Genomic DNA, 54,919 nt, shown 5'->3' with positions numbered 1-54,919 from the left:
TTGATTATATATTGTTAAATAATTTGTTCAAAATTTTTGTTTGTATTTATACTTTAATTATACTATAAGTGTAGAATCAATATGAAAACTCCCAAAACTGAACGTAAACTACATATAATGTAAGATTTAGCATTATTATTATAACATAATCCTCCTTCCTTTTAGTATTACAAAATAATATGATTGGTTTCATAACTTATATTTTAATATTACCAAATGAGAATGACAAAATTCTTTTGGGCTTTTTATCCCCCGAAATCATTTCCAATTTGTCTTGTGTCACGTGTTCTACTTTCATGGGACAATAAAAATTACAAATGTGACTAAAATAGAAATTGAACCCGAAACTTAAGGATAAAAATATTTATATTTAACCATCTAACTAAAATAATGATTTGTAAAAAAGTTAGAAGGTGGCTGAAAGCACGCCTTGCTAGGCACGTTTTCGTCTTCCCTACCAAAATCGACCTATTCTAATAAATATCACAAAAACTATCCTAAACAATTAAATATAAAAAAAAACGACCTTTTTACAAAATTTAGCCAACATATAGAGCCCAAAAATGTTGAATAAATATACTTGAATATTTATTTAGTTTACAACTAAAGAAATGTGAATGCTGTATTTGTTATATTAATTTATTTTTAAAATTAAAATATTTTGATGATTGAAATTTGAATGTGAGAAATAAACAAAATGGATATCCGTATCGTATTCCATTATTAATATGTATTTAAAATTTATATGATTAGACATATTGACTGAAGTAAATTTATTCATACTTTATCAAAATTGGATCTGTAAGTTCAACAATAGGATTTAACAACCAAATTAATTTTCAAATTATACCGCCTATTTCACTTTAGGTATGTAACACTAATATCTAAACCCTAAACCCTAAGCCCTATCAGTTTATCTCAATTTAAAAAATACATGATGTTGAATAGCACATTCTTATATGTTAATATTATGTTTTGAGGTAAAATGAGACGAAATTGATAATTTAGTTTAAAAAATCCTTTGATAACCGATATGATTCAATGCAAATTTTACTGTTAAGGATAATAAGAGTATTGGAAACTGATTAATAAAATATATTAATCACTGTTTTATAATTGGACTAAATTGGCTAGATTGAGAACTAGTCGGGATATTGATTTAGAAAGAGGAGTTGAACTAATTAACCCGTAATTATATATTTTTATAAAATTTTTAATAATTTATTTAATTAAACCAAACAAACTGAAAAAAAAAATCGATGACCTATTCAAATATTAATCAAAATTTGAAAACCTTGAAATTAATTTACGGGTGTAGAAATTGGGAAGTAAAAAGCATGTGAAAGCAGTAGTTGGATAAAGCAGAGGCCGACCTACTCTACAAATGTGGTGTGGGAGAGAATTAGAGGAAAGGGAATGCGTCACAATTTGGATTGAGGCTCACATGCTGTGGGATGCTAATGGTGGCATTTGGTGTGCTTCCTAAAGCAAACTAATGAGATAAGAAGGGGACCATCACTATGCTGATCTCACTTTCTTTAATTTCAAGTCATTTCACTTTCATTCACATCAGTTCAACTTTACATCAAATAACCAAAACCATTATAACTTATAAATAATTCTGGAATACTATTCATGTAAAACTCAATATGAATATAACTTATAAACAACTTTGGAAATAAGTAATGTCGAAACCCCTCATTACCTGAAAAAGTAAGTCTAAACCCCAAAACTACATATAATCTACGATTTAGCATCTTTCCTTTTAGTCTTAGAAACTAATATGATTGGTTTCATAACTTAATATAAAGTTAATTATTTAATATTACCAAATGAGAATGGCAAATTTCTTTCGGCCTTTTTATCCCCCACAAGGCCCAAACAATACCATTTTAACCTTTGTTATATTAGGTGAAATTCTTTTATTAGTTGTGGATTTAGATTTTGTACTCTAATTAGGTCAAGGTCAAATTTTACTATTAGTCTCGTACTATGCATAAGTTGTAGACTTAGTTCTTTTTATTCAATTTGATCATTTTAACACTTATACTTTTCAAATTTTGAAATTTTAATCTTAACTAAAAATAAAGACATGAAATCCATTAATTATAATGGTATGGTTTTATGTGAGTATTATATGAAAACCAAAAGTTGACATATTTATTTAAAGAAAATTATAATTATAATTCCAACAAAATATGAAATAATTCTTGAAAAATAAAAATTTAAAATATTATAAAAGGGGAATGGATGCCTTATCTTTGCCTGCCTGTTATCTTATCCTGGAGGTTGGGAAAGAACGGTTTGAATGTAAAAAAGAAAAAAGAAAAAAAGAAATTGCATTCCTTGTTTTTTAGGTTTTTTGTATTCTTCTTTGGATACCCTTTTTCCACAAAAAGAAATGGGCTTTTTATTCAAATAATATAAAATAATTAAATAAATATTAAAATGAGATAAAGACAGTAATATTTATGAATCTAGGCAGAAGCTATAGTAGAAAATTGGTGTCACCTGACCAATCGACAACACCCCTCCCTAGTCACCGGTCACATCAAACTTTTTTTAAACAATTTTTTATGGGTGCCGCTTGGTCAATCTGCAGCATCGGATTGAAATGCGATGACCAAAAATATTTAGGGACTTAATATGTAAATTTTTCATTTTGATTTAAAAGCTTTAAGGGTGCCGCCTGACAGCTTGGCGACACCAAACTTCAAATAGGATAAATTGCTTCATAAACCCTTCTTGTTTATTATTTCTTTTTATTTCCCTTCAACACAAGAAATAGAGAGGTCATTTACCAATTAGTCCAAAATGTTTTTTTTTACTGAAAAGTATTTTTGTAAGACAGCTGATTCCAACTAGAAATAAATTTTATTTATTTTTCAAAAAATAATTTTTTTTGTAAAATTATTTTTGAAAAAAATATTCGAACTGGAATAAAATAATTTGAAAAAAAATATTTTTTGAAAAATAAATGAAATTTATTTCCAGTTGAAATAGACTTTTTTACAAAAATACTTTTTAGTAGAAAAACTTTTTGGACTAATTGGTAATAGGCCTCTCTATTTTTGTCAAAATCGCAACAAAGGTACATCATGAAGATACTTGAGCGATTTGAGATGCAATATTCAAAACTGATAAGTACTTCTTTAGCTGCACACTTTAAACTCTCAATTTTAGATTCTCCACGTTATGAAGAAGATGAAAGGTGCATGTCAGAAGTACCTTACTCAAGCACAGTCGGAAGTTTGATTTATGCAATGGTATGCACTTGTCTTGATATTTCACATGTTGTTAGTGTTGTTAATCGATACTGTAACAACCCGTTTTTAGTGAAATCGAAACAATGATTTCGGAATCACAAATATGACGAGTAAATTTTATTTTATTATTATTTTAATATCTATGGGATGTTAGTAAGGTTGTATTAAAATTTTGTTAAGAAATTTTGATGTTTGCATGATTAATTAAGTGAAAGGACTAAATCGTAAAAAGTATAAAAGTATAGTTCCATTAATTAAAAGGGCTAAATGACTATGTAAGTGGAAGTAAATGGACTTAAATGGTAATTATACCATTCATAATGTTAGTGGACAAAGATGGGCATGAATTTGGTATTTTATTTAGTTAATTAGCAAGGTTATTAAGGTAATTTAATAATTAAGTTAAAGTAAAATAAGGTAAAACAATTGTATCATCTTCTTTTGTTTAATTATCTGTCGAAAATAGGGTTAGAAAACTCCATTGTTGAGGTTTGAAGGTTCGGTCAAGCTACCTTGCTTGCATGGTATGATTTTTAAGCCCATTTTTAATGATTTTTATGTTTTTAATGTTGTTTTAGCTTAATCTAGCTAGCCCGAGGATCAATTTGCAAAATTGTTAAATATTTAGGGTTATGCCATGAATTCTGTTGTGTTATTATTCGTGTTTAATGATAGATTATGAGTCCTTGTTGATAAATAAACAAGTTTTGTAAAGTGATTTTTGATGAAATGAGCATTTAGGGATTTATTTGTAAAAATTGTAAAAGTTCATGGAAAAATTATGAAATTCTGGTTTTTATGGGTTTTTATAAGTCCCTAATAATTTTAGTTAGCTTGAATAGGGAATTAAAATGCTTAGATTTCAATTTATGAGCTTAGGGACTAAATTGTGAAAAGTTAAAATATTAGAGGTACAATAGTAAATTTTGCATAATTATGAAATGCGGACTAAATTGAATGCTTAAAGTATTAAATGGATTAAATTTGTTTATTTAGATATAGATAGACCACGTAAGGACCTAGATCGAGGCAAAGTAAAAGCTTCAGAATAACTCGTTTAATTCTACGCCCTAGTCGTCGAGGTAAGTTCGTAGTATTTCAATATGTAAACAAATTTATTTTTGTGTATTTATATTACGATGCTTTTATTATTATGTTTTTCGAAGATTACTGAATTGTACATACGTGCCCATGTTTGTACTTCGGTACCCTTGAATTGCACATACGTGCCCATGTTTGTACTTTGATACCCCTGAATTGCACATACGTGCCCCTGTTTGTACTTCAGTACCCCTGACTGCACTTTAGTGCTCCATTTTACGCTCTGGTATCTTTGAATCAAATAGTATATGAGTTGCATTTAATTAATTTAGATTAAATGATATACTATATTCTTACTAAGCTCTATAAGCTTATCTGTTCATGTGGATTGTTTTGTAGATCATCGTTGCTGACATTTTGGGACGGATCAAACTATCTATTGGAGTTGGTATTTTTTTTTATATCTCATAGGGTAGTGACATGTATAAACTTAGGTAGTTGGAAATTGTGGTTGGAATGTGTTGGATGTTGTAGAATGATATTTTGATGAATATGTAACTAATAGTTAAATGTGTTTGTGTTTTGGTGTCATGTATGCATAATAGGTTATAATGTTTGCTTTAAGATATATTTTTGGTCACTTTTATAATGGGAGTGAATGACTTAATGGTATGTTTTGAATTGGTATGTTCATGGCCAAGATATGGCATGTTTTTGAAAACTATTGAATTAGATCTTTATGTTTGAAATTAGGTAAATTTGACATGATTAAGTAAGTTTTAATGATTGTTTTTGAGGTGCCTTTGATTGGCATATTGGTTAGTTAAAATATCACTTTTGGAATGGCTTATATATGCATATTTTAGGTATGTTTTGATGCTTTGCAAGTGTGCACCAATTGTTCAAATGATTATGCATGTTATGGTGTTTAGAATGGCTTGTTTTTGGTGCATTTTAGGTTCACACGGCCAGAGAAACGGTTGTGTGACTCAACCGTGTCGCCAGGCCGTGTGTCTCCTAAAGGTTCCTTTGTATGCAATTAGTGAGTTACACGGCATAGCATATGGGCATGTAGGGCAATTTCGAGAGTTACACGGCCTGACACATGGATGTGTGACACGACCGTGTGACACTACTCAATGAGTTACATGGGTGAGGACATAGGTTGGGACACGGTCGTGTGTCCCTAGTTCGAAGGTTACATGGCTTGAGGCATGGGCGTGTGACTCAGCCGTGTGAGGCACACGGCCGTGTGACCCCTATATTCAAATTTTTGTATATTTTTCTTAGACTTTCCAAATGATTTCAGTTTTGTTCCAATTTGTTTCTAAGGTATATTTGAGGCCTTGAGGGCTCGATTTGGGGACAATATGTATGTAAATAAATGTTTATTATTATGTTTATGATAATGTATGAAATATGTGTTTAAATGTTATGTTTGTATGGTAATGCTTTGTAATCCTATTCTGGCGATGGATACGGGTTAGGGGTGTTACAAATACATGGTCAATCTTGGTAAGTTACATTGGCATGCAGCTAAGTGAATTTTCAAATATTTGAGGGGTATTTCTAACATTTTCTTAGAGTTTGAAAGAAATCAAAAGGTTTTAGTCGGATATGTTGGTTCTGATTATGCGGGAGACTTAGATCGAAGAAGGTCTCTCACAAGTTACCTATTTGCTTTTGGAATTGTGCAATTAGTTAGAAAGAGACACTTAAAGCTACAGTAGCTTTGTTGAATACTAAAGCGGAATATATGGAGATTACTGAAGTAGTAAAAGAAGCAATTTGGTTAAGGGGTCTGTTTAGTGAACTGGTAAGTGAAAAAGGGTCCATTGTCGTATATTGTGATAGTCAAAGTGTCATACATCTCACCAAAGATCAAATACATTACGGAAGGACGGAGTACATAGACATTTGTTATCACTTTGTTCGAGAGATGATCATTTAAGGAGATGTTCAGATTCTTAAAATTGGCATATAACACAATCCAACAGACATGTTGACAAAGAACCTTTCAGTTTCAAAGTTCGAGCATTGCTTGGACTTGGTGAGTAACCAATGAAGATCAAATTAGACCCATAATAGGGCTTGGCAATGGAGTTAGTCCAAATACGAGTCAATGTGGATATTTGCGGGAGAATGCCTCTTATTTTGACCAAACAGTACGCGACGTCCCGACGAATAACACTCTTTCATCTCTACAACATGATGGTCATCTTATCCCAACGAGCAACAAAACTTTGTCCCGACAATGCGATGATCCTTTAAGTCCCAATGACACATCAAGCCACGTCACGACGTGGCGACGTGCAGTCCAAGTTTTCTTGGCTTTCTTCTCCCAATCAAATTCCGTTTTTTAGTTTCCCACTTAAACTTTGATTAACCTAGGGTTGTTGTAGTCATATATGCTATGAATTTCAACCTATAAATAGGCCTTAGTTTCGGGTTTTCCTTTAATTTTCTCCATCTTTTGTACTCTCATTTATTATAGTGAAATCTCCTTTTTCCCGTGATTTTTCATCCTCTCTTGAGGAAATTTTCCATGTAAAGTTTGTGTGTTTAATTTTCTTGATTTTATTTGTTCCTTGCATACACAGATTAATTCTCTATAATGTTACCTTTTTTTTTCAAATAAATGTTGCATTTAACAATAAAACGTCATTACCTAAAATTTCCATGGAAACTTTAAAATAAATCATTATTTGAAATGAAATAAACGTTGCTTTTAAGTTTAGGCAACGACCACACACACAGCGGTCACAAAATTATTTCATAAACTCTCATGCAATGAAATTTGTTGTTTAAGCAACAATTTAGGGTGTTGCTTAAAGTATTTTTGTTGTAGTGACAATTTGAGAATTAACCCATTACCAAGCGAACAACCCTAAGAGACACTCTTAAGATTTAATTCACCAATAACCTTATGAATTAAAAAGACCCGACTCTAATTAATAAACTCAACGCGTGATTGTTTTAAATTAGATCACTCATTCTAATAATATAACCCAATTTTTTTCTATATCAGACTATGCTAACTTGCTGTAATTATTAGAATAAAGAGACAATTACATATCTAATTACTCTAATTATTTATTTATTTTCTAAATACCAAACAAGGGATTACTCGGAACAATAATAAATGTCAATTTTACCATTCTCATACAAGAAGCAAATAAGAATAAATAAGAAAAGAATGAAAACTCTTTTAAATCTCACAATTATAATAAAATTCAGCTTTTATTTACCATTGGCCAGAAAAAATAAACTACTCATAGTTAAGAGAAAGTCAAAATTGTATTAAACAAATGAAGAATTCATGTGTAAGAGACGATACAAAATATAATAATTAAAATGATAAAAATCCTAAAATAAAATAAAACAAAAGATAATAATAACCTAAATTAATAATAAAATAAAAAATCCCAATACAAAATAACTACTAATCAAGTGCGCCAACCAACTTGTGCTCCATACCAATTGCACAAAATTGGGTTTAAGTTCTAACATCTTCGTGACATAAATTAAACCTAAAATAAAATTTACTAAAATTAGTAGCCTATCATATCAACACTACACCAAAACAGGCTTTTAGCGGCATTTTTAGTGGCGTTTGGACAAAAAACGCCGCTAAAAATCGAGCATTAGCGGCGCTTTAGACAAAACGCCGCTAAAGATCGAGCATTAGCGGCGCTTTCAGGAAAGCGCCGCTAAAAATGAGCATTAGCGGCGTTTTTACAAAAAACGCCGCAAAAAACCTAAGCCCAACGACATCATTTTCGGACCTTTCGGGGCTTTAGTGGCATTTTTAAAAAAGCGCCGCTAATGCTCAGGGCTTTAGCGGCGTTTTTGGGGAAGCGCCGCTAATGCTCAGGGCTTTAGCGGCGTTTTTGGTAAAGCGCCGCTAATGCTCAGGGCTTTAGCGGCGTTTTTAAAAAAGCGCCGCTAAAGCATTTTATCTGTCTATTTACTATTTAATATGTTTATTTATATTAATTAAAATTCAATTTATTTTTAATTGAATATTTGTTAAAATGGATAAATTTGAAATAATGACACGTAAAAATAATTTGAAATAAAAAATAGAAAATATTTGTTAAAATGGAAAATTTAAAATACTATTATTTAAAATAATTTTAAAAGTTTTTGGGTACATGACTGATTGATTTTTAATTTATATATTAAATAATTTCATATATAATTGTAAAAGATACGATCGTATTAATTTTAAAATATTTAATTAATTATTATTATAGTTTAGGGTTTAATTTATATGGTTTAGGGTATATGGTTTGGGGTATATGATTAATTTAGGATTTAAGGTCGGTTTAGGAGTTACAATTTTAAGGTTTATAGATTATGAAATTAGGGATTAGGGATTAGGGATTTTGGTTTAAGGGTTGTGATTTAGGGGTTAGGGGTTAGAGATTAAGAGTTAGGGATTTGAGGTTTATGGATTCGGTGTTAGGTTAAGGTTTATGGTTTAGATTAATTAGTGTATTTTAATTTATATTAAATAAGGTTTATGGGTTAGGGTTTAGGGTTTAGATTAATTAGTGTTTTTTAATTTATATATTAAATAAGGTTTAGGGGTTAGTAGTTAGGGGTTAGGGGTTAAGAGTTACTAATTTAGGGTTTAGAGATTCAGGGTCGAGTTAGGGTTTAATGTTTAGATTAACTAGTATTTTTTAATTTATATATTAATTAAGTTATTATATAATTGTAAAAGAGGGGTTAGGGGTTAGCAGTTAGGGGTTAGGGGTTAAAGGTTAGAGGTTTAAGGTTTAGATTAATTGGTGTTTTTTAATTTATATATTAAATAATTTATTGTATAATTGTAAAAGAGATAATATTGATTTTAATATATTAAAATTATGATTATAGTTTAAATTGTTTAAGAGATAATAAATCAATTTTATATATATTAAATGATTTAGGATTTAAGGTTTATTTTAGATTTGTTAAATGATGAAAATTTATACAATTAATTAATGTTTTTATATTTTGGATAGGACCAAATTATAACAAATAAAAATGAAATACAAAAACTAAAATCATTTCACATCGAACATCTAGCAAAATAGTTATATTTTAGCTAGGAAGAAATATCTCTAATAAAATGGAGATTAGATCGAAAATGAATAATATAAAATCATGATTAACGTCTCAATTTTTAATAGAAATTTGATATGTGAGAGATTAATTGCTTACATTAGATAATTTTGATTTAATAATTAATTACTGACCATTTAATATTTTTTATTATTAAAATATATGATATTTATTTTGAGAGTAAAATTTAATTTATAAAAAAATAAATATTTTATCAAATTAGTTGACTAAAAAATTTTTAACAGACAAAATAAAAAATTTTTAACTGACAAAATAAAAAATTTTTAGTAGAGCAAAATAACGTCGTTTTGTTTAAAATAAAATAATTTTTTGCGCCGTTTTTAGAAAAAATACCACAAAAAAGCAATAGCGGCGTTTTTTTTCTAAAACGCCGCAAAAATCATTTTACTTTAATAAATGGCGCCATTTTACACTAAATTTTCCCCGGTGAAATCCCTAATCTTACTATCCCTATTGTCCTTTCCCCTATCCCTTTCTCTCTTTCATCTTCACCTGACCCTATTAAAGGAACCCAGCTTTCCATCTCGCTACTAGACGATGATGTTTTGAACTCCTTCTTCATCGTTTTCTCTACTTCCCCTTCTTCTTCTGCTCTCCAATGGCTATCACCGCCGCAAACGTTTAACAAAAAAAAAAAAACAGCCTTTTATTCATACCCAATGCCAGTGTATCCACGCGCATTCCATTTTCCCATGTCAAGACACTCCAGCGGTGCTCAATGTCCCTCGGAATGCTTTCCTTTTTCTTCAGGTTTCATAGCTACCTGCAATGCTTTCCATTTTCTTCTTCCTAATCTCGATATATACTATTTATAAGAAAATCTATTTTTATACGCTCCATGTTCTGCAAAACCTTCACTAGTATTTTGAAACAGTTGAATGAATGAAAGAAATGACGCATATAAAGGGAAAAAGCTCTCGCCTGCTGTTTGTAGAGATAAGCACACTTGCAGACATTTATGCACATATATATTCACGTGTTTGTATTTTTCTGCTTTCTTAAAATATGTCTTGGTCTACAGGAGAAAAGGGCATTGGTCCTAAAACTGGAAAGCCATTGCACTACAAGGGTTCCTTTTTCCATCGAGTCATGAAAGGTTCCCTGGCCCAGGTTTGTTGTTTTATCTTACTTCTAATCGGGATTTTCCACTAGCTGTTTCTTGTAGAACATGGCTTAGAAGTGGAATGTCGTTTAGTCAATTACTATTGTTTATGCTATAGGAAACAGGGCTGATGGTCACGACTGCTTTTCTTGTGATATAGTTTTTAAGGTTGTATTTACCATGTTGTGAATCCTCAAAATTTTACTGAACTTCGCTGTGTCCAACCCAGTTTTTTTGCACATAAATGTCATTTTTCTTGTGGACTAACATCTTATGTTTGTTGTGTAGGGTGGTGATTTTGGAAGAAGAGATGGTACGCATTCTTTGCAAAGAGGACTTTTATTTTAATTTTTTGTAGCTGTTAATTGATTTTACTTTAGATAATATCTCTTTAAGGGTTGCCATCTATGTGACTGCTGGTTGAAGTGTTATTTCTACCTGCTTATTTTGAAATGTTATATTATATATGTTAGCTTTTGTAGGTGTCTGTGTGTGTATGGTCTTAATGTTTTTCCCCCCACAATGTTTCAATTTGAGTTTAGAGGAGCAATAATGCTTTGGTATGAAGAATATCGATATACTGTCTATTTGTTTGACAGGGTGGCCTGCCAATGTATGTCGCAACACGGGGTTTATATGGCTTTAATAAGTAGGTTCTCTATCTATTTGTTTGTTTATTATCTATTTGGCTTTAATAAGTAGGTTAATGTGTCTGTCTATTTGTTTACAGCTTAATCTATTTGTTTGTTTGTTTATTGTCTATTTGTCTTTAATAAGTAGGTTCTCTGTCTTTGTTGGAAACATATGATATATATGCTAAATATATATATATATATATATGGATGCCGGACACAGGTACTTCAGAAAATGAAGAGTTGGAGTAACATGGGTATTTGTATCCGAATGTCAATATATATGCTAAATATCATTGAATGAAACAAAGTAGAAAATGGTATTTTCTTGCAAATAACCTGGTTTAAGTTGTTTTATGCACATGTGCTATGTACATGTGCCTTATACACAGTATTTTCTATTTTCTATTTTTCTTCATCTTGAGTTGATGTGTACATGATTTATTGAAAAAAAAGCTTTATAAATGTTTATGTCATGTTTTATATGTACATAGATATTTTCTTTCATCTTTTGAAATTCATTGTGGAAATGCTTAATGATACTGTTTATGTCAAGTTCTGAGGGGAAGACTGATGTTATGAAAAAGATTAAGTTTCCACAGATGAAGTAGAAATCTGCTAGTAAAACTGTTCAACGACAAGCAAAGAGGCAGCACTACCTTGTCCCATAAAAGAAATTTTGGAAAAGGAAAAGAAGGTCAGTCTCTAATATTTTAGCTTTATAGGTTTTATTATATGTTTTCGGCTATGAGCATATTGTTGAAAGCTGGACTGCAAAGCAACATGTGGCCAGCAGCATGGTTGGCTGTCGAGCTTGGTGATATTGCTTGGTGTGCAAGACTGAAGCTGAACCAGATGAAGCAATCAACTTTGGATGTTTTGTTCTTTTGTAATTTAGTTTAGTTCAACTTTAACTAGTTTCCAAAGTTAGTTGGATTAAGTTTGTGATTGGATTGATGATGTAAAAGGCGATATGTCACTTATTTTGTATTTGACTTAAGCTTGTATTAGTTTAGTTTAAGTGGGAGCAGTTATGTCATTAGGTAATCTGTCAAATGAATCAAATTTGTAACTCTTTTATATATTCAAATTTTGAATGAAAATAAAAAATGTTCGATTACAATTTCTTGAGTATTCAATTTTGTTCACTTTTTTTGCTTTGCTTTGTTTTCTTTTGCTTCGATACTTCTTGCTTCAGTTTTGTAAATTACATTTTGCAACTTTGTTTTCTTTTTTTTCTGCCATTGTTCCAACAAATGGTATCATGAGCCCGAGTCTTTGAGGGCCTTTGTATGCAATCTGTTGTGTTCAAATCAAAACCAACAACAAGTTCAAAATTTGGTAAGATCAAGCATCTGGATTCGATCTAGCAGATGAGTTTCACTCCACCACCTCCATCTGTGTTCCTTTGGAGAAAACTATCACATTTGGATAGTTAAAATGAAGACTTACCTCCGGGCACATGATCTCAGGTGTGATCGAGAATGATCTTGAACCACCTCCATTGAGAGCCAATCCCACTATTGCACAGATGAGGCAACATGCTGAGGAACGAGCTAAGAAGCACAAGGCTATGGCCTGTCTGCAGAGTGGAGTGTCTAATGTGATATTCACACGCATCATGGCATGTGACACACCTAAGCAGGCTTGGGACAAGCTGAAGGAGGAGTTCATGGGGACTGACAAGACAAGGCAACAGCAGGTGATCAACCTCAGGAGAGACTTTGAAAATTTGAAGATGAGGGAGTCTGAGACCATCAAGCAGTACTCAGACAGGATAATGGCCATTGTCAACAGCATTAGGCTCCTGGGAGTGGACTTCACAGAGAGCAGAGTTGTTGAAAAAGTCATTACAACTCTCCCTGAGAAATTTGAGTCAAAAATCTCTTCACTTGAGGACTCGAGGGATTTATCAGCCATTTCATTGTCTGAGCTGATAAACTCCCTGTATGCACTTGAACAAAGGAGGGCAAATAGGCAGGAGGAGAATCCTGAAGCTGCCTTCCAGGCTAAAGCCAGTGAAGGCTCGAGTGTGAGTGCAAAAGGCAAGAAGCCTTGGCACAACAAAAGGGTCAAGTCAGGAAGAGATGAAGCAAAAAGGGTGTTCCCACCATGTGTTCATTGCAAGAAGACAACACATTCAGAAAAGTATTGCTGGTTCAGGCCAGATATTCAGTGTAGAAAGTGTAAGCAGTTTGGCCATGTGGAGAAGGTGTGCAAGGGCAAACCAAGGAGGCTGCTCTGCAACAAGCTAGACTCGCTGAGGACATTCAAGCTCGGGAGGAGCATGTGTTCACAACAACTTGTTTTGTTGGCACAACCAAGGCCAGAATGATTGGCTACTAGGCGATGGTTGCTCACACCATATGGTCTGCAGATGAGAAGTCGTTCAAGGGCCTAGATGAAGCTTCCACTCGAGGATTAGAATTGGAGATGGCGGTGATTGAGGCTAAAGGCAAGGGCAATGTGTTGATTAGCACTTGGTTCGGTAATAAGTGATCTCGGATGTGTTTTTGTACCGACTTAGACCGAATCTGCTTAGTGTTGGCCAATTAGTTGAAAAGGGCTATACATTGGTTTTAAGGATGGTTCTTTGTATTGTTCAAGACATGAATGGTCCGGAGATAGTCACCGTCTCTATGGTGATAGGTGCTTCATCTTGGATGTTAGCCAAATAGAAAGAAAGGCATACACCAGCCTTGTTGAAAGAACTGACTTGTGGCATAGGAGACTAGGCCATGCAAATTTCAGATCCATCGATCTATTACATAGGCTGAATTTGGTTGATGACATTTCAAAAATTGAAGTTAGTGGGAATGTTTGTGAAGTTTGTCAGCTTGGTAAGCAGGCTAGACTGCCTTTTCTGGCAGACAAGCTTGGAGAGCTCAGAACAAGCTCGAATTGGTGCACTCTGATGTTTGTGGCGCTATGAGAACACCTTCAATCAGTGAGAACAGGTACTTTGCCCTGTTTATAGATGATTTAACAAGGTTGTGCTGGGTCTACTTCTTGAAGCAAAAGTCAGAAGTGTTTGAGGCCTTCTGCAAATTGAAGGCATATGCTGAAAATCAGTCAGGCTGCAAAATTAGAGCCTTAAGGACTGATAATGGCTCTGAATATGTGTCTGAGAGATTTCAGAAGCTCTGTGATAGTGCTGGAATTCACCATCAGCTCACAACAGTCTATACTCCTCAACAGAATGGAGTCTGTGAGAGGAAAAATAGGACTGTGCTAAATATGGCTAGGTGTCTATTATTTCAAGGCAAGCTTCCAAGCCAGTTTTGGGCTGAGGCAGTCAACACCTCAGTGTATCTGCTCAATAGACTGCCAACTCGAGCAGTCAAGGATAAAACACCTTTTGAGGCTTGGCATGGAGTCAAACCTATGGTAACACATTTAAAAGTGTTTGGCTGTATATGTTATGCTCTTATTCCAGTAGAGAAGAGGACCAAGCTCGAGAGCAGGGCTACTCCAGGAATCTTTGTTGGCTACAGCAGCAACAAGAAGGGTTATAGAGTGTATGATCCTACAGCAAAGAAGGTCTTAGTCAGCAGGGATGTAAAGTTTGATGAAGAAAAAGTGTGGAATTGGAATGGTGTTGAAGCTGACATGTCTGAAATAGACCAGTTGGACTTGGTTGATGAACCTATAGAAGAGGGACCAAGTGAAGATGCTGTAGATGACATACCAGTGAGGGGCACCAGGACTTTGGCTGATGTCTATCAGAGGTGCAATGTTGCTGTGATTGAGCCCTCGGACTTTGAAGAGGTCGCCAAGGACGTAAGTGGATGAAAGCTATGGAAGATGAGTTAGAAATGATCAACAAAAATCGACTTGGGAGTTGGTGAGCGGACGAAACACAAAAGGTCATTGGAGTTAAATGGGTGTACTGGGCCAAGTACAATCTTGATGGCTCATCGAACAAGCACAAGGCCGGGCTTGTGGTGAAGGGCTCTGATCAAGTGAGATGGTGTGGACTACTTGAGACCTTTGCTCCAAAGGCAAGATGGATACAATTAAGGCTGCTTTGTTTGCTTTAGCAATTCGAAGCAGATGGAGAGTTCACCAATTAGATGTCAAATCAGCATTCCTAAATGGTTTTCTCAAGGAGGAGATCTTCATTGAGCAACTTTGAAGGTTTTGAAGTTGCTAGACATGAAGACAAAGTGTACAAGTTAAGAAAGGCCCTCTATGGCTGAAACAGCACCAAGGGCCCGGTATGACAGAGTTGATGCTTATCGACCAAGCTTGGATTTGTGAAGAGCCTTAGTGAACCTACTCAGTATGTTAAGAGGTCGAATTTGAAACCTTGCTGATTGTCTCCTTGTATGTGGATGACTTGTTAGTGACAGGGGAGCAAAGTTGAGCTCATTGATGAGTTCAAGGTCCAAATCGACAAGTGTTTGAGATGATGACTTGGGGATCATGACTTACTTCCTTGGCATGGAAGTTCACCGGTCGATCGAGGTATCTTCATCACCAACACTCATTTGCTTTGAAGATCTTAGACAAATTTTGCATGCATAATCGTAAGCGATCAAGACACACGTGGCTCAAGGTGAAAAATTGACCAGCAATGGTGATCAGCAAAGGGTTGATGAGAGGCATTATCGAAGCCTAGTAGGTTGCTTGTTGTATCTAACAGCAACTAGGCCAGACATTATGTTTGGTGTTAGTCTGCTATCAAGGTTCATGCATTGCTGTAATGAGGCGCATTTGAAGGCTGCCAAAAGGGTTCTTAGATACATCAAAGGCACAGCTAACTTTGGTGTAATGTTTGGAAGTGGGAAGGAACTGAAATTAGAAGGTTACTCTGATAGTGATTGGGCAGGATCCCTCGATGACATGAAGAGTACCTCTGGATACTTCTTCACACTTGGATCGGGCATGTTTTGCTGGAGTTCAAAGAAGCAACAAACTGTTGCTTTCGATCCACGGTGAAGCGAGTACATTGCAATGCAAAGAAGATCAATCGAGCCATTTGGCTCAGGAAATTGCTTCAGGACCTTAATGAAACACAAGCTGAAGCAACTGAAATTTGGGTGGACAATCAATCAGCAGTTGCTATAGCTAAGAACCCTGTGTTTCATGGGAAAACTAAACATTTTAAGATAAAGTTACACTTTATTCGAGAGGCTGAACAAACAAAAGAGATCAGCCTTGTTCATTGTAGCTCAGGGGCACAATTAGCTGATATGCTGACTAAGCCCTTAGGAGCTGCTAGGTTTGATGCATTGAGAAATGGAATTGGTATGTGTTGCTTACAGTCCAAGGAGGAGTGTTGAAAGTGGATCAAAAGCAACATGTGGCCAAGACATGGTTGGTCGTCGAGCTTGGTGATATTGCTTGGTGTGCAAGACCAAGTGAACCGGATGAAGCAATCAACTTTGGATGTTTTGTTCTTTTGTAATTTAGTTTAGTTCAACTTTAACTAGTTTCCAAAGTTAGTTGGATTAAGTTTGTGATTGGATTGATGATGTAAAAGCGATATGTCACTTATTTTGTATTTGACTTAAGCTTGTATTAGTTTAGTTTAAGTGGGAGCAGTTATGTCATTAGGTAATCATCAAATGAATCAAATTTGTAACTCTTTTATATATTCAAATTTTGAATGAAAATAAAAAATGTTCGATTACAATTTCTTGAGTATTCAATTTTGTTCACTGTTTTTGCTTTGCTTTGTTTTCTTTTGCTTCGATACTTCTTGCTTCAGTTTTGCAAATTCTGTTTTGCAACTTTGTTTTCTTTTTGCTGCTGCCATTGTTCCAACACATATAAACTTATGATAGTTTTGCAAATGGTGTTAAAATGTGGTGGATCTGTATCCTGATGCTACTTTATTGTTGGTGGATCTGTAAATTGAAGTGTTTAAGTGTGGGAAAACTGGAAATAGGCATGGCAACATGCAAAAATAGGCATGGCAACATGCAAAAATGAAAAGAGGGAAAACTGGAATTAAACTATCAGTTCTTTGTGATGCTAAAGTTGCTTTAATCATCTTCTCTCCTAGAGGCAAGCTCTTTGAATTTGCAAGCTCTAGGTAAATAATATTTTCTTTAAACCCCTCACTTTTCAATTAATTTGTTGTTCAAAGACCAATTTTCATACTTAGGGTTGTTTGATTACGCCATAAAACTCTCACTTACGCAGATCATTACATGTCACAACATTGTTATTTCATGTGGGGTTTTTCCAAGAACCAAAATTAAACTATATTTTATGACTAATACGTAATTACTATAACAACTTATAGTAAACTTCCTTGTTGAATTCCATAAATTCACGTACAACTCAAATGAGTGATATTTCTTTCATTTGTTTATGGTCATTATGCTTTTGTCTCCGAACTTTAAAACCTTGAAGTTTCAACTTGTTTCTTCCTAGTTAATATAAGTTGCTTTTAGATCCTTCACACTACTTTGCCAGAAATAAATATAGGTTAATGTTGCTAATTTTGAGTGATTTACGCTCTAGACATTTTATAATTAGAAAAAGAGTTTGGTATTTTGTTTAATGCGTTTTCTTTGATACTTTTCTACTACCGCTAACATGGTTAATATATTTATTAGCTTCACCGATCTTTTACGTGGTTCGGTATCTAGATGCTTTCATTTCTTAACCATGAAACATGAAGCAATTTTAAATGTTAACAACAATATAACGACACGACTTGTAAAGATATAAAAACAATATTAAATGACATAAAAGAAAATTAATATAAGAATTACCAAATGGAAATATTCTTATTTGAAGGTGAGAGTCACCAGCATGGGGTGGGATATTCTTATTTGTTTGTGTTAGGACATAGATGGATGGTGCCTATTTCAATGTTAAATTTCTCATTTGTTTACTTCATCGAACCGATGTTACGTCTTGGTCGTAACTTGTAACCATTTATTGTCTTGTAGATGATTTATCTATATGTTCTCGCTTTGTGCGGATACATGTTTCTTGGATTGTGGCTTATGATGACTAGGGAGTTATATTTATTACTTACATTATGAAGTTCCCATGTGTTAGTTATCAATTTTAAAACTTCTAAAGTTCATTTTCGGTTATTATCTGTAATTTTTGTTTGTGAATCATATTTTCTTTCCTGGTTAGTCATGCAATTGAATTGTTGACTGTGACACGTTCCATGCATAAATTACGTATTTTCTTAGCATTAGTTGTTAATGTTCCTTGTTAAAAGCTTTATAAATGATTAGACAATCATTAGAAAGAATGCCTATTTGTGACACATGGAAGAGCTATGATTGAGATTGTTTGTTAGTATAGTTCAACCTGCAGCTAAAGTTGCACATAATTGTTTGTTATATTTTTTTTTTTTGAGCCTTAATGCTATATATATTTTTTATTTTTAACATCTCTATTGTTTACCAAGTTTGTTGGTTTATCTGATCATTTGGTTTTGCATCCTTTAGATATTGAAGGTGTAGTGGATGATTCAATCTCTTCAAGCTGGAAAAGCCAAGGCTTAGCACTTTTTCAAGTAGAGTGTTATTTAATGTTGTATTCCATGGTCGTTTATCTTAGTCGGAACTTGAATTAGGTGTTATTGAAATAGGGTTTTGTAGCTACCTTGTGTACTAGTTTATTTAATTATGATTGTTAATTATGTTTTGTAGTTTCTTTTATATTTGGCCGAGTTAATATAGATCGATGAGTGTGAGGTAGATTGCTTATTTATTTAAACATAATATTTTAATTCTAAATTTAAATTTATTAATTTTATATTTACCTTTAAAGTTAAAATTTTAATAGAAAATTTAATTTAATTAATTTTTATCCTTAAAATTATTATATAGTTTAAAGTTTAAATTTCACAAATAAAATAAAATAAAATATTTATTATAGAAATAAATATTATTTCATTAATTTTTTTTAAAAGTTATGCTTTTAGTGGCGTTTGTGAAAATGCGTCGCTAAAAGTCAATGCTATAGCGGTGTTTTAGTAGAAGCGCCGCTAAAGGTCATGAGCTTTAGTGACGTTTGTAGAAAAAGCGTCGCTAAAAGTCTTGTTCTTTAGCGGCGTTTTTGGGAAAAGCGCCGCTAAAGGTATTGGTCTTTAGCGGCGTTTCTGCGAAAAGCGCCGCTAAAGGTCCAAGTCTTTAGCAGCGTTTCTGGGAAAGCGCCGCTAAAGGTCCTGGTCTTTAGCGGCGTTTGTGGGATAAGCGCCGCTAAAGTTAGCGACACAGTCTTTAGCGGCGTTTTTTCCGGCGCTTATCGAAGTGCCGCAAATACTTTTAGCGGCGCTTTTTAGTGCCGCTAAAGGCCTAAAAAAGCGCCGCTAAAAGCCTATTTTGGTGTAGTGCAAATAGCTATTAGAATTAATGATTAAAAGCATGCTAATTTTACATAATAACAGAGTGAGTGCAAACGATTGCACACCCACGAACAAAGCTTTATAAAGGTAGAATTATTATGAGAATTGTGTAAACAATCTTGATTTCATGTTACACTTTTGTTTTCCCCTGATAATTTATTTCATTGTTCTGTCCAAACAATTGTTGTAACATTACTTTGGACAGAAAAATGTAAGATAACAAAAACAATGCATATATTTTAAACTAGCAACCTGCACTCAGTAAACCTTATTCTTGCCAGCCTTGTTCATTTTGGCAACATACTCGAACAAACTCCCATCAAAACATCCCCTGACAGCTTCTTTTGATAGATAACCATTTTCATCCATTGCAAGCAGATACAAAAGCATCCATTCTGCCTTTGTCATTAGCCTGCAAACAGTTCAAATATCTCAGGAAACAAAGCATTTATTGGATTCAAAACACGAAATTCAAAGAAAGGGGTGATTGAAAATACCAGCCAATGAAATCATATGATTTTCGATTAGCCTCAGTCATGTGCCATACTTCTCCGAATGATAACTTATCGGGCACAGTTCGAGCATATTTACTGAATATACTCTCAAAGTTCATTGGCATAAACCTGAAAACATCACATTCATTGCATAACAAAGGTTAAAAGTAATTTGTTTCATAATATTTTTAATGATTCCAATATGATATGCTAATTACCTTCCTTCAGTGTCAAATGTTGAAGAATCACTACCATGCTTGCATTTGTGTATTCTGTCTATGTATATGGGAAAATATAGATTTGGTAGCCATCCCTGTCAAATTTGTGAAAGCAATATCCAGTCTAGTTAGGGATGAAGCAGAAAATTTGTCAGGGGCCGACATAAAATTTTAAATTTTTGAGGGGACAAAGAAAAAAACTTTATTCTAAAAAAGAATTATATTATATTATTAATTTTAAAAAAGTACTAAAATTACAATTTTTCCATTTATTCAAATGATTACAAAGCTTAAAATTAAAATTTAATACTTGAAGGGCACTATTCATTAAAGAATTTGTAAAAGAAATAAAAATAAAAATATAATTAAATTTTGACTCTCATAGATTTGCCCTGGAAAGGATTACAAGGGAGTAGAATAACTTACCGGGAGAGTTTGATAACTCATTCCCACGGTGATGCAGATTGCAATGAAAAAGCTTGAAAATGGATTGAAACCAAGATTTCTCATAGCTGTAGTATACATAAATAGTTTTCATAAAAAATGAAAATAAGTTGGAGAAAAAAGATTGGAACTTGAAAATATATATATTATAACCTGTGTAGGTTTCCCAAGGATAAACAATCCCATCTTTATCTTGATCAAAAAAGGAAACATGTTGCTGAAGAACACTCATTCCATGGTTGTCATGCCCTGGTGTTCCATGTGGATGTTCCACATCTGGAGCAGCCAATGCCCTTGCCAAATCTGATCCAACATTTTATATATGTTCGTCAAACAAACAAACAAAAAAAACATCATATGGAGCTGTTGGAACAAAGAACAAAGAAAAGAAAAGAGAAAAAAGAATTACAGGGTTTGGGTATATATTCTTCAAGGTCTGCTCTAACCTTCCTTTCACTTGTCAATGGTGCTTTGGGTGCCTCTGTTGCAATATCCATCCTTCTCTAATTGCTATTTTTCTTGCTCTTCTTATATAAACCAAGACACTGCACACCCGCCTGCCCTCCAAGTCCAATCCTTTTGATCTGATTTCATCACCATTTCGTTCTTACTATGTTTTATTTTACATGCATTAATCATTATCCATATTGTCTTATATGCATGAATGTTTTAGTGACACCAATTTGACATGTGTCCAAGTTTTAAATCAATTTGTAATAGTAAAAAGATATTGATGGGTGTCGATTCCACCAATATAAGCCTACGCATAATTTGCAATTTAAGCAGTATAGGGAGTAGGGTCGATCCCTCAGAGACTGGGTTTACTGCAAATTGTTCCTCTCTTGACCAGATTTATGTCGGGGCAGTTGTCGTGCCCAAGAAGTTCGGGGGGATAAAATTTGAAAACCTGAAATAAACAAAAAAATAACGTAAAAAGTAAAAGTTGAAAACAAAATAATAAAAACAGTTAAATAAGTCTGAAGAAAAATTAATTAAACTTAGCTCAACTTCAGGCACGGATTTTTCCTCGTCTTTTAACCGATCCTCGAAATTAGATGAACTCCTCTTTTCCAATAAGCTAGTTATAGCTACCAAGGACGCCTCGGGCAACAACTCTTCCTTTTGTAAATTAGTTATGGAACGTCCAATAACTAACCCTTACCGATCGAACAACCAACGAAACGTTCGTGATTTAGAACTCCGGCAGCTTTGCATTCTAGAAGAGCTTAGCTCGAACCATTGTCCTCGACCGCGTGGGACATTTAAATCTGGTTACTACTTCCCTTGACGGAACCAAACAACAATCTCCACTTGGCACGCCAATATGTTCACAGAAAACCGATTAGACAATCGATCCTTTCGGGATTCCAACTGTACGTCTAACCACACTAAATCAAACGACGTCTTTTTGACTTAGTATTGATCTGACTTTGTGAGTTGACAAAATCATACTCTTAATCCGGAGAAAAAGTACTGGAATTTAGGAGTTTAATTGCTCGGGTTCGTAACTCACGGATTTTGACGAGGCTAATTCCAACCTAAAGCTGAAAATAAATTTAGTTTACTAAGGTTTGGGGCATGTTGGTATTGGATAAATTAAATAAGATAAAATTGGTGAAAAGAATGGGTGACGTGATTAAGTATGGGGGCTGGAATTTTGGTAGTGTATTAAAGTGGGATGGTTAGCTACTGGAAATGAAAAGGAAGTTTGAAAAAGAAATTGTAAATGGTTTAAGTGGTAACAAGCTGGAAATTAATGAATTGAAAGTAAAGAAAACTAAAAAGCAACAAATAAATTCGTGAGTAGAAAGGAGAGAATGTATTCAAAGATGAAAGCTTGATTTATGAAATTGATGATTAAATGAACAAAGTAGTCCTCTATTTATACTAGTGGCTTTGCTAAATTAAGAGCCAACTAGCCATAGAAAATCAAGGAAATAAAATATTCCATGATATAAAAATCCCTACATAATCTCCCACTAAGTCAACATAAAATTTCAGCTAATTAATCTTGGAAAAATTCTACTTTGGTCCATCTTCTTTGCTCCTTTCTTCAATCTAGCCCAATTGTTCCCTTTTTATTCTATTTATCCCCAAATTGCACCCCTGCACAAAATTCAACAAAAACATGGAAAAATTAGTGGTGCACTCTCATAAATTAATCAATTTAATTACATAAAATATGTAACTTTAGCATTTAATCAGATATAGGTAAAAAAGTCAGATTGAGTCATATTATTGTCAATACATAAAGACGTGAGTTTGAATGCGTTGAAACGTATTATCCTTCAGTTTATGGATTAGAGAGGGGCTATGGATAGTTCTAGACATTATATCAAAAAGAGCAGATATAATTAGAACCTATAATGAAATTATTCGGAAAAAAAAACCCTTAAATTTTTCTCAATTTCGAAATTGAGAGTCTAATAAAATATTTCGTTAATTATTTATGAGTCTCATTAACTATCATTTAAGTCTTAATTTAAATACAAAGATGATACTCGTTTGACAGGAATTGAAAACATATTATCTTCATCTCAACTCTTTTATTGTATAAAAAAATTAAAGAAGTTTCTTGCTAATGAAAGCTGTTCATGCCCTCCCTATAAATATGCTTTAAAGATAGTTGATCAATTTGTCTGTCATGATAGCTAGTTATCATCGTGTATTGTCATGATAGCATGTAAATTTCAGCTTAAAATAATATATGCTTTCTTTTTAGTATCTTTTATTTACGAATTTTTTTTAAAATTTATGATTACTTTTTAAATAATAATTTATGTCTCTTTGTTTTTGAAATTAATGCATCACTTGTAATGTAAAATCTATTATATGGTTGATTGAGTTAGTATCACTAATTAACTCAACATCAATTCAGATGTAAAATTATTAAAATATTCTTATTTTAAAAGATAATTAATATTATTATAAGGATGTTTTCGTCTTTTCATATAGTTTTCAAATAAAATAATTCTAAATCATTATTTGAGAATCAAACACAAGACCACTACATTCATATAAAAAATCTTTGCCACTCCACCAAATAATCATTTATAAATATACTTTTATAAATATATTATTTTAAAATAAAATATTTTCTTTCACCTGCATCATAGATGTTGACACCATTTTTGTGATGAAAACGGGGTCGACTTGGGTTCGAAAATAAAACGAAAAAAAGGGAGTCACCACCGATGTTTTTTGATGAGGTGTGATCGGATCACCTCGAAAAATGGTTGTTTTTAATAAACGATTTGATTTTATTAAAACAACAAGTTTAGTCCACGAAATTCAGAAAAACGGGTTCGGGAGTCGGTTACGTACGAGGAAGGATTAGCACCCTCGTAATGCCCAGAAATTGGTACCTAGTTGATTAACTAATGTCTTGATCTCGAAAATTGAAAACTTAGAAAAATTAAAAATACGATCCTTGTGTTAAAATAAAAAAAATTTGGAAAAGAAGCATATTTCACGTTATTCTAGAAAGAGAATAAGTTAGGACACAATGTCACAAATAAAATAGAAATATGATAATAATAACAATGTAAAAAATCATAGCATAATATAATAATGAGAAATAAATAAACAAACTAAGTTAATTTCTAAAATAGCAAAATGATTTGAATTTTAAGACAAATATTTGGGGCAAAATCGAAAGTGAAATAAAAGGGGAGGACCGAATAGGCAAAATGCGCAAGTTCGGACACGTGTCCGCTTTCAGTGCACTGATGGGTCAGGGATCCGATTGAAATCCAAACACAATTGCAGGGCCGAATTAAAAAAGGTGAAAGTAAACAAAAAAGGAGTAAATTGAAAAGAGCATTAACGCGGAAGGGCCAAGGTTGCAAATAACCCATTTCATGAAAACACGCGGATCCCCCCTGGAGCGGGTCGGGTTGCGCGCGGGTCTCCCCTATACGGCGCCGTTTCACATTCTTTACAAAAACTAAAGTTGTTTTTTTTTTACTCATTCAGCCATTTAAAATAAAAAAAACCTCACAATCTCTCAACACCCCCACGCACTTGGCCTATGGTCTCCGTCGACGAATGGCCGCGCCGTCGCCGTGGCTAACAGCCGGCAACGGGAAACGATGAGCTTTTAGTCCCTGTTACGGTATCCTTGAGAGCCAAGCTCTCTCAACCCGCGAGAAATGAAACAAAGAGGAGACCATCGACCCCTTTAGACCCGAATCGGGCGACAGAGGAGAGACCCTCTAGCGGCGCGGTCACGGCCAACTCCGGTGAGTTTCCCTTTCCCCTATTTTTGCTTTTGATTTTTATTATAGATATTTAATATAGATTTGTAAAAGAAGAAAATAAGATAAAACAAATAAATAAAGAAAAAATGAAAACGAAGAGGAAATCACAAGGATTCAACCTTTTCAAATTTATATTCGGTTTTTGATTTCTGATGTGGGTAAAAAGAAGAAGCAGTTCTTCTTTACAGGAAAGCCGAAAGAAAAAAGAAAAAAACCCCCCCCGATTACAGTGATTTTTGCCTTACAAAAATTGCCCCCTTTCATTTTACAATATTCGGCCTTATAGCCGAGAGAAAGCTAAATTTTTTGTCTAGTCTTGTCTGCTTTTGCTTTTCTTCTTGCGTGTTTGCAGGTGACCGTACGGCGGTAGCAGGAGGCGTCAGACGCACATGGTAGCAGGTGGCGCGGCGTTGGAGAGGCAGGGAAACCCTAGGGTTTTCTTTTTTGCTGAAATTTGTTTATGTTTTGGGCCGTTTGGGCGATTGGTCTCTTTTTTTATTTTGGGCTAGGTTGATAATTTTGGGTTTGTTTGGGTTAGTTGGGCCTAGTGTATCTGTTTTGCTGGTATGGGCCCGGGCAAAATGGGCTTGTACAATAGATATGATAAAATCTAGTTAAAATAAAACCATTTGTTTCGTGTGTGCTAACTCTCACTTCTATTGTAATTTTTATATTATTTCAATAAATAATTTTGAATTTATATTGTTTTGAAAATTAGTTTTATATTAATTTAAATGTAAAACTAAATTAGAGAAGGGAAAAGATTGTATGAAACTGTGATTCCACATCATCCCTATCATTTCTAATAAGAGAATGACAAGTCAGATTTTTTCTCTTGATTTTTAACTTTTTTCTCCTGATCTAATTTGTCATTCACCTATTGAAAAGTGATAGAGATGACGTGGAATCACAATTTCATACAATCCGTTCTCATTAATCATTCAAATAAGCACAGCCAAGAAATCATTTGTCAAATCCATCACCAATTCTATCTGTCTCAATGGCAAAGATGAAAGACAGAAGGCATCAATTTCGAGAAGATAAACTGAACTTATTTTAAGTACGAAGTATTACTCTGGGCAAAAAGTTCATTTGGGCTTGACACCTTCCTGTCCATGGCAAAGTATTTGAGGATGTTAAGGATATTTTGGAAGCTGGGTTATACTGAAGAGTTGGGAATGGTTCACAAATTAAGCTCTGGGATGATATTTGGGTAGGTGGTCAGATGCAGAAACTACAACCAGCGTGTGTCATGGGTTCGAGCTTTAGCCTGGGGAATTAATTTGTTTCAAATTGTTTAAGTAGGAATCTTCGACTTTGAGAATTTCAAAGACAACTTTTTAAGGCATTGATACTAGAAGAAATTCAAGAAAGAATGCTAAAGAGAGCTATGTGAGTAAATGATTTCAAATGTAATAATTCAATAAAGAATGGTATAAGATACAAAATGAGATGGAAGACACTTATTTTTAGTTGAGTTTCTCTTACATCCAATGATATAAATTAAATTATATAAACAATTTATATTCAAATTTATCTACAAATTAAAGTCTTAAAGAATTTAGGTTCTCTATTATTTATGTGTGGAGATACAATCATATAATGACATTCAATGAAAACAAATATTAGTTGCAACCTCTTCAAATCATACAATAAAAATTGTAATGCACGAGGCTACCCTATAGTGTGTTTAGTTAAGGCTAATAAACTTATCCAAAAGATTTGTAGTTATCTTTACGAAAAAATCGTCAACTATCTTATATGAAGATAATGCAACATTTATAGCTCAATTAAAAATAAAGATATATCAAAAGAGTGTAAGGTAAAGAGAATTTTGAAAAGAATTGAATATCCATTATTGAAGGAGAAAATGGCATCTTATAACCGTACATCACAACTGAAAAGAGAAAGAAAAGGAGTCCATGACAACAACTTTGAATAAATCAAACAAATAAATATCCCTACAAAAACCGGATTTATTATCCAAACAACCTAAAAAACATATTATCAAATCCTAACAATTCCTCCCTTAAACTAAAAATACTCTAAGCATTTAGTTTATGTCAACTTCTACACAGACACCCAAGAATCTTCTCAGCTTATAAAACTGATCTAGCTTAAGAGGTTTGGTCATCACATCTGCTAGTTGATCCTGTGAATTACAATGCACCAGTTTAATGCTGTCAGTCTTTGTCAGGTCTCGAAGGAAATGAAAACGCACATCAATATGTTTGTTGTGACCATGCATTATTGGATTTTTGGAGAGCTTGATTGTTGAGTTGTTGTCACAAAAAATAGTGATCAATTTCTCATGATTCTTGTCCAATTTAGCCAACACCCTTTATAACCATACTGCTTGACATGCACATGATGTTGTAGCAATAAATTCAACTTATGTGGTGGACAAACTAACTACTAGTTGCTTTTAGAATACCATGAAATTGCTCCTAAGCTTAATAAAAAAGGTACTCTTTCTATCTTCTATATTTCCAGCATAGTAGCTATCAGTGTAAGCAACAAGTTCATATTCTCCTCCCTTCTTATAGAAGATTCCAAACTTAGTGGTACCCTTCAAGTATCTCAAAGCTCGTTTCACCACCTAGAAATGTAGCTCAGTAGGATTTTCCATGTATTACTAGCAAGACTCACCACAAACATCATGTTCGGTCATGTTGCAGTAAGATACATAATGTAATGACCCAAAATTCATGAGCATCAGAAAAGTATGATACCGGGCCTCCGTCTTAGTAAATTGAGTTCGAAAATAATTATTAGAAATATTTATGAGACTAGTTGTGTGTTTAATTAGGTTTTAGATAGGTGAATTTAGTTTAATTAAGAATAATTAGGAAAAAGGATTAAATAGAGTAAAGGGTAAAAGTTTACTTACAGATTAAAAGAAAGTATAAATGACCAAAATGGCAATTAAGTCCATTCACAAGTATGAAGTGGCAAAAGTGGGTAAGATTGAAGATTTTATGTGATATTTTTTTAATTTCATTAATAATCATTAAGGTTTAATATTAAATAATAAATTATATTAATTATTATTATTATTATTATTATTATATTATGAAATAAGTTAAACAAAGACAAATGTATAGAAGTGATTTAATACAAATGTATTGATAGAAGTATATACATTTGTAATAATTATATTAAATTATTAGATAGATATTTATTAGATAAATAATTAAATTATAAGATTTTTGTGTGATAAATAAAATAAATGATGACAAGTGTATGGTATAGATGATATTATACATTTATAAATAATATATATATGTACATTCGTAATATTATCAATTGTTGTTAAATATATTTTATTACATAAATAAAATGATTGACAAATAAATGGTATACAATTTATACAAGTGTAATAAAATAAATATGTATAAATGTAATTAAAAATTGATTTACTTAATATTTAAGCATAAGATATTTTATATTAATATTATATTAATTATGTTAAGTATGACTCCTATTTTCAGTCAAATTTGAGAAATAATCTTTTAGTTAAACTCTGTTTATTTGTTTCAGTCAAACATTGATTAGTTTAGATTATTTTATTATTATTTGACATATGAATTTAGCCTATAAATAGGCTCTTTTACAACCTTAGTATAGACACCCATTAGATTAGAACTCATAACACATTCAGAGAATTTTGTGTTCACGTTTTGAGGGTTCTTCGTTTTTGAGTTTTTGGGGTTTAGTTTTATCTCCATCTTTTGTACTCTTCGTTCTTTTGCCATTATAGTAAAATTATCTTTGCCCGTGGTTTTTATCCTCTTTGGAGGGGTTTTTCCACATTAAATTTGTGTGTTCAATTTCTCAAATTATTCCGCTATTTTTGTTACTTGTTGCTTAATCGGGACGATCCCTAATAAGTGATATCAGAGCTAGTTCAAAGATCAGCCTACTCAGATATGGCAACAACAATGTTTGAAATTGAGAAGTTCAATGGTGAGACAAATTTTAATCTGTGGCAAGTTCGGATGATGGCAATTCTAGTTCAATCCGGTTTGAAAAAGGTTGTTACCGGGAAAAATCCTGAGAATCTAAATAAAACAGAATGGGAAGAGCTTGATGAAAAGGCCTTGTCTGCAATCCAGTTGTGCCTCGTGAATACGGTATTGCAGGAGGTATTGATGGAGAAGACCTCATCCGCCTTGTGGAAAAGGTTAGAAACTCTTTATGCGACTAAGTCTTTGGCTAACCGTTTAGTGTTGAAACGTTTATTTACGTTTCGCATGAACGAAGGTGAGCTTCTTAGAGATCACATCAGTCAATTCATTACTCTTTTAAATGATTTAAGGAACGTTGAGGTTCATATTGATGATGAAGATCAAGCTATGCTATTATTGTGCTCTTTACCCCCTTCATACAAGTCTTTCAGGGAGACCCTGATTTATGGCAGAGACAAAATCTCGTTCGAAGATGTGAATGGTCATTTGTTGAGTAGAGACAAACTCGACAATGAGCTTCATTTGGATAGCAAGGCAGATAGGCAAGCTTCCGTTTTGGTAGCATCAAAGAAACGAAACAAAAGGTGTCGCTATTGTAAAAAGTTAGGTCACGTCAAAGCAGATTGTTATAAATTACGAAATAAAAGAGCTGCTGAGAGTAACGAGGAAGATGTAGCTGATGCTAATTTGATCGATGAAAGCGGTGATGATTTCTTGTTAGTGTCAACGAGCGATAACTCCAAGCTCACGTCCGAGTGGATCTTAGATTCGGGATGTTCTTTCCACATGTGTCCCAATAGAGAATGATTCTCTACATACAGTTCGGTTGAAGGTGGAGTTGTTCGCATGGGAAACGATTCATCTAGTAAGGTAATTGGCATTGGTACTATTAAAATTAGGATACACGATGGGACGATTAGGACACTCTCAGATGTCAGGTATGTACCTGATTTACGAAAGAATCTCATCTCCTTAAGTATTTTAGACTTGAAAGGATGCAGAATCAACATCGAGTCAAGCGACATTAAAGTATCTCATGGAGCTCTCGTTTTGTTAAAAGGTAAAAGAACTGGCAGTCTTTATATTCTGGAAGGTTCTCAAAGGACCGGTGAAATCGGCGTCCTCGTCTGATTCTGAGTCAAGTCAACTCAATTGGAGTGGAGGCAACTTGGTCATAGGAGGGAAAAATGTATGACCATTTCGTTGAAGAGAGGTTCTCTTTTGGATGCAGGTTTTGAAAAGTTAGGGCACTGTGTTCGTGAAAGTCAGACCCGGGTTAGTTTTGATTTGGCAGTGTACAAGTCGAAGGCTAGAAGTCTTCCAGTTTCTAAGCACAGATTCGACTCAGTTAATTCCCTGCATAGTTCAAGATAGGCTCGTGGCGGGCTTTGGCAAAGATGGTGTTGTAGAAATATGAGTCAAGGTGGAGATTTGTTAAGTATGACTCCTATTTTCAGTCAAATTTGAGAAATAATCTTTTAGTTAAACTCTGTTTATTTGTTTCAGTTAACCACTGATTAGTTTAGATTATTTTATTATTATTTGACATATGAATTTAGCCTATAAATAGGCTCTTTTACAACCTTAGTATAGACACCCATTAGATTAGAACTCATAACACATTCAGAGAATTTTGTGTTTACGTTTTGAGGGTTCTTCATTTTCGGGTTTTTTGGGTTTAGTTTTATCTCCATCTTTTGTACTCTTCGTTCTTTTGACATTATAGTAAAATTATCTTTGCCCGTGGTTTTTTATCCTCTTTGGAGGGGTTTTTCCACGTTAAATTTGTGTGTTCAATTTCTCAAATTATTCTGCTATTTTTGTTACTTGTTGCTTAATCGGGACGATCCCTAACAAATTATTTAGTAATTAAAAATAATAAAGCAAATAAAAGAAAGTAAAAGAAAGAAACAGAGAAGAAGAAGAACAAAAGCTATTTCGAAACAGGGGAAAGGAAAGAAATAAAGAAGAAAAAGAAAGAAAAAGGGAAAATATGGTTTTTAAAGCTTGGAGTTTAATTTGGTAAGTCAATTAAGCCCTTTTCTTTTAATTTTGATGTTTTAGAAGCTTTAGAGTAGAGTTTTGATGAAATTAAGTTGAGGTTTTGGAAGTTTATAGGTTTTTAAGCATGATTCATGTTGAATAAATTGTTGAATTAGGGATTTAATTGAATATATTTTAAGTTAAAATTGATAAAAGGATTAAATTGTAAAAGAAACTATAAGTTTTATGTTTTAGGGACTAAATTGAGGAAATTTGAAATTAGGAAAATATGCTGAAATTTTAATAGTTAAATTTGAGTTTGGATGAAATTTGAATAGAAATAGGATGTGAATTGAATTAGAAAAGTAAGAAAACTTAGTTAGGATTAAATTGAGAACAAGGTAGAAATCGATTAGAAATTCAATTATTTATTATAATTAGTGTTGTAATTAATAGTGTAAATTATTATTATTTTCGTAGCTAACAAAGAATCCGAGGCATTAGCATCAAAAAGAAAGGAGAAACCTATCGAGGACTAGAACGGGAGATTTACGGTTTGTATTACTATAATTCAAATTATTTATTATTAAATTTTATATTTAAATTTATATGTATGGTAAGTGAAATATATGGTAAGTATTATTATTAAGTTGAAAGAAATTCAATTGAATGATGAATATATGTGTGGAATTTAATTGAATATTGACTTGAAAAATGGAAAAGTGAATTTTGAATTGAATTGTGATTGAAAGTGAAAAAGTGAAATTGAATTGAAATGTGAATTTGGAGACCCTATTAACTAGTCGGGCTGAGTCGGATATAGTTGGCATGCCATAGGATTGGAAGAGTTCAGGGATACTTCGACCTCGAGTCGATGAGACACTGGGTGTCACTATATTTCTTCGGATAGATTCGATGAGGTACTGTGTACCAACTTTCTTCGGCTTTGCCGATGAGACACTGGGTGTCAACTATTGTTTCGAACTATCCGATGAGGCACTGGGTGCCATACTGGAGTGTTTGGTTGGATCCGTGTATCCGCCAAAATTCGAGTTTTGTTAATAGGGTAAATAATAAAATGATAAACTGAATGAGTTGTTCAATCGAGCTATTAAAATGAAATAAGAAGTCAAATTGTGAATTGAAATGTGATACGAGATTGAGAAAAGAATCTAAGGCTCATGATGTGTCCAAGTTCCAAATTGTGGATATATGATATTAATTGATGAATTGTTATTGTGGAAATATGAAATGTGAGTTTAAATTTGTATGTATGATTTTATGCATTACATGTTTATTAATATTATAATTTGAATTATGGTAATACCACTGAGTATGAAATACTCAGCGTACGGTTGTTTCCGTGCGCAAGTCATTAGAGTTCAAGGTCCAGTTCAACATCCACAAAGATCCCGACTCCATCAAGAAAATTTTGGTGATGTATTTCTTCCTTTTGTTTAAGTGACATGTACTAGGTGATTGAACACGAGTTGTATATATATAAATATATATATGCTAAATGATCTTGGTTGTGAGTAAATGGTTATAATCTTTTGAATGATAAATAAAATAGTGAATCAATTTATTAAGCATGATTTAGTAGTGTTTTAAAGTATAAAATCATTAATTGAAATATTGTTATTCATTTGCTTTTGGTTTTAAGTTTGCAGGGGGTTTTATGTACAAATAAGCAGAAATACTGTTGAAATTTTAAAAAAAATGAATGAAGCCAATTAGCATAAATTTATATGAATTGATAATCATTTTATAATATGTTTGTTATTTATTTAAGAATTATTTATAAATTGTCCGAAATATCCGGTAATGCCTCGTAATCCTATTCCGGCGACGGTTTGGGGTTAAGGGGTGTTACACATAAGACTACAAACAACTTGCTTGTAGTAAGTCTTATCCACTTTGAGTCCATCTTCATCCTTTGAAAGCTTGAATCCAGGGACTAATGGAACCTGAACTAAATTACTCTTATCCATTCTGAAACGTTTTAGCACCTCTATTGCATACTTATTTTGACAGATAAAAATACCATCAGATTTTTGTAACACTTCAATACCAAGAAAATACCTCATCTTCCCAAGATTTTTCATGTCAAATTCATTCTTCATAGAATTTCTGAACTCAATTATCATCTGCTCATCATTACCAGAAACAATGAGATCATCAACATACAAACTAACAATTACCATTTTCACGTCTCACCTTTTTATGAACAAAATATGTTCATAATCATATTTCTCAAATCCTTCTTTCATGAAGTAAACATCTATTCGATTATACCAAGCACACAGAGCTTGCTTAAGTCCATAAAGTGCTTTTTTTAGTTTATACAGCTTCACTTCATTTCCCGGCTGAACATAACCACTTGGCTGCTCCACAAAAACATTTTCAGTTAATTCAGCATGCAAAAATGCTGATTTCACATTTAGTTGGTAGGGAGTCCAACCTCTTTGAGCTGCAAATGTTACAACTAGTTGAATTGTTTCTATACAAGCAACAGGGGTAAATACTTCAGTATAATCTACTCCATAATATTGTGAGTGCCCCTTCACAACAAGTCTAGCCTTGTATTTATCCACTTCTCCAATCTCATTAAATTTGGTTTTATAAACTCACTTCACTCCTACCTTCTTTGCTTCATTTGGTAATTCTGTCAATTCCCATGTATTATTTTTTTGTATTTATTCCATTTCTGCATCCATTACTCTCCTCCATTTTTCACTTTTAACAGCTTCTTCAAACTGAACAAGATCGTCAACTATAGACATCACCAAATAAGCTTCATTATCTTCTTTAGAAAGCCCTTCGCTAGTCTCATAATCTCTCATCCAAGTCGATGGTGCCCTGTTTCTCTTTTCATCTGTACTAGAAGCATCATCTCCAATTGAAACATCAGAGGAAGGATTCTCTATGTCTGCATCAACTTCAAATTCGCCTTTCTCTTCAGTCTCATTAATTCCAGTCGCTACATTTTCTTGATCTTCCTATTCTAAGTCACACACAACAATGTTTTCATACCTTTCATTCCAATCCCATGCCTTATATTCTTCGAACACAACATCCCTACTTATTATAAATTTTTTTGAGTTTGGATTGTAAAGTCTATAAGCCTTTGAATCCTCACTAACCCCTAATAAAACACACCTCATGCTTTTATAATCTAATTTGGTTGTTTTAGAATCAGACACATGAACATGAGAAATGCAACCAAAAACACGAAAATACTCAACTGAGGGATTGACTCCACTCCATGCTTCTTCTGTGTATGATCTTTGACAACAATAGTTGGGCTTCGATTCAAAACATGTATTGTCTAATTCACTGCTTCAGGCTAGAAGGTTTTCAAAATTTTCTTTGCGAAAAGTATGTTTTCTACCATATTCATAATGGTTCTGTTCTTGCATTCCGCTACTCTGTTATGCTGCGGCGTATATGCAGTTGTTAGTTGTCTTTTAATACCATTGTCATCACAAAATTTTGTGAATTCATGTGATGTAAATTCTCCTCTACGATCAGTTCGCAAACATTTGCTAACCGAATCTAATTCTTTCTCAACATGAACTTTAAATTTTGAAAAATAACAAAAGCCTCTACTTTTTCTGTTCGAAAATAAACCCAAAATTTTCTACTGAAGTCATCAATAAAAGTAATCAGGTACCTTTTTTTACTATTTGAAGCAGGTTTGATTGGTCCACAGATATCAACATGAATTAATTGAAGAATCTGTGCTGCCTTCCAAGTGCTTTTCTTTGGAAATGGTGTTCTGTGCTACTTTCCCACTATACATTCCTTGCAAAGCTCTGATGAAGACTTGATTTTCGGTAAGCCATTGACCATATTCTTCTGCTGAAATGTTTTCAAGCCTTTATAATTTGAGTGCCCATATTTGCAATGCCAGAACTGCTGAACCTTTCTTTTGTGGTTGCGCTGAAACAAGCAAGTAGTGTAGTAACAACATGTAGCTTGAACATTTGATTTCCAGCCATATATGTATCCATGATCAACCTTTTCTTAGAGTGATATACCCTGCATCTATCATGTTGAAATAGAACAACCAGCCCCTTCTCTTGCTACTGCCCCACACTTAGTAAATTATTCTACAATTTTAGTACATAAAAAACTCCTGTGATGATTTGCACCATTCCATCCACTAGTAATCTTACATTGCCCTTTCCTGTTACAACCAAGCTTGTGTTGTTGCCTAGCTTCACTGTATCTTTATAATTTTCATCATAATTGACGAAATATTCTTTTTTTTCAACATATGTGATTGCTGCATCCTGAATCAAGGAACCATGCATCCTCTTTATTAACATCTTTGCATTCAAAAATGCCGTCAATAATATTTCTTCCTGAGTTTCTGCATAGCTTGCCTTTTCGCTTGAGCATTCCCATTGAAAATGTCCTAATTTGTAACATTTGTAGCATTCCACAGTGGCTTTGTCAAGACTTTGTCTGCCTCTCCCCCTTCCTCTTCCTCTATAACCACCCCGGCCTCGACCTATTGAACCAAACTGTTCCCCAAAAGAAATCTTCAACACTTGTGCTTCTTCAGCTAAAGAACTCATGTTGATGCGTTGCTCATGCACCAACAAGTTGCTTTGTAATTCATCAATATTCAAGATGCTTGTGTCTTTAGATTCCTCAATAGAACACATAAAATAGTTAAACTTGGAAGTAATTGATCTTAGAATTTTTTAGACCAGTTTAACATTTGTCTTCTTCTCACCATTTGTTTTCATATTGTTGACTATTGTGAGAGTTCAAGCAAAATATTCCTTGACAGATCCACCAGTCTTCATTTCAAGAATCTCAAATTCCTTTGCAGAGCTTGTAGGTGTGCATGTTTTACTCTTGTTGCACCTTGAAATTTCTGTTTCATAGAATCCTATATACTTTTCGATGTATCCTTATTAAAGATTGTCTTAAGGATTGAACGATCTAATGCTCGAAATAGATAGTTCTTTGCCTTCAAATCTTTCAGCTTGTAATCATCAACCTGTTTCTTCTTTGCCTCTGTTAGGGGTCTACCTTCTGCTGCTGCAAGTACCCTATTTTCCACTATGATCAAATATTCATTTGATCATAGAAAGTTTTCCATGAGCTTTGCCTAGTGGTCATAATGTCCATCAAATTTTGGAACAGGAGGCTGCACAAATGAATCAATCACCTAAAATATCATGTAGAGATCTACTACTTCTAAATCAATCAGGTCCCGTGAGGAAGCACTGATACCAAGTGAGGAAGCACTGATACCAAATGCAAGGTAAAGAGAATTTTAAAAAGAATTGAATATCCATTATTGAAGGAGAAAATGACTTTTTTATAACTGTACATCACAACTGAAAAGAGAAAGAAAAGGAGTCCATGACTCAACAACTTAGAATAAATCAAACAAATAGATATCCCTAAAGAAACATGATTTATTATCCAAACAACCTAAAAAATAGATTATCAAATAGGAGATGAAACAAAACATATTTCACCTAAAATTATTCCTCACTTGTGATTTTTTAAAAAATGTGGTATAGAAGTTTAACAAATTTGTTCTAGTAATAATTTAGCAAATGTTTTGACTAAGATAATACCAATTACAACATTTGAAAGATTAGTATACAAAATTGGAATGTGCTAACTTGAAGATGTTAAGTGATGTTCTTATTAGAGGAGTCAAAGACATGTTATACTATTTTATTTTAACCAAGAATTTATCCCAATGAATTCCTTCATTAAATTTTATTATGGTAATCCAAAGAATTCTTTTACTAATGTTTCCCATGATTCTCCAACCCGTTTTATAGATTCTATGTGCAATGCATCTATGCATATAGTCGAGGATGAACACAACTTCAAAATAATACAAGAATAGCTGTTCTCAAAATTTGTATCTTATATTTCTTTCTTCTTTATCATTCTACCTTTAATTTTCTTTAATTTCAAAACAAAAAGCTAATTATTGAACAAAAACAATAATTGTTATCTATATCTATATATTAAAACAATACATATAGACTACGTTGAAATTAGACATCTAAATGCAAACATTTTCTTTTTTCTTCTCGTTTGGGTGGATGGGAAAGTAAGGGCGAAAAAAAGTCCAATTACTTGTCAGCCCCTGTGCTTTTTAAACTTTTAGAATTTAGCCATTCTACTTGCTTTTAATTGATTTAAAAATTCAAGTTTAATTAATAAAATTTTAATTGAATTTTATAAATTTAAAAATGAGTTACCAATTTAAACTTCAATTTTGAAATAAAAGCTTTAAATATTAAAATGCTGCATATTCAAAAATCAACAGAAGTCTAATAAAAGTGGGTGTGTGTTATTTTAATTGAATTTTAATTTTTAAATCAATCATAGAGGAGCTGAATTATTGAAATGAAAAGCAGAAGACCAAATTGCCAAATTTTAAAAAATACATCAACTTTTATTTTGAACTCCAATTCTCCCTTAAAAGAGATTCAAAAAGAAAAAAGAAACGAACCGATGACCAGAAAAACCAGATTCAAGAACCCAAATCATAATCAACAAATAACACACATTAGATGCCAAATCCAAATCTAAACATAAACTATCGGAATAAAGCTACCAAATGCAAGATAAACACCACATCATGGAGAAGTTGGAGCATAAACACCAACTCTAAGCCACTTTCCCATGCCTACCCATGTTCATTCTTGCACAATACTCGAACAAGCTCCCATCAAAACATCTTCGTACTGCTTCTTTCGACAACATACCATCCTCATCCCGTGCCAGAACATATAGAACACCCCACTCGAACTTACCCGCAAGCCTACATTCGCTTTCAATGATCAACACAATACTAGTGAGTCAAAATCAAAAAAGAAAAAGGGTTACGAAGGAACAAACCAGCCGAAGAGGTCGAATGCGTCTCGGTTCCCCTCAGTCATTTTCCAAAGTTCTCCCAATGTGAATTTGTCAGGTACCGTACGCGCGTATTTGCTAAACATGCTTTCGATGTTTGCAGGAGTAAACCTGCAATATGGAAGCGAACATATTATGACCAAAATTTTATCTGTTCCATTAATTTCGTATTTCGTTTGTCATAGAAAAATAGGGTACGTGATGACCAAAGGAATGCTCCATTACCTCCCTTCATTATCATAAATACCCGAGTCGCTACCATGCTTGGCTTTGTGTATGTTGTAGACGTATATTGGGAAGAACGGTGAAGGTAACCATCCCTGCAAAACAAACATTCACCATTTCATACTTCAACAGTAAATATATGAAAAAAATTTAAAAGAGGAGTACATACTCATTTTGGTCTTGGAGGTACCTCTACTAAAAATTTGGACAAAACATTACATAAAAAAAAAACCAAATTTGTTCTTTCTGTAAAAATTTCATTCAATTTTTCTGTTAAAATTATTCTTGTTCTTGTAGATCAAAGAAGATAAGTTAGCACGTGTTACTTTCTTGTAAGCCCGAATGAATGAAATTTTAAAAAATCAAAGTACAAATATTAAATCAAAGAGCAAAATACAATTTAATGAACTAGGGCCCATTGTACTTTCACCTCAATGAAATTTTGATTTCAACACTCAAAACTTACTTTGATGTGAAATGGTGAAGTTAAGATCCACTCTATTACCATGGTCCATTACCATCTTCATAAGATGTAAGACACGTGTAGAACTCATGTAATTGTGAAAATCAAGTGAATTGTGATTAAAATATATGCATGACGAGAGGAGCCAAATTGGGTTAAGTATAAGAGTGAAATCCAACGTGGTAGCAAAGGAAACTCACTGGAAGTGTAGGATAGCTCATAGATCCATTAATAAGAATGGTGAAAAAAAGAGAGGCAATGGGATTAAATCCCAAGGCTCGACAACCTGTTTCAGGATCCAAATTGAAGCATCATTTTTAATTAGTCGTACGAAGAGTATTCGAAAATTACACAAATTCGAGAAAGAATCTTACCGGCGTAAGTCTCCCAAGGATAAATGATTCCATTGTCGTCCTGGTCGAAATATGCCGCATGTTGTTGAAGAACACTCATTCCGTTATGGTAATGGCCCGGCGTTCCGTTCGGGTGATCGACATCCGGAGCCACCAAAGCTCTCGCCATATCTGATATCAAACATAGGTGTCGTCATTCCTTCAAATACTCATTATGAATTCAAGTCTAACAATTTTTACTCAATTTAGAAATATCTCATTCATTAATTCAATGATAAGTGCATGGGTTTTATTTTTAGAATCGAAAATCTAAAAGAATTGAGACCAAAAGCTTACAAGGTTTAGGAAGCTTATCTTCCAAGTCATTTCTGACTCTCCTTCCAGAAGTGACTGGTGCTAAAGGAGCCTCGGTTGCCATTGCATCATCTTCCATGGCTCTTAACTAGTTTGTTCTTTTTTTTTTCTCACTTTCCTCACTATTTTTTCCCTTGTTTTTAGGCTCTCTGAAACTTCTTCACTATAAATAATGGTAAATAAAGCATCTGTTTCTAATATGAATATAATAAAATTGCGTGGCAACCATGCAAGGAAAGCTCACTGAGGCAAAGACATTTGCATGCCTCTCATGCCATTTTCTTTCTTCTAAATTAACATTTGGCATTTTCCAAGAAAACGCTGAATGGATAACAATGAAAAGAAATTAAAATCAGCTAGAATCGGTTTAGTTTAATAAAAACAACTGGTTAAATCAATACCTAAACATAATTTTTCCACATTTGGATCCTCGGCTTATTAATTAAGCAAGAAAAGTATGAAACAAAAATCTTTTGAAATATATTTTAATTTGACCTAATGGGACTAGCTAAGTAATTACCTTGTATATATTATCTGTATTTTTCATTTTTTCAAATATTCATATTTGATATTTATATTTTATATTTAACTTGAATGTATATATTAATATATTTTCTTTAAATTAGTTAATGGTAAAAAAATCACGCACATTTAAAAATTAGAATTTATCATTACAAAATATATTTGAATTTATATATATACTTCACACATTATATATACAAAATAAATCTCGGTTTTAAAATCAAAACCATGTTAATATATTTGTATGCTTTTCAAATATACACTTTAAAAAATATTTTTTAAATATATATATATATATATATATATAAAATTCAGATGAAATATTCAAATAAGGGTGCTATCATAGCGCAATATTTTATGTTTAGCCGGAATTAAGGTATGAATTGTTGAGATGCGCAGTGGATAAATTTTATGACTTCATTTTCTCAAAATTTTGAAGTGGAATACGCCCTTGGCAATGTTTCATAAATTCATATTAAATTTTCGATTCAACATGGTAGCATCATCGTGATACCCTCAAAAACAACTGTTACATCATATTCAATCTTATAAATATTTTTAACTTTTTAAGTTTATCAACTTCAAAATTATCATATTCAAACCATACATTAATATAGATGTAAATTCAACTTTATCAAAGGGACAATCATACAATAAGAAATCCACCCCAAGCCTTCCCTTCACTTTGTAATACCTCCTATTCCATGAGAGAAAGAGGAAGTAGACAATCTATAAAACCCACACTACTCAACTATGGTATGAACCACCATTGTAGTCACCTCCAACGTCTTCTATAAATTAATTATTATAGCAATTAACATTATTTACAGGAATTTGGACAAAAAGTTATGACTCAATTACCCTAAATTATCTTAAAAATGCAACTATGAGAAGGGTGGCCAATATTATCAAAACCAATATTACAACCCATATGAGTAGGAGGTTATCACTAGAGTCAAGGAGATTATATTTGTGTCTCTAACAATGAATGTGGTGTCTCGCAATCGGACCTAACGACCAAATCGGTGTGGAATGTTACACTCATAATCTATGAACTTAATTAAAATAGATTATATTTGTTATCAACATAGTTTAGAGTTTGTTGAGTCACACACTAAAGAATTTTGAAAATTAAAACGAGAGGGAATAAATTGAAAATCTTCAAAAGTTCCAAGAGTTGAGTAAATTTAGGAGTTAATTTTTTCTTGTTTTCTCTCTTGGCCACTTACCACTTCTGAGTAAGATTTTCTTTCATAGTTTTGCTTGATTTCATCATTTTAGTTTAAGAGAATGAAAACAAAGAGGTAGATCCTCGCAATCAAATAGCTAGCATTATCTCGGCAAAGTGGACATTAACCTTACGAAAGTTTTGCTAAGTTTCAAGTGTAGATTACCGTTAGAAGTCAAACATCTGGACAACCATAAGTTTCAATAATTGAGCTCGTTCAAAAACAAATTTTTAAAGGAAAAAAGGATGTTGGCTACCTTTATTCGAGGTATTGATTTTCTCCTTCTTATATTTTATTACTTTTTGATGTCGTAATTACCACCAAACATATTCATGATGGGCATGATTTAGGTTTTACTTGGTAAGGTGGAAAGAAAATTAGAAAAATTAAAAATTAAAAGGATAGAAAATAGAAAGATATAAGAAATATATATATTCTTTTTATAGGTGTGTTTGGTAAGAAAATGGAAAAATGAAAAGTAATTTTCTATCCATCCAAGTAGAGTTGAAAATTGAAAGGAAAAAAAAGTAAAACATTTGAAAAATGTATACTTTTGAACTAATATACACATCTCTCATCGTTCCACTCTGAAAGATTGATATTTATGCATTAGGATGGAAAATGAGTATCTCTCGTATTTTCTTTCCTATCACTTTCATTTTCTTATCAAGTATACTCAAAATTTATTTTTCTTTCAACTTTTCCACTCCATCCTTTCATCCCTTTACTTTTCCACCTACCTACACACACCCTTAATCTTTTCATTTGCTTGTTATTTAATTTTGTTTAATTTTTAATCTTTCATATAATTATTCAAATTCCAACTCAACAAATAATGACAACAGCAGTAGCAATATTGATTAGGTTTTGGCGATATGAATGGTGATTATGAGTATAAAAAAAGGATTTTGTTCAACATGGTTGTTGGTATTATGGGGTTTCTAACTTGGCTTATGTTTCTCTTTTTAGGATGAAACTGAACTCGATGAAACATTGCGGAAGCACAATCGGTGTTCTTTCACCCCCAATAAATCAATTCGGTAATTATGACAAACTCAATAACACAATATATCAACAATTGATGCAAATCAACTACAATATCACAAGCAAAAATAATAATAAAAAAATACACACAATTTTACGTGGAAAACCCCTTTAAAGCAATAGGTAAAACCCACAGGACTTGAAAGTCTACAAAAAATTCCACTATAATCAAAGTCATGCTAAAATGTCACAACCAAGCCACCATAAAGAGTATACAACTCAAACAAGACTATTAACAGATAACTCAAGCAAACTTTAAGAGAAAAGTTGAGAATATCACCAAAATGAGGTTGACTTTGAAAGCAGAAAACTTGAAACTATAGTACCCTAAACAAAAATTGGATCGTACACATTAAAAATATTTGAGGCTACTAGCTACCATAAAAAAATCAGCTCCAATAGACATTGGATGGACCTCTGATCGAAGAAAATACTAAGGTTGGTCTATGTATAAAAAATATTTTTTTCTCTCCCACTTTCCTCTTTTTCTTTGATTTTTTCTGACACACCAAAAGAAAACAAACACCTTATTTTTAGCAACCCTTATAACATCTATGTTTAAGGCACATATGAAAGTGGGCTCTTGTAATGACTCAGTTTCCAGTGGTATCGAATATTTTGATTTTGGGATCTCTTTTCCGTAAACCGAGTCTGTAAATATTAAATAAAGATATTTTTGAAGTTTTTATATAGATGAATTAAATTTTGGATGGTCAATTTGGCTGAAATTGTGGTTAATTAAGGGCCAATGGCTAAATTGTAAAGTCTAATTGCTATAGATTTTTAATTATGAAATGGTTTAGGGACTTAAATTGTAATTAACCAAAGGTTCAAAATACCAATTAAACCATATTTAAATGTGGTTTAGTGGGCGTAAGATGAATTGTCCATTAACTTAAACAAATTAAGGTTTATTTGATTAAATTAAGATTAATTAACTTAATTACAAATTAATCTCACTATATAAGTGAGATTTCGACTGGGAAGAGAGATAAATTCATTTATCCAATCAAATAGAAGAAAAAACAAGAATAAAAATGCCATTAAAGGGTTTCCAAGCTTTTAACTTCAATTTCAAGTAAGCCTCTAGTCATTTTTCTTTAAATTTTATAGTTTTTTTTTATCTTGGAAGCTTGATTAAGCTAACCCAAGGATCAATTCGATCCATTAGTGAAGTTTTTATGAGATTCCATTGTTGAGAATTGAATGTTTTAGGTGTTAAATAAATAAAAATTAAGCTTAGTTTAAGAAAATAACTAAATTGTAAAGCTTAATTGTTAGTTTCATACTTTAGGAACCAATTTGAATAAAAGGGAAAATTGACGTGAAATTGCTATAGGAATAAGAAATAGGAGGTCCCTAATGAGTAATTGTGAAATCGGATTTCAATCCGAAGCTTTGGATTGAAAGTTATGTTTGTCTCGGATTTGGGGACTAAATTGAATAATGTAAAATATGCTTGATTTTGTGATTGATTATGATTTGAATGGAATTTGATAATATTATATGTTTTATGATTTTATTTAGCTAACGTTGACATGGAATGTAACATCCCTTATCCAACCCGATCGCCGAGCTTGAGTTACAGGATAGTACAGTCGTTAACGGAACAAATACGGATAATTAATATTCAAATTAAAGATAAATGATACAATCATAGTCAATTCAGTTCATAATCACCAAATACAACCTTTGGCAGGTCTTATATGAGCTTACGTATGCTTTAGAATCAACCTAGGATTGAACAAGGACTAGTTTGCAACATTTTCAAAATTTCAGATCAAGCATATCATAAATAATCCTTAAAATATTCAACTAGGTCATAAACATTCAGATATTATGGTATACAATTAAATTTGAGTCTTAATCGAGCTTACGAAAGCTTTTTTTTATTGGCCCAAGCTGAAATAAGATTTAGTAGCAAAGTTTTGAAAATTTAAGGCTGACATTGTGACGTCACCTCATCCTTGTCATGACATCGCCAAATAGTTTGTCACATTACAACGTTCGGGCACTTAACATCGAGACATCACAATCTGTTGGCTGACGTTGCAACGAGGAGAGTTGCTAGTCTTGACGAGGACTCTGTTTTTGGTACATTTTAGGCTATTTGATATCTATTTCAAGCTACAAATGCCACTGATCTATTTGGAGCATAATTTCACCCTTATTCCTGCACAAAACCAACCAAAGTACCATACAAAACAATCATTTAACCATTTCTAAGTTCAATCAATCAAATATGCCACAATTTGGCACCACACCTACCAATTTAGCCTATTCATACTTCATCTATACCACCATGATTTTGTTCATGCTAAACCATCATTTGAAAAATAATTTCACATTCAAAATGGTCATTCAAAATTCCAAACATGTTATCAACCAAACACATATACATATAGGCAATAATTTTATCAAAGATCAACCCTTAACCATGATTCAAACCAAACTATCATTTCCAATTAAAGTCATGTTTTAAACACATATGTACATGTCATATAATCGAGATTTAAAGAAATAAAAGTCTATCAGATTGCTGATGGGATAGTGTGAGCATTATGGTGATCCAACCAACGCGTTCACAAAATCAACGATCTACAAGGGAAAAAGGAGACAACATGTAAGCATTTTAAATGCTTAGTAAGTCCATATGAAATTTACTTAACTTATCTTGACATGACAACAGTTTAACAATTGAAATCATTGATAAAAACATAGCAATCCTTTGGCATCCTACACTTCATGTGCATTCAACTAATATCTTAAATAAGTTAGTTCAATCACATGTCATAAGCATATAACAAATTCATACAATAATATAACATTCCATCATAAAACATATACCACTAAATCAAATCCAACTTGTAACATATATATATTCATTCCAAACATTACATTTCCATTTAGTACCTTTTTCATTTCTGCCGTTCACCCGGATACACGAGAATAATTTACTTCCATAACTTGTAGAGTTGGTTTGCTTATACAAGCTATATTCAATGTTGCTCACTCAAGTTGTTGAGAATCAACAACATGTGTTGGATCTCAGCCATTGATAAATAATAATTTGGTTTTCTCACACGAGCTATGATATTTGAATTTGCTCACACAAGTTGTGATATTTGGGTTGCTCAATTAAGCTGTAGGTCAAGTTTACCTTTACAACTTTATTCGATGTTGTTTACTCGAGTTGTCAAGAATCCGCAACACATGTTGGATTTTAGCCATAGATAAATAAATCCCTAAATAACACCGATTTCTTTTTTGAACCCTAATGGCATGCCATTCGTATCTTTATTGTTTACTAAGTTCACATGGGTGCCATTATCATTTCTATATCATTTTAAACCCTAAAACCATATACTCACTTTTCACATTTCGAATAACAATCCATATACATTCTTGACCCTATAATGCCATCAGATTCATATCATCCATCCATATATACATTTCAATTCCATTCAATGCATCATATCTATTTGTGGTAATCATATCTTTCATTCTTTACGGTTTAGTCTTTTATATGCCAATTTCATCAAAATTACACAACAGTTTAAACTAATAAGTAAACAATACAATAGAAACATATCATGAATTAAATAAGTAAGTCTCATATGTACTTACTTAGCAAAAACAACAACCGATAAGGTGTCAAGGACTAATCCGTAATTTTACATTTTCTTTGATTATTCTTTGATTTATTCAATTCCGGTCTATAATAATTTGTTTCAATTTATCAAATCTAGACCTCTTATAACAGCATATTATAAGCATATATCAATTCAATTTCATATTTTGAATTCCCTAAAGTTTTGCACGTTATTCAATTTAGTCTCTAAAATCGAAATAGCTATAACTTTCAAATTTGAGTCTTGATTTTGAAAACTAATTCAATTATATCCTTATACGACCTCTAATAACTATATTCACAAAAATTTCACACCAAATTTGAAATGATTACATTTAAGTCCTCAAGTTTAAAACTAACCATTTTCACTTTACAAACTAGCTCTTTTTCAAATCTAAGCTTAAAATCTAACAATTTAGTACCAAAAGCTTCAAGATTCAACAATGGAAGCTTTTATAAAATTTAACAAGTTTACAAATTGATACACAAATTGATACCTGGGTTAGTTAAATCAAGTTCTTAGGACCTTAAAAACATAGAAATTACTAGAAACAGACTTGAAAACTTACCAAAAATGAAGGACCGAATGTTGAAAGCATAAAACCCTTATTATTTTTTCCGGTGGGAAGAAGATGAACATGAAATAGCCATTTTTTTTCACTTATATGCTTGTTATTAAAACTAATTAATTACACTTTATTTAATTAAGCCTAATTAACAAATGCTAATGACAATTAACTAATTTGGTGGATGAAAGTTGTCATCCACCACCATTTACTAAATTAAAAAAAAGCCACAATGCTCAATTGGTCCTTTAATTAATTAAAATTTCATAGCAATTAACTTTTACCACTTTTACGATTTAGTTTTTATACTTTAATTAATCACTACTTTGAAAAAATTACCTATCCAAAATTCAATTCACCTAAACAGTAACTCTCGTAAATATTATGAGCTTGATTTACAAAAACAATGTCCCGTTACCTCATTTTCCAACACCGCTAACTTTAGGGTCGCTACACTTGTACCTTAACTAACTATCTAATTAACAAATTTTTCATACCAAAATTTAGTATAATACTATAATTAACTCATAAATAATAATTAATAATATTTATGGAATCAATCATCAGAGAACGGGGTCCAAAACCACCATTTTTAGCACAACTAAAAATCAAGTTAATACACAGAACCATCGAAAGGGAAAGGTAAATTGAAAATTGACGATGAATAGCTCAGATATTCAGTTTGTATTTTTATGATTAGGGAACCATTTATTTTCTGCATGTTCATGTCATTTTTCATTATATGGAGTTTAATGTGAGTTATTGATGATTAATTGAGCTAAATTGATGTAATTAAGATTGATTACCAAGACAATGACTAAATTTAATAAATTAGAAATTTCATGATATGATTGATAATTGATCATTTGTATGCAATTGAAGTAAAGCATGTAGTGTTTTATGATAAATTGATGATTTGATGATAAATTGAGAATAAAAGAATGTGAATTGATTTAAATGTAATGAATTGGAAATTGGTTACCCTATTAGCTATTCGAACCGAGTTAGGTATGCCATAAGGCTAGATTATTGATTGAAAAACCATTTTTTTGGGGCAACCTGAGGTGACAGATTAATCAAATTGAGAAAGCCACAAGTGTCGAGCAATTCAAGATGGTGTTATGTACATCTATACCGTCATTGTTGGTGAGCAACCTGGAGTGACGAATTCACTTATCCATTTTGAGTTAGTGTCAAGTTACTAGGGTTAAAAACATATGAACTAGCTAAATGATATATGAGATGAATAGAGATTGAGTTATGATATACGACAGCATATGAAATGGAGTAAGACGAGCCCTGGGGGTTGATCAAACAATAATGATCTTATAGACTTGGCAATGATATTTTTTGGCATGTATATGTAAATGAATTGCCTAGTAAGAGAGGTATAAGCATGACTATGTGAAATTGAAAATGTTTGAAATGGATTGGCATGAGATTAGGTTAGAAATCGAATGTGTGCATTTTCCATAAGCTTGTTATATTGTCTTGAACTCCGTGCACAGTTAAAGTAGATTCTGAAAGTTTGAGCAGTTGATCCAGCATCCAACATCCAATAATCGATCCTTGACTCAGTAAAGTTTGTACATATCCTATTTTGTTCTAAGTTTGGCATGTACCTAAGTTGAGTCAATGTTGGTATGCTTCTAAGTTCATGTATCCTTTAGAGGTAGGACTTAAAGGTGTAAACTTGGTCTAATAATTATAATATGTTCATAAATCCTATGTATATATGGCCTTAATGGTATGTTATACGGTAAATGTTAATGACCATGGTAAATTTAGGTATGAATGAATATGTTTTAAATGCATTACTCTAGATGGTTAGCTTATATTTGATGATGTATTAGTATACTATTGAATAAGGTATTAGAGTGCATGAATTGATGCTAGAGAATTGCATATGTTGGTTGATTGTGAATTGTTTGAACTTAGAGATTTATTGGAGAAGTTGCAAGTTAATATCATTAGAAATTACAGAAATAGTATATGACGTTGTGACGTCGAATGAGTGTCATTGCAACGAGATCAAGCTACCATGCTACGACTCGAAATTGAGTATGATTCATCAAGATAAGCCCCAAAATAGTATGTTGCATCGTGACGATGAACCCCTATCATCGCGACATCAACTTGAACTTTTGAAAATCTTACAGTTTAGTTCTGATTCGATCTCGGGTTAATATTAGATCTTTCATAAGATCATATAAGACCCGAAAATGAATACAAATAGTTTTATATATTTTTATTAATATTTGAATGTTTAAGGTTGTAAATTGAATGGTAATTTGATCATAGTTGCTTTGGCAACAAATGTGGCACCTTATAGCTCGGATCCAACGATCGGGTCGAGTATGGGGTGTTACAGCTCCCACATAGTGGGACCACCCGAAGTCTAACAAATCTCCCCCTCCCACTATGTGGGGATGTTCACCATATCGGTGATAAAAAAAAGCTTCAAACTTCCCTCTTGGTAAGGCTTTGGTCAACATATCCGCACCATTATCATCAGTGTGAATTTTCTCAAGCTCTAACAATGTAGCCTCAAAAACTTCTTGTATCTAATGATACCTCACATCAATATGTTTAAATTGAGCTTGAAAAGTCAAGTTCTTACCAAAATGAATAGCGGTTTGGCTGTCACAAAACAAGACATATTTCTCTTGAGAAAAGTTGAGTTCTTGCACTATTTTCTTTGTAACACCCCAAACCTGATCGAATAGGTTCGACTCGAATTTAATGAGCTACATTACCCACTGAAGTGACTCTCTGTTAACTCCAACCTAACCTCCAACACATCAAAAATATGGGACATATAAAGTGCTAAGTTATAACACAGTAGTGGAATAATATCATACATGGAATGTAGAACATGTGAGCTTATCAAACAATAAATGTAGGGTTTGCATGTCGTCTAAAAAATAAAACTTGATGGTTCGTATGAAAGAAATAAATAAAGTATTTTAGCAAAATCAAAAATAAATTCAAGTACTTTGAAGTAAGTATTAAGGTTTGCACAACACATAAGGTCACAATATAACAACAGTTCGCATAACTCCTAAGTTTGCACCTAAACAAAACATCATGGGTTCGCATGCAAACGACTTTGCAACAAGAGAGTTTACTCATGCAAAGGTTCTCATAATTTGATAGGGTTCACTAGATAGAAATTTTAATGCCACTAAGGTTCGTATGCATGTTGGGGCTACAAGTAGAGAAGTCATTCACACAAGGTTCGCAAAACAATAATACTTCGTAAAAAAATAGCTCGTATTTAATATTAAGAAATACTTTAGCAATATTGAAAGGACACAAAATGGTACACATGCATGGAGAAATAATGAAACATCAAACTTTATTCATGCAGAGAAGAAATTAATAACACATGTTTAGTTGTAGGGTTCTGTAACACCCCTAACCTGTATCCATCATCGAATCAGGGTTACGGAGCATTATCAAAATTTACAGAACAAATACAATTAATTCATAAAATTTATTATTCATATCCAAAATCATACATATCAATCATATTGTCTCTCAAATGGACCCTTGAGGTCCAAATTATGCATTAGAAACAAGTCGGGACTAAACCGAGAACTTAGGGAATTTTTCGCGAAATTTCAAAATTTTCTTTATGTGCAAGGGACACACGCTCGTGTGGCTCACAAAGCCAAATGACACACCCGTGTCTCAGGCCATGTGGCCATTTGATGTGAGGCACACGGCACGTGTTCCAGCCCATGTCCAAATTAGGTTGCATACTGACTTAGTCACACGGCCAAGCTATATGCCCGTGTGCTAGGCCGTGTGAGCATACTGACTTACATAATTAAGGTGCAGGGTTCACACGGCCAAGTCACATGCCTGTGTACTAGGCCGTGTGACATACACGGCTGAGACACACACCTGTATGAAAATACCTGAGCATTCTGTTTAGAAATTTTAAGATGCAGGGGATACAGGACAGAAATAAACGCCCATGTACTAGGTCGTGTGTCACACACGGCTGAGACACACGCCTGTGTCTTTGCCCGTATGGACAAAATAATGTCATTTTCAACCCTTATTTCTCACCCAAACTTGTCTTCCACCTATATCAACATTTTACATATTCACCAACCAATTCAAGACATTTAAATCAAGCTAAAACCAAGTCTTAATCTTGACATTTTACATATACAACCAATGTACCCTTAGGCTTCCCAATAGACAATTTATTATTATGTCATTCTAAAACTTATACTTACCTAGATACCAAATGCATATAAGCATAATCATATTCATACTTCAAACATGATAATGCTATATATATACATATATTTCAAAACATGACCCTTACAAGCCATTCCAATGGCTATTTACAACCAAAACATGTGTATGCCAACATTTGACCAACTTAACCTATACATGTCATTTTATCCTAATTAAAGTTTTCTATTTATAACAAAAAGAGCTGAAGGATAGTGTGATCTTGCTTTGACCCTCTCCGACCTACTCCAACCTTTACGAGCTTTCGAGTACTATAAAACAGAAAAAATAAAATAGAGTAAGCATTTAATGCTTAGTAAGTTCGTATAACAGGAAATTGACTTACCATTCATATTCATTTAAAATAATTATACAAAGTACATCCAAATCAAATTAATCAATAACCTAACACATATACATCCTCAAGCAATACTTCTCTCTTATTTATCACCACCACTTCTATTATCTTTTTTCCACATATAGCAATACTTTTTGATATGGCCTTTCTTACCACAATGATGACACTCAAGATTCCAGTATCTTAATCTAGAATTGTTTTAGCTTTTATCTCTATCCTTTTCACCTTTCTCTGTACTTTTCCCCCTACTTTTAGTAACTAGAACCTCAGACTATGATGAGGAACTTTGAGATCTTCTTCTCACCTCTTCATTCAACAAACCACTTTTAGTAATTTCCAAGGTCATAGTTCCCTTCAGAGCAAAATTAATGAGTGAAACTCAAAATGTTTCCTAAGAGTCCGGTAGAGTAGCAAGCAACCAAAGCCCCATAATCTCACCATCAACTTTAATTCCCATAACAAGTAGTTAAGTCAAAAAGCCTTGAAACTCATTCAAGTGGTCGGCTATAAAATTTCTTTCGTAATAACTCAACGTCATCATTCTTTTAAGCATGAATAACTTATTATTGTCGAACTTCAGAATATACAAGTTTTCAAGCTTGTTCTATGACGTGCCTACTTGTGTCTCTTGATCAATGCAGTTATAGACACTATTCAACATATTTTCGAATAAAATCGTACACCTGTTGAGGCATAAATTCCCACTTCGCATCAATTTCTGACTTGGGTTTTTTAGTAACAACAATAGGAAGATGCAAAGCCTTCACAAACAAAAAATCGTTCATTTTGTTCCGCCAAAGTTGAGAATTTGTGCCATTTAACATAATCATCTTTCTAGTGCTAATTTTCATGATTACCATACACGAAAACCAAGCTCCTGATACCAGTTTATTGGGACGAAACCGAACCCGATAAAATAACATGAAAGCACAATTAGTGTTCTTTCACTCTCAATAAACTAATTTGGTATATGGCAAACCTAATAGCATAACATATCAACAATCAATGCAAATCAACCACAATACCATAAGCAAAAATAATAAGACTGAGACATTTAATTTTATGTGGAAAACCCCTTTAATGCAATGGGTAAAACCCACAGGACTTAATAGTCCACCAAAAATTCCACTATAATCAAAATCTTGGTACGGGATCACAACCAAGCCACCATAAAGAGTATACAACTCGAGCAATACTATTAACAAATAATCTCAAGCAAACTTTAAGAGAAAAGTTGAGAATATCACCAAAAAAGGACTAACTTTGAAAGCTAAAAACTCAAAGCTACAGTACCCCAAACGAAAATTAGACCGTACACATCAAAGATCTTCAAGTCTACTAGCTATTGTAAAAAATCAGCTCCAATAGATACCAAATGAACTTTTTATCGAAGAGAATATGAAAGCTAGTCTATGTATAAAAAAAATGTTTTTTCTTTTCCACTTTTCTTTTTTTTAGCAACCCGGCCCCCACAACATTTATGTGTAGGGCACATAGAAGTGGGCTCCCACATAGTGGGACCACGACCCAATAATTCTCTCAATCGTTGTAACATTTACTTTTGTAATTCAAGAGGAAATACATTAGATAAGCATATTGTTGACTTGTGAGTTTTCTTATTTTATTTATTATTTGTTTAAAAAGTACATTGATTAAGTTCTAATAGAGTTTTCATTAATGTAGATTTCTGTATTTAGTTTAAATTATATTAGGATGATTTTAAAAATTATTTTTTAGACATTCAATAAAAATGTGTCACTTCATCTTTTTAAAGAATTTCTAATTAATATCACACACTTTCGATACTAGATCAATTATCCTTAATAGTATTTTAACCTTAATTAGTGTTGACTAATTAAATAAAATTAATGTAAAAATAAATAAAATTAAGAAATAGTTATAGTAATGTAAGGACTTTTTTTCTCAACTAGATTTATGATATATGGTATGGTGGGTTAGAATTTTAAAATTTATTATTTTAAGGAAAAAGTTATATTAGGGTTTAAGGTCTAAAGAGATCTAGGATTTAAGGTTTTAGGGTATAAGATTTTAGGGCGTAAGATTTAGGCTTTGGTTAGAAGAGTGAAGAGAAAATTAGAAAGATGAAAAATTGAAGGGATAGAAAAATATAAATATGGAAAATATAATTTCTTTCCATAGGTGTGCTTGGTAGGAAAAACATATTGCTTGGTTGGGATGAAAAATTAAAGGAAAAAAATAAAACATTTGAAAATGCATAATTTTGAACTAACAATCATATCATTCTGAAAGGATTGGTTTTTATGCTTTGGGATGGAGAATGATCGTCTTTCTTAATTTGTTCTCTCACTTTTTTTTCCTACCAAGTATACTCAAAATTTATTTAGTTTATTTACTTTTACATTCTTTATTTCCATCCCCATTGTTCTTAACCAACCAAACACACCTTTAAGGTTTTAGAATTTTATTAAAAGATGATTAATTTTAGAGTTAAAAATAGTAATAAAATTAACTTGATGATATGACATGTAATTATTAGGCACGTAAAAGTGATTTTTTAAGAATTTTTTATACAATATTGGGGTGGGATTTTTAACAAGGAGATTATGTAACAACTTTTTTAGGATATCTATTCTCTTTTTTATGAAGTGACGGAGATATAAGTAACAACTCTTTTTTTAGGACTTCATTAATTTTTATAAAATATTCTATACTTTTTAAACAAATAAGTAGAAAAATAAGGAAAGATTATATCCAATATCACTAAACTATTAAAAATTTATACTTTTTTACTCAACTTCAAATAGTAACAAAATGATTACTAAACTATTCGAAAGTTTTCATTTATGTGATTGAATTATTTGAAAGTTTCTATTTGTTGAATTATACAATATACTGATAATGATGAATATTATCAACTTGTATTTCTGAAGAGTTCAAGCACATGTATTTATACATCAACTATAGTTTGTTAACTTCCTTAACCAACTAACTGCTAACAACTGCCAACATAACAGCTGAAACCAACTTTCTTTTATTACTCTAACACTCTCTTGGTTTTTTAATTTTCTTTAACTCAGTGACTGTATCTTTTGTTGTAACCCGTAGTGCTTCACAAAAATCTGCAAACTTCTTGGGGGCAATAGGTTTAGTAAGTGCATCTGCAATCTGATTTGCTGATGGTACATAGTTGACTTGTAGTGAGCCATCAACCACTTTTTCACGGACAAAATGATAGTCAATTTCAACATGCTTAACTCGTGCATGGTGTGTCAGATTAGCAGACATAGACACTGTCGACGTGTTATCACACCAGACAATCGGTGGCTACTCTATACAGACTCCTATCTCTCCCAGTAGCTGTCGCACCCATACGAGCTCAGATACACAGTTTGCTAGGTCATGGTATTCACTTCAAGATGACACGACACAATGACTGCTTCTTGGAACACCAAGCTATTGGGTTTGACCCTAGGTAGATCACATAACTTGTGGTAGACCGCCTGTCTTTAACTGTTGCGGCCCAGTCAGCATCTGAGTAGCCCACCAGTTTGAACTGTCCTTTTGAAAGAAACATCCCATGTTCCATGGTTCCAGCTAGGTATCTAAGCACTTGTTTCACTGCTTTCCAATGAACTTCACTAGGAGAATTCATGTATTGGCTGAGTTTATTGACACAGAAGGATAAGTCAGGTCTCATAATATAGAGATACTAAAGCATACCAACAATACTACGGTAAAGGTGTCCATCAACAGCCGTCTGATCATTGCTAGAAGCAATCAGCTTAGGAAACGTGACCATAGAAGTAGGTGTAGCGGCTGCACCTGTCATTCCTGCTTTCTGTAGGATGTCTTGAATGTACTTCTGAGTTAGTAACAGTCGTTGTGACATGAACTGAACCTCAATACCAAGAAAAAAAACTAAGCTGACCCAAGTCTTTTAATGCAAACCGACTATGTAGTTGACGTACCACATTATCCATTTCTTTATTGGAGCTACCAGTGATGACTATGTCATCGACATAGACCATAAGAAACAGCTGACTTTCATCAGGCCTACCACGAATGAGCAAAGAGGGATCAGCTTGCGACGCATGAAACCCCAGCTGACTTATTAGAAAATTGTTTGAGTGTATGAAACCATGCACGTGGAGCCTGACGCAAACCATACAAAG

At 32.8% G+C, this 54,919-nt stretch overlaps 2 protein-coding genes and 1 long non-coding RNA gene across 3 annotated transcripts; 1 reads left to right on the top strand and 2 right to left on the bottom strand.

Annotated features, from left to right (window-relative positions):
* The first annotated feature begins 9,957 nt into the window (after positions 1 to 9,957).
* LOC105798823 (uncharacterized) lies at positions 9,958 to 18,811 on the top strand. Its single transcript, XR_008189022.1, has 4 exons — positions 9,958 to 10,190; positions 10,315 to 10,550; positions 10,831 to 11,871; positions 18,599 to 18,811. It is a non-coding gene; the product is annotated as an uncharacterized LOC105798823 (long non-coding RNA).
* A 697-nt stretch (positions 18,812 to 19,508) lies between these two features.
* LOC105798822 (probable peroxygenase 3) lies at positions 19,509 to 21,314 on the bottom strand. The gene is made up of 6 exons (XM_012629019.2): positions 21,066 to 21,314; positions 20,810 to 20,959; positions 20,639 to 20,724; positions 20,213 to 20,307; positions 19,998 to 20,123; positions 19,509 to 19,912 (listed from the first exon to the last, which is right to left on the bottom strand). The coding sequence occupies exons 1-6, from the start codon at positions 21,151 to 21,153 to the stop codon at positions 19,759 to 19,761; spliced, it is 699 nt and encodes a 232-aa protein (XP_012484473.1). The 5' UTR covers positions 21,154 to 21,314; the 3' UTR covers positions 19,509 to 19,758.
* Positions 21,315 to 37,287: 15,973 nt separating this feature from the next.
* On the bottom strand, positions 37,288 to 39,304 carry LOC105798821 (peroxygenase). The gene is made up of 6 exons (XM_012629018.2): positions 39,147 to 39,304; positions 38,832 to 38,981; positions 38,658 to 38,743; positions 37,995 to 38,089; positions 37,755 to 37,880; positions 37,288 to 37,677 (listed from the first exon to the last, which is right to left on the bottom strand). The coding sequence occupies exons 1-6, from the start codon at positions 39,241 to 39,243 to the stop codon at positions 37,524 to 37,526; spliced, it is 708 nt and encodes a 235-aa protein (XP_012484472.1). The 5' UTR covers positions 39,244 to 39,304; the 3' UTR covers positions 37,288 to 37,523.
* Positions 39,305 to 54,919: the final 15,615 nt, after the last annotated feature.

The sequence above is a fragment of the Gossypium raimondii genome, chromosome 9, assembly GCF_025698545.1.
Source record: "Gossypium raimondii isolate GPD5lz chromosome 9, ASM2569854v1, whole genome shotgun sequence".
Classification (NCBI taxonomy): Eukaryota; Viridiplantae; Streptophyta; class Magnoliopsida; order Malvales; family Malvaceae; genus Gossypium; species Gossypium raimondii.
This window is presented reverse-complemented; position numbering and strand designations above follow the sequence as displayed.

Bases quoted from the DNA above. Each gene is read 5' to 3' on its own strand.
- LOC105798822 (XM_012629019.2), bottom strand. From the start codon at position 21,153: ATGGATATTGCAACAGAGGCACCCAAAGCACCATTGACAAGTGAAAGG. The intron at 20,308-20,638 runs GTAAGTTATTCT...CAAATTTGACAG, and splicing joins TGAGTTATCAAACTCTCCCG to GGATGGCTACCAAATCTATA. The intron at 19,913-19,997 runs GTATTTTCAATC...AACTGTTTGCAG, and splicing joins TCATATGATTTCATTGGCTG to GCTAATGACAAAGGCAGAAT.
- LOC105798821 (XM_012629018.2), bottom strand. From the start codon at position 39,243: ATGGAAGATGATGCAATGGCAACCGAGGCTCCTTTAGCACCAGTCACT. The intron at 38,982-39,146 runs GTAAGCTTTTGG...GTTTGATATCAG, and splicing joins AGATAAGCTTCCTAAACCTT to ATATGGCGAGAGCTTTGGTG. The intron at 38,090-38,657 runs GTGAGTTTCCTT...TTTGTTTTGCAG, and splicing joins TGAGCTATCCTACACTTCCA to GGATGGTTACCTTCACCGTT.